Source organism: Xiphias gladius, chromosome 15 (genome assembly GCF_016859285.1).
Source record: "Xiphias gladius isolate SHS-SW01 ecotype Sanya breed wild chromosome 15, ASM1685928v1, whole genome shotgun sequence".
In the NCBI taxonomy this organism is placed as follows: Eukaryota; Metazoa; Chordata; class Actinopteri; order Istiophoriformes; family Xiphiidae; genus Xiphias; species Xiphias gladius.
Window position 1 is genome coordinate 26983792 of NC_053414.1, and position 72089 is coordinate 27055880.

Consider the following 72089-nt stretch of genomic DNA (forward strand, 5'->3'; position numbering starts at 1 on the left):
ATTGTTATCTCCATTGTCATTTGCAAATAAACATCCTTTCATCTGCATTTCTCAAAGTAATTCAGTGATAATTGTCTTTACATCCATGGGTACACTACAAACAGAAAATGCTAATGGCTAATTAAGTGCGCTTTTAGAGGTGCCAGTGTGTCAAAATGTAAAAAAAAATTATGCTGAAAAAGCTCAAATTGTAGCCCACAACTAATTAACTGCCTGCATGGCAGCATTATACTTACTGTTTACATTCCCCAAACAATGATTGGAACTAAACTTCCATAACATAAAGCGTGATTATCTACCAAATAGAAATAACACAAAGAATAATGCTGCGTTCCATTTACCTTGAAGTCCCCGCTTGGAATCACATCACATCCCAGTTCTGGCCAGAGGTTAGCCATTGTTAGCAATACCATTTGATAACAACGCATTATGTGGTATTTTGCACATACAAACACCATAGCAACATGTCCATAGATAGAAGTTGGACAGTACTGTGTGAGCAACCTATTTAATGAGACACCGGTAAGACAGAAGTGCTAATAAACAGTATATTACTATTATTAATATATATATATATATATATATATATTTCATGACTGGTGATGCGCACAGCAGCCATCTTGGATTTTGAGGACGGGGGTGGTGAGGTTCTTTTGAATTTTGGAGCCGGAAATCTGACTTCAAGGGGCATTCCAGTCAAAATTTCCAAGTGGGAACTGAGAAATTCAGACTTCCCAGTTCAAATGGAATGCATTATAACATTATAACAGGTGTGACAAAACGATTAATATCAACTTTTTCATGTTGTTCTTTTAATATATACTGTATATAATGTATTTTTTGCATAGCTGAGGTTTGGAATGTCCTCTCAGCATGGGCGGGAGGGAAAATAATTTTTTTTTTTCTTACGGAGAAGCATAGGGTTTAATCTTGTTTTTGTGTCAGTGTCACATATTGAAAACTTCTGATCTAAAACAAGGCTTGAACAAGTTGATGTTACGCTATTATGACGAAATGTCAAATTGAAAACCCTTGAAAACAGCCCAGGTCTTTCACACCTGCACTCATCAATCAATTTGAGTTGTCAGAAAATGTGCGATTTTGTAACACTTACACTTACAAAGTGACTGATAGCTGATATTTCGACAAATCAAGGGAAAATAGCTGTGACTTTACGGTGTGTACCTTTTTTTTTTATAAAATACAATGAATTCGGAAATTCAGATAACAGATATAGCTTTTTTTTTTAAAAAGGGACAAAAATGCAGACCAACAAATGGTGTGCATTATACCAATAACTGGTATCAGTATGCCCTGTGTATAATTTTATATTTTATACCTGCAATTCTTTGTACAAAAAGAAATTAGGCTACATGTGAACCCCCTGGAGTGAGTGCTCTTGAAATAGACTTTACAGCAAAAAGGGATCTATCCCGTTACAGGCCAGGACCGTACACTGGGATGACATTTACTGTCTCTGCCTGTCGGTCAGAGCATTATCCAATCAGACAGTGACCTATGGTGAGAAATAAGGCCTTTGTCTTGTGAGATCCAAAGATAAAAATCGTATTTCCATTAAATCAATGAGCTGTGTGCTTTACTGCAATGAATAATGCATTGCCCCTTCAAACCTGCTTCCCTCACTCCTGTCCTTCCTCACTCTCCCCTCTCGCTCAGTGTTTGCAATGCTCGCCGTTGTACAGTGTCTCAAGTGTTTTCATACCTTTGCACTTCATAATCAAGTGAAGGTCTTGATCCCTCCCCACGAGTGCTACTTCATTTTCTCTTAACGATCCTTCCAGGTTGACTGATGAAGACACCAGGAGCGCTGGAGATGTCAACAAGGCCTTTTGTTATGCAATGACATGCCCTTTGAAATGATACCCGGTCTGGGAACAAATGCTAAACAACTATTTATTTTTTACGCTCTCTAGAATGTCTCTTGGATATTGTGTATTGTGTAATAAATGGAAACAAGTGCGTGTGAAGCCGCAAACTGTCATACTGTACGCTGGTGCTGAAGTGAAATCCTAAGGAAGTACCCCCAAACAAAGTGCCTCTCTGCGTGTGCCACACTACATTAGCCCACCTCTTCTTCTTCTCTTGTCTGGCTCCTCTTCAACACTCCCACCTTCCTAGATCCATTAGCTCCATTAAGCTCCATTCACTATCTCTCTTACTGTGAACTTAAACCAAACCGGCATCCTTGACGCCCGTTGACTCTGACAAGGCTGCTGGAGACACAATAGGCCTGGTCCCACTTCCTTAATAACTCTCTGTATAGAAGTCTACAGGCGCGTGTAAAGCCCTATTGATCCCCTGTAGAGAGGTAAGGCTAGCATTCCACTGGGGAGTGCAGCGTTGACCTTGTCTCCCTCTATGTAATTAATTAAAACTTCACAGCAGGACTGACAACTGATGGATCGCCCTCTTGTTGATTGTTACTGTTGTGGTAATCGCACACACACTTACAAACACACACACACACGGACATGCTCAGGCACACTGAGGTGTGTCCATTCACACTATGTTGAGAAGGAGCAGGGAGCAGTGAGGGGGGAAAAAGTGATTGCTGTGGTTTGTTAATTGTGACGCCAGCAGTGCGAAATGGTGTGCATTGTGTGTATGTGTGTGTGTGTGCGCGGTGTTGTAATTGTGTGTTTAATTAAAAGAGATACCCTCTTGCTGCCCTAATGCCATCCCTATCATTGATGTGTTGTTAACTATAGTCACCAAATGTGTGTGTGTGTGTGTGTGTGTGTGTGTGTTTGTGTTCACTTCCTTATCCTTCCCACACAAAACAGCCCTGTCTACCTGTGTCTTTGTACTCTATCCCTTACCCTCCCTTCATCCCACTCAGCCGACCAAAACTACAGTGTGTCAGCCCCGTTTCATCATTTTTTGTTCACTCTTTCAAAGTAAGACCCTTTTTTTTCTGCCTCTCTCACTCAGCTCTCTGAGCCACACTGAGGCCATTTGCAAAAGCATTGATCTGATATGGGCCTGTAGAAAATTTGAGCCTTCGGATTAATATTGCATATGACACATTTAACATTAGTCTTCAGCAATCCATTGTGACTGTAGCTACTTGTGTGAAAATAGTGACTGTCGATATCAATTCATGAGTCCCTCTGTATTTTTTCTTTTCTCTCTGGCTCTCTTTATCAGATGTACCAAAAGAGAACACTGGAGCTTCTTTCCATCATACTTTTTCTTGCAGTGTTTTTTTTTTTTGATAGGAAGAGAGAGGGTATCAAGAGCCAAAAGAAAAGTGGATGGCAGTAAACAGACTGATTTGGGATCCAACAACTGTCTCTTGGCTTTATTCTTAATCAGAGTTTATTTATTCCCCCAATCTATACTAATTGACTGTCTTTAATATATACGTGAACAGAGCGATTACAAGGAAGACTTTTGCTTGTCTTTATCAATGTATTGTCCCTATTATAGGCATGAACTGATGTTTTAGTGAGCCATATCTGATGGTCTGACACTAAAAATCTACCAATCTACAACATATATTGTGATCTAGTTTGACTATCCCTTGTGCTGTTGTAATAGTATTAGTAACGGTTTTATACCCTTTGGATGTAACATTGCAACCTGCTCGCCAAATGGGAAACTGCCACACAAGTGTCTTCTAAATGTCAGTGTAGTGGCCCACCACTTCCGCCAGGTTGAAATACGTGAACAACTAACGGTTGGATAGTTATGGTGGTCCCTTGTAACTTTGGTGGTCCTCGGAGGTTAACGTTTGCAGTTTTGAATGAAAATGTTTCCACAACTATTGGATGGATTGCCATAACAATTGATACACACATTCATGACCACCCTCAGGATGAACTGTAATAACTTTGGTGATCCTGCCCTCATCAGGTCAAAATTTGAATTGGTCCAACACTCCAACATGACCAAATACTTGCAAAAATAAAAAGACTATCCCATTAATCAAAGCTATACTTTGTGTTAAGCATAATTGAAAAGCGTTAGAATGCGAACATGCTAAAATGATATGGTGAATATGGCAAACATTCTACCTGCTAAACATTCCATCTCTTTTTTATAAGGATATTGCACATTACTCAACGTTGCTGTAAATGCGCCTGTGTTAGCGAGCCGACTAATTTTCAACTACAGTCCTTTGGCAAGGGGGTCTAAAACCAACGGAGTGACGTGTTAAAAACAAGCCAAAATGACAACAAACGCAAATAAATAAGCATGCACAAGACAGTGCCCAAATCATGCAGAGCGAAAAGAAGCAGCAAAACACCGATGCAACAACAGAGTGGCAACATCGGCTCTTTAGTACATAAAGCCATGTAAAGCGGTATACAGCAACAGAACACAAATGATCAAATGGTGCTATTGATAGTGTTATTAAGCACATTTTGCACACATTAAACATGCAGGGCAATAGGACATCAGCATGTTAGCATGGTCATTGTAAGCATGTTAGCAATTAGCTCAAAGCAAGGAAAACTTAATTGGTTAAGAAATTATGGAAAGATTGTAGTCAAGGATAACTATACTAAAAGGCAATAATAACCACACTGAAGCAAGACATACATTTCAACCTCTGTTACCAATGAAGTTTTTTATGTTTCACACCCATCTACAATCTCAGCCTCCATCCTCTCTCTTGTTGCTGTGCAATTGAAACATCACACTCCCTCCTGCAGTGGAACCGAATGTTGGCAATTTCCATTCATGTACTCGAGAACATAATACGACCTGATTACTGGAAAACCCCAGTCTGCATACAATTGGTGTGTTATCACATTTCCTTACCACTGTGCTTTTTGGAAGCAAGGCTGGCATATTTTAGATACAATGTATGTTCATCTAAAATAAGAAACCCATTTAGTGATATATGACCCTACAGCTCGGAGAGATTCTTACTGGGGGGAGTGTTTGGGCTGACGGTGCAAAGATGACAGTTTCAGTCATTAGAGACCACCGTTTTCCTGACTGTGAGCATGTCTCTGTTTTGCAGATAACCTACTACTCAGCTGGGGAACATATCCACATATTTTGATATATTTATTTTAGGTTCAGCTGACATAAGATAGATTTGTTTTTGCATGCAAAGAGGACTCACTGCTACAACCAAAGATCTTTCCTTTCATCCCACCACAGTGCTTCTACAGTGATCCCTTGTCACAGCTGCACATACACATTTAAAACCACCCACTAGAAAACAAATGAAGTGTATACGTTACCAAAAGATTTGTTTTTTTTCCAGCAGAATATGAGCTTTGCTTATCTGGTTTCTTTTAAGGGAAACGAGATTTGTCATCGATGTTACATCTAAATAATCAGTTTCCTGTAGGTATTGATCAATAAACAAAACACTTTAACGCACTGACAGGGTTTATGAAGTAGGCTCAGCAGCTGACAGACCTTTCAATAAACCAATGACAGCTCCAGGAAACCAAATGCAAAATTCTGGACTTCTGTACTTACTGTTTCTTACAAATACTGGTAGAGATAAAGTGTGCAGGGTAGCTATTGAATCCCAATCATCTCAGCTTGCCTCTATCTCCAAAAGACTTCCTCGTCTCAACTGTACAAACGATCTCTACTCTTTAAGTTGAAAAAATGTTGAGGGGAGGATTATGCAGTGAAGACTTAAGAGATTCCGCCTGGAACGTCAGTGAAACCACAACAATACCTCGGTGTCTCCCTCTCCGTCTTGGGGGAGCTGAGTTGAGCTAATTAGCCATAATATCAGCAAGCAAACTCTCCTCGCTTCGTTGACACGCACAACGGCCCCTAATTGACTGCCAGGAGTTTTGAGGCTTTAATACAGCTAAGAAGCAAGCTGTACCTCGGTGATTATGAGGTTTGGGGATATACTGCATTACATACAGCACATTCTTGCAGAACCAATCCAATGTCACGAACTTCGAATGCAACACTGCTTGAATAAACAAAGATGTGCTCAAACATTCAAAAATGCCCAAAGGAAAGTGAAAACATTCAGCATTGAAGTTTGAAGCTAACGGCATTTGTACTTTGGCTGATGCTCTGAATACAAAAGCACACAAACACAAAAACCTTCTGCTAACATAAATGCTCTATCACAGCTGTAGTTTGCACATCCATTAGACCATGAATCCTTCAATTATCACAGCAGCAAGAGTATCAGGTTGTATTTATTGTTCTATCTCCTTGTCTTCCAGCTAAGATGGAGTGCTTAGAAGATATTATATGGACAGCTGCAAGACATAAGCCCCATAGCCACACACACACACACACACACACACACACACACACACACTCACTAGAGATCGATGATAACTTATTATGCCAACCACATAACAAAACAATTTCAGAATTGAATGAGGCTGGGTTGGGAGATGAGTACAGTTGGAGTGGGAAAAAAAGCAAGGATATTGAACATAAACATCTATTTTCTGATGGGGGCTTTGGGGTGGGGCAGATGGCCTCTTGAGTCATTTAGACAATTCATCCATTTTTTAAAAGGGTTATAACAGAAACCAATCCCCCTTTCTGCATCTTTCAACCATTTCCCTTGGCTCTGACTATGATGGGAGCCTCCCCGTCTTACTGTCAATCAATCCCAAGCAGCGCATACATGTCACTTTGAGCCTGCAGGTGTACGGTCTACCTGCTTGAATACGGAGCGCTATATTTGTTTAAGTGTCCGTGCCGTCCTCGCTGGAATAAATCTTTCATTTTCTCGGAGAGCGAGAAAGAGAGAGACAGAGAGAAGGAGAGAGTGGGAGGAATATGATGGGGGCCTCACCTAACCTCTGGGGAAAGGCCAGTGCATTAGACAGAGAACAGATCAGTTCCAGCTAAGATGAATATGAGCGCATAGATTGGTCTACTGTCTGGGGAGACTCAGAAATGCAGTTTTGTGTACGCCGAAGATGCGAGGCTCAGAGGCAGCGAGTGAGGAGGGCAGGGAAGGAGGCAATCACTGCATAACCAAACAGACCCTGAGCGGAGCACATCAGAGCCAAGGGCCAAGCTGAGACAGATACAGATTGCTTATTGAGCTGTTTTTAGAGTGACGGTATTAACAGCATATGGCTGAGAAGAAGTGTTTTTTCTCAAAATAGCACATGCTCTATGGCTTTGACAGTATGCCAAAGAAAGATGGTGATTCTATACTAATTTGCCTGCAGTTTTACAATGGAAGTTAAATTATTATTGGATATTTCTTGTTGATTGCATCGGTGATGTTCTTTACTTTCCTCCTCCATCTTCTCTGTTGTCATTGTTAAAATCATCATTAGTTCAAGTCAAGTATGCGACACATGAGGTGTTCATTTACCAGTGTCACTACTCACTAGTTATTTGTCATCATAACCATCATCATTAATATTATTGTCACTACTTGTCGGTTTTTTATTGTTTATTTGATTGACATCAGCTGCCCTTTTTATATATGATGAGGCCCCTTTACATAGAGTATGTCACAAAAAAAATGCCACAAAAACACAAAAAATGTGTTAGTAAAATTGGTGCATAAGCAGCGTTTACATCTATTTTGATGCGATTTTAAAGCCGCACTGATCAATGTTTTTAAATGGACAACAGGTTACATGACTGTAATGGGATGTGTGTCGCTTGTGTTGAGGAACCAACAGAGAATTACCACCCAACTCTGCAGTTCTCCTCAGCTCCAGGGAGCGTTTTTAGCATCTCTCAGGTCATTGTTTTGGTTTGTCTCACTGCTCTCATCAACCCCATTTCCAGCCCCAGTATAAAGTAGTTTTCAGTGAAAAAGCTCTGATAAACTGACTGTACACTACCTGTCCAGCACCAAACCGTAGACAGAGAAAATTTAGCAACTAAAAGGAGAGTGAATATCCGACATAAATTCACCAGGTAGCCCGAAACATGACTCCAAATTAATGATAATTCATAATTATAATGTGTATATAGGCAACTGTGACACATTCACCATAACAACTTTATAAGATTGTTTGTTGTAAGTGGTGCGTTTACAGGTTGTTCCGCTGCCCCCAAGTGGTCAAAACATCAAGTATTACTGCTGTAAGACTTCCCCTCAGTTATTTCAAAAAAAGGTTAGCATCGTGAAAGGACACAATGACTATGAACCAGTTTCAATATATCGTGGACCTCGCTTCGGACAAGCGCCATTCTGGTATTGCTAAAAAGGTGATTTGCCATTGTGAGCTGTTACCGTGCGTGTATTGGGTCTCTGAAGATACACGCGAACGTCTGCGCAGGCTTACGGGGCGAAGGGTGCTATGGCTAACTGTAGGTCACAGAGGCACACAGAAGAGCTGACGTGCACACCTCCCAGATCTACACAATGTGTCGGACGGACCCGCGTGTCAAGGTCAGGTCGCGGGTTCAAAGCAGAGATGAAAACAGAGAGAAATGTACTACGTACACGTATAAAAGAAAAAAACACATAAGCTCCCAAACTCTGAATGTCTCCTGTGCATGTTTGCTTACGTGCTGGAGAAAGAGAAAAATCTCACTTTATCTAAAAGGGCTTTTAATCTCTCTCTTTTAATCTCACATCCATGCTGTTTACATGTTTTACTCTGCATGTCATTACTACTTGCTTGATGTGTTGTTGTTGCTCTGTCGTGTTTACTTACAGTATAGGATATGAAGTTTGTGTTCTTCATTGCTTCAAACGACACCAGCTTCCTTTATGCTCTTTTTAAAAAATGTATTTTAGCATCATGCCAAGATGCAAGAGTTGAAAATTATCTCGCTGACAGTTACTGATGTATTTACAGAAATGGTGATGGATTCTCTCTGTGAAAATAAACCAATTACCTAAAGTAGCAACAGCTTCATCTTCTCCTCTTCCCCTTCTTCCTTGCCTTCCATTTCTTATCAGTACCAGTCACTGCTGTCATGCCCAGATCCCAGATCGCCATCTCTCTTCCCCCTTTTTTCCTCACCTCCCCTCAGCTCATTTTAACACCTCAACCTCCTGAGGCCCCTGTTCCTCCATCCATACTGCCGTTCCCTCATGCTCTCTTGCTCATCCCGCCCTAATCTACTGTCCACTCCTTCCTTTATGCCCCATCTCTCCCCATTCCTTCCAACCAGCCCTGGCTTTTTCTCTCCACCACTCCCTCTGCTATCTTTCCATCCATCAGACTGAGTAATGGCCATCAGGGCAGGGAGTCACCCTGCAGCTGTCTGGGACAGACACTGATCGCACACACAGTCACTTTAGGCTGAGGGCAGAGCCATCCTTTTTGTACATGGTCTCGTCCAGCACACTGCACACTGTACTGTCTAGGCTAACACAATTACAGGCGACCAAATGGTACAAATGAGCTTGATCACGCTAATATGAGGTTAAAGGGTGAATATATTATGCATTTAATACACAACTGTATCTGTACTGTTTGCACATTTCCTCTTTACAGCCCTATGAGATGGCTGAATGGAATCTATCAAGTGGGAGTGGGACAGTTATTAACAGCAAATTGTATTTGCTGTGTATCGATCAGTTTTTTTCACAACCTTGATTATTGCAACAATGAGATGGACGGACTCTCATTTACATTGTTTGTTATTGACCTGTTCTGTCCTCTTGTTGTTTCTACAGCATTTACGGCCCTGGGGCTTCAGTAAGCCAATGAGTTAACATCACAGAAATTAACAAGCTTCTTTTCGTTCTCTACTCATCACCGGGAGTACATTTAAACAGGCCCCAGACTAATTTTCCTGAGCAGTGATTGTGCGCTTAAATCCAAACGACACAGACTCTTGTTGATATATTAAAAGGGTCTACCTCCCATTTCCTAGTTTGTCATTGTGCCACAACTCAGTTCTATTGTGGTCTCTGAAGTGCAGTTTATAAGCAGCAGCTGCGTACAGTGCTATCGAAGGGCATAGGTTTGAGGTATATCCTGTGGGTGCTAACCCCCTTAATGATGTCTTAATTGCCTTTTTGTTCATATTATGAAATTTTAATGGCCTACTGAGCTCTTACCTACAGACCAGCCTTAGTCTGTTAGCCCCTCCCATCATGGCCGCTTATGATATCATTTGTCAAAAATTATGTCCCATTTGTCATTTTGGAGCTGCTAAATTATAAATGTACCAAGAATGAAAGGGGAATGACCACTTGTGTTGTTCTTACTCATGAGGAAACAACCAGGAATGAAGTGGAGCCAAATGCAGTTAACGAAAGCCTGTATGTGGGGAATACATTCTTGTTATATTTACATGAACTTGTGCTGTGCAGATTTATCATGGGAGGCAGTATTGAACTAATGTAAAGGCCCTTTGGACAGCAGTTTGACAGTTTGGGAAATACGCTTATTTTATTTCTTGGCAAGAAGTGAACGATAGGATTGGTACCACTCTCACATCTCTCCATTAAATATAAAGGCACAGCCAGGAGACAGTGAGGACGTCATTAGAGTGGCATCGAACCTCTGATCCAACTCTTAGCATGTAAAAAAATACGGGTATTTTCCGAAGTGTCAAACTTCTCTTTTTGTGTGGTTCAGGTGACAGGACTACCGTTGCTTACTTGCCAATATTAATGTCTCTTTCAGTGAAGATCTGTTTCCACGTTCTTTTAAATTAACCGAGAACCACTGGAAAACCCCGCACACCAATGGTGTACCCACACAGATGTTCTCACATATTTTGGTTGATTAGCTGTCCTCTCAGGACTGTGCACAGCCTGTTGCTGATTGACATGTCCTTCATTCTACCCGCGAAAATGTTACACCTTTATTATTCTGATAGGGCTCTTTGTTCACGGAAGATATATTTTGACATGTCACAGTAGGAGAGGGGCAGGTGTAAATGATAAAATTAATGATGGCTGAATTCCATTTAGCTGCTCTGGTTTTCACAGTTCAGGCTCGCTTTCACACTGTCAGGAAGCCATTGTTAATGTTATTAGTAACACCTCTGCTTTTTTTTTTTTTTTTGGTATGACAAGTCAAAATGTCTGCCGTGAAAAGGCCTGTTTGTACAAACAGTTTGGTGACCTCATGTAATTCCCAGCATAGCTCTGCCCGCGTTCAGCCTGAAAACGCCTGTGGGCGTGGGCAGAGCCTTTATAATCACACATGTACACTGTAAAAAAAAAAGAAGATTATTTCCCTAAAAGAAGTACAACCAGAGTGAATAACAAAGCACATGTTTTGGCTGATGCCTTCTTCTGTGGGCAGGCTGCTACAGTTGTTTGCTACAGTTCAAGTTTGTTTAAACAGGTAAGTAGTTTCAGTAGTGTACACAAACAGAAAAACACTCATGGTCAGGACTGCAATACCATCGTCTAAGACATCAAGGTCATATTTGTCCGCTTTGTTTCTGGGTCCTTGCCAATTTTTTAAAACCCGAGCAGGTCGTTAAAGTCCTTAAAGCTGAATCAGATATTCTTTCGGGCTAATATCTTTAAATGTGACTATTTTTAGGCAAAGCGAGTTTAAAAGTGTAAAGTTGCATTAAAAGGAAATGAGGAGAGATTTAGAGTTTCTTCTCCAAGTCTATAATCCTGGCAGTGTGGGCAATTATTTGAAGCAGCAATTAGACTATTACATAGGGAGATTACATTTTCAGGGACAACGGTTTAAAAACAGTACACTGAATGAGATTATGGTGCCTGTCAAACATATAGGTGGGTTGGATGGCACTAGGGGAATTTAGACATTCTTACTAGACTAAGATTTTTATCTGACACGTGTATGGTTAATAGTTATATTGCACAGTGAGATTATATAAATACAGTATGGTATATATACATCGTATACATATGATCAGCTTTAAAAATATAATGTATTGTCATGGATTAAACTACCAAACACTACACATAGTTGATGAAATTAGTTTCCTCTCAACAACTGCAGCGGTAAAAGGAAACTTGCACATTGACATGTCAGCGATAATGATCTAGTTATAAAACACATCATATATATATAAACTCACAGGGGCCATCTGTCCACATACCAAGTACTTTTACCTTCCATACTTTAAGTACATTTAGGTTAAGGTACCTTTATACTTCCACTTTGGTCAGTTTTGAATGCAGGACTTTTACTTGTAATGGAGTATTTCATGTTATGTTACTGCTTTTTTTTTTTTTGCAGAATCCTTCTCCCACTACTGTGCATGGATAAATCAGCATCACGCGTCAAAAGGAAAACATAAAGATGAAGCGGGGTAGAGAGGAAAGACTGACATTTTAAAAGGAGTTGAACAATTTAATTTGCTGCTTTATTTCAGCTGTTTCTGTCCAAGAGATAAGCTCCTGCCCTGGTGAGTGGAAACCAGGGTCAAAGTTGCGGTGGTCCTCCTTCATCTCCAGGAATTTGGAAAAAAAGCAGGTTGTCAAACGCGAGGGGGCGACGTTGGTCTCTGTAACACCCTGACAGAGACGGGGAGAGAGAGGAGCTGCCGAGCGCTCTGCTCCGAGCCCTGACTCCAGTGTCAGCTCGATTCAGTCACACACCTCCGGCTCAGGCACGGGTGGAAATCCGTCTAGCGGCTCCTCTTTGTTTCTTCCGACTTGTATGGCGAGATGCAGAATCGCGTTTAATCCTCTGCACAATGCCGCACGTCGCTTTGCATTACGGCCGATGTCGTTGCGCTGCCTCTAAAACATTCGGAATTAGAGACTTATGTTAATTAGCTTCAATTACGCTCTTTTTCATCTTTTTGTCATCATCCTCCAAATGCTGTGAAAGTAGTTAGACCCCCGCTACTCGCGCTTCCCCTCGCAACTCTGCCATTTGCATATTTAATTTATGCTATGAATGAAATTAGCGCATGATGCAACTGCGTCACAGTCAAGGCCAGCGTGCGCGGGGGGTGAATGATAAGAACGGGAAGATAGAGGAACTAATGGGCTCCAGGCTATTAGCAACACGGTGGGACTAGAGCACGGCGCGTCATTACGCTGAATACACTGAAAAAGTAACTCATGTGTGATCCTGCACTGGGGGAACCTTGTATATCACACTGATGCTCACTTTCAAGCAGCGCTGGAGATATTACTTTGTAAGAAATGCTTTGTTTTGTTTTGTTTCCCTTCTAATGTGCCCAGATGTGGGCTCCTCTCAGAGAGAGAGACAGAGAGAGAGAGAGAGAGAGGGGATGGTCGTGGCACTTTGAGGTATTGCGTCACTGGCTCTCTTTACTTGCGCAGGCTCTTTGCGCGGGGGTCTGTGGCTGTGGGCATCCTCGCTCCAGTCTGACGCAGAGCAAAGCGCAGCTTGGAGAGCCACCCCAAATGAGTGCGTCAATCAGCGGCCACCTCGTGCACCGCCCGGCCCGTTACTTAGCAAACTGAGAGCCGTTTGCCGTCCTGGGAAATCAAAAAAAACCCAAACAGCCAGGGATCATTATCAATGCAGACACTTTTCCCACTACAATATCTCAGCAAACACCAGCATATCCGCGGCAGCTGCAGTGCAATCTGCGCGCAGCCCCGCCGATGCCAAATGTCGCCCACTATTATTCGACTTTCTTCACTGGATGTGTAAAACACTTAATTTCCCTGCCACAACTGACGCTGGGCCTGGAGGGGAGCGGGGAGAAGAGCAGAAGAGAGGAGCGCGGCGAGCACTTAGCTGGTTTTGTTGTGAGGGCCCGATGTGCGCTCTGGCTGGCGTCGCCGAGCCCCAATCAGGTGCCATTACACCCGGTGGTTGAGAATACCATTGGCTGGTAGGAAAAGGAGCTGTGCGCAAAACCAACCCCGCTCCTCACACTCGCCTTACAGAAGCCGAGCTGAGAACATCATCCGCTTTGAGCGCTTAGGCGCAGTGATTACATCCTCACACAGAGAGATAGAGAGCAAGTCCTGTTATTCGCCGGTCTTTATTTAGAACTCGCATTGGTTATTAGATCTCGGCGCTGCGCAAATAGGAGTCCCCCCTTTCTCTTTCTGCGCGTGTGGAATTTCCTGTTTTGTTTTGAGACTTTCTGTGAAGAAGGGGGCCGTCTGTGCTGTTCACACGGAGGGTTGGCTATGCGTCCTGGCTCCAGCCTGCGATGTTTGCGCTGACGCCAAAACTCACAGACCGGGCGCAGAATTGATTAGAGCAGAGGAGCTCGGATCAAATGGCTGTGCTTCTCCCAGCTGAAACGACACTATGTTCCGCTGACCCGAGGCAGAGGAGAGGAATTTTAGAGTCGGACAGCCTTTTTGCTGTTTATTCCGCAGCCTTTTTACGGACAGAGGAAATGGGAAATGCTCATTTCTTGTAAGAAAAAGGAATAACACTTTTTTTTTTTTTTTTTTTTTTTTTGTCGTCTTGAAGTGCACTTTGCGGGAGGGAGAGGAGATGATTTGGTTAATATTTCTGCTCTCCATCCCGGATGGAGCTGTCTCTCAGCTACATTACTCCGTGCCAGAGGAGCAGGAGCCTGGCTCCGTGGTTGGGAATATCGCAGAGGATCTGGGGCTGGACATCACCAAACTTTCCGCTCGCCGCTTTCAGACGGTGCCTAGTTCGCGGACGCCGTATCTGGAGGTGAACTTGGAAAACGGCGCGCTCGTGGTGAAGGAGAAAATTGACCGGGAAGAAATCTGTAAGCAGACCATCCCGTGCCTATTGCACCTGGAGGTGTTTCTGGAGAACCCGCTGGAGCTCTTTCGCGTGGAGATTGAGGTGATGGATATCAACGACAATCCACCCAGCTTTACCGAGACGGACATTTCCGTGGAGATATCGGAGAGCGCCACCCCCGGGACCCGTTTCCCGGTCGAGAACGCCTTCGACCCAGACGTGGGCACAAACGCGCTCAGCACATATGCCATAACGAATAACAACTATTTTTACCTTGACGTGCAGACGCAGAGCGACGGGAACAAGTTCGCCGAGCTGGTGCTGGAGAAGCCGCTGGACAGGGAGCAGCAGGCGGTGCACCGCTATGTGCTGACGGCTGTGGACGGGGGCATCCCGCAGCGGACCGGGACTGCTCTGCTGGTCGTTAAAGTTCTGGACTCCAACGATAACGCGCCCACGTTTGAGCAGTCTGTGTACACCGTCAACCTGCGGGAGAACTCCCCCGTGGGCACGCTGGTCATTCAGCTCAACGCCACGGATGTTGACGAGGGGCAAAACGGGGAAATCGTTTATTCCTTCAGCAGTCATAACGCCCCGCGAATAAAGGACTTGTTCAATATTGATGCCAGAACAGGTAGGATAGAGGTGGCGGGAGAGGTGGACTACGAAGAGAGCAACACGCACCAGATCTATGTCCAGGCTAAAGATCTCGGGGCTAATGCGGTCCCCGCGCACTGCAAAGTGCTGGTCAAACTCGTGGACGTGAACGACAACACGCCAGAGATCGGTTTCAGCACCGTGACCGAGTCCGTGAGCGAGCAGGACGCCCCGGGCACCGTGATCGCACTTTTTAGCGTCTCAGACCGGGACTCCGGCGAAAATGGGCAGATGAGCTGCGAGATATTAGGAGACGTCCCTTTCAAGCTGAAATCGTCTTTTAAAAACTACTACACCATCGTGACGGACGGCCCGCTGGACCGAGAGAGCACGGATTCGTACACCATCACCGTGGTGGCCAAAGACAAGGGTCAGCCTTCACTCGCCACCAGCAAGTCCATTAAAGTGCACGTCTCGGATGAGAATGACAATGCGCCGCGTTTTACGCAGGCGGTTTACGATGTGTATGTAACTGAGAACAACGTGCCCGGTGCTTTCATTCACGCCGTGAGCGCTTTGGACCCCGATATAGGACAAAACGCTCTCATTACCTACTCCATATTGGAGTGTGACATACAGGGCATGTCCGTGGACACGTATGTGTCCATAAACCAGGACACCGGCTACCTTTACGCGCTGCGTTCTTTTGATTACGAGCAGCTGAAGGAGTTTAGCTTCATGGTCCAGGCTAAGGACTCGGGTGCCGCTGAGCTCTTCTCCAACGCCACTGTGAATGTGATCATAGTTGACCAAAACGACAACGCTCCTACTGTTATAGCCCCCATCGGTAAAAACGGCACAGCCAAAGAGCACTTGCCGCGCTCCGCGGAGCCCGGCTACCTGGTGACGCGCATCGTGGCCATGGACGCGGATGATGGCGAGAACGCACGGCTGTCCTACAGCATCCTGCGGGGCAACGAGATGGAGATGTTCCGCATGGACTGGAGGACAGGGGAGCTGAGGACAGCCCGCAGGATCTCTCCCAAGCGGGACCCGCAGGGCTACTACGACCTGCTGATCGAAGTGAGGGACCACGGGCAGCCCCCTCTCTCCTCCTCCGCCAGCGTGAGTGTGATATTAGTGGACAGCGTGGTCGAAGGCCGCAGCGGGGATCGCGGCTCAGCCTCCAAGGCAAAGGACACCTCCCTCGACCTCACCCTCATTCTCATCATCGCCCTGGGCTCCGTTTCCTTCATCTTCCTCCTGGCCATGATTGTGCTGGCCGTGCGCTGCCAAAAGGACAAGACGCTCAACCTGTACACGTGCCTGCTGGCCGGCGACTGCTGCCTGTGCTGCAGCTCGTGCTGCAGCAGGCAGGCTCGGGGCCGGAAACAGAAGAAGCTGAGCAAATCCGACATCATGTTAGTTCAGAGCACCAACGTGACATCAGGGGTCGGGCCCGTGGGGCAGGTGCCCGTGGAGGAGTCTGGTGTAGGCGGCGTGGGAGGGGGCTTCGGATCCCACCACCACCAAAACCAGAACTCCTACTGCTACCAGGTGTGTCTGACACCAGAGTCCGCCAAAACGGATCTGATGTTCCTCAAACCGTGCAGCCCCTCCCGCAGCACTGACACGGATCACACCAACCCCTGCGGCGCCATAGTCACGGGTTACAGTGACCAACAACCGGACATCATATCCAATGGCAGTATTCTCTCTAATGAGGTAAGAGAGGCCCGATTCAGCTCTTGTCGCCCGGGGCTCCACGCACCTCCCTATCAGATGTGTTAAAGGTGCACGAAACCGCGATTTCACGGGTTAACCCGGTCTAAAAGATCCCCCAGAAATCAACAGCTGTGTCCGCTCCATGTCCAAAGCACTTTATCCATTCACATCACGCACAGCAAAAGTCTCCGAGAGGATGGAAGTGGTATCTTCTATTGACTTGGCTGTTCTGCTCAGTGGCCTTTAATCATTACCACGCGTAATAGTGATTGGACATGTCAATGGTTAAATCTAGTGTGGCCCTCTAGTTTTATGGGATGTAGAGTTCCGTTTATATCGGGAGTGTGGCAGAGATTTTGACCGGGGGCATAAGGTGCTTCTAGTTTTCCCGTCCACTTTCTTCTAGTCTGGGTTTGGTCATATCGATTTAATCTGACCCTTGCGTTCACTAAATCACACGCAGGCGCTCACAGAGGGATAGGGATTTTTTTTTGTTTTGTTTGTTAATATATTCTGATTTTTGACTGTTTGGGTCACCTGTCCGCCAAGGTGTGGCACCTGCCACCACAGCGAGTCCAAGTGCGTAGGTATTTGATAACTACAACGAAGGGGATACATAATGCATACATAAACGTCAAGAATGTATCGAGAAATGTTTATAAAAATCTCGCCGGGGGCGCGGGATTTCTCGCGCGCAACATAGTTTGGTTACATCAGAAGCCCTCCCTATCTGCCCCCTCCCCAAGCATAGAACACTTTAGTTGATATATCCTGAGCAAGTTATAGGGTTTTGGGTTCAAACATCGTCAGAAGAAGGGATGGGACGAGTGCTCCGACGGCCCTGTTTGTTTCCAGCCTGCGCGCACTGCTCGGGGAGCCGGTGAGTTGGGGCTTTTTTGTTGATTGCGGTGCGGCTGGAGTGGAGCCAGACAGCCAGTCACAGCCTTGCCTTTGCTGCGCGTTAAGTATTCCGCGCACGACTCAGCACGGCAGCACCGTGAACAAAGGTTGTTCAGTTTCAGCATCGGCCGGCTCAATCATTTACGCATTCACTCGCCTCCCTAACCCACTCTCCCCTGCTCTCGTCTCCTCCTCGCCCACTCACTCACCAAGGGGATGCGCGCACTGTCGGTTCCCCGCCTCGTGCTTCCACAGTTTCCCCTGACACAGTTGCGCGCCGACAACCAATGTGTGCATATGTGGTCAGTTATGTTTTTCTCCTTCAGTCACGGGCCTCCTTCATTTATTTTTATTAATGTGTGTATTTGGCATTAGAAGTGATCAGAGGTGTGTTTCTGTGGCTTTTCTAGACAAAACACCAACGAGCAGAACTCAGCTATCTGGTGGACAGACCCAGACGTGTCAACAGGTAGTGAAAAGCACACATCCTCTCACACACACACCTTATTATTACCTATGTGCAAAGCCCATTGAGCCACATACCGTCCACCATCAGAGGACCTCTAACATCCAGTAGGCCTCGTGGACGCAAAACCTGTTCATATATCTGTAAAATTCAATACTGCATCCATCAGTATAAATCCCGTATATACCACATCCTTTTAATTGTGGCTTTGAGAGGCTACATGGTTCCCAATGTATCCATAACGCTCATCTTCAATTTGGCATCAGTCCCATAACTGACAGAGCAGCACCTATTAAAGCCCTAATGCTGGATTTCATTACATGCCATGTGTAACATCCAATTTAGACTCTTGACGGTCACCATGACTGTATTAATGCGGTGTTGATTTCTGATTCTCCCTCTCCTTCTCTGTCTCTCTGCCCCTCATTAAATCCCCCCCCTCCTCTCCCTTCATCTCCCCCATCCCAATATTGTATTATGACCTCTCCCTCTGCCCTTTTGGTTATTTCCACACCTCTTTCTCCTCCTTCTCTGACACGACTGTCGGCACTGTCCCCTGCTTCTTCCAGTTCTGCATTCCAAGAAGCAGACATTGTCAGCTCCAAAGACAGTGGTCACGGCGACAGCGAACAGGGTGACAGCGACCACGACGCCACCAACCGGGGCCATTCGGCCGGTGAGTTCCCCCCCTGTACATCACATAAATACACTGTCATTTCACTGCTCAAACACCCCCTGCCCGCCTTAGTTTCAATAGTGCGTGTTTGCGATTATGAATGGGATAATGCTGAATTGTTGGTGCGGACCGGTGACTTTTAATTTCCTTAATTTGAGAGTGCGCTAAGGCCTGGGCTCCGGGGTTGCTGGCTGGCTGGCTGGCATGAACAGCCCCAGAGGTGTTGATTGTATTTCACACCCGGATGAAGGGAGGAATATTTGGCAAATTCTCTTTTCTTTCTTTCTCTGCCTCTTGCTTTTCCCCGTCTTTCTCTCTCTCTAACCCCGCTGCCGTTTCACCGAGTGGTTCTGAAAGGACAGTGACTCGCAGCGAGGTAGTATGAGGCTTATAGTGCTTTAGTGGCACCAATCAATAGGTTCACTCAAGTGAAAGGAAAAGGCATGGGGGCTAAATTGATATAATGAGATGCATTTCAATCAGCCCCGCAGTCTGCCTATTGCACTGCCTTTGTTGCTTATAGAGTCAGCTGATCAAACACATAAGCAGCTTTTGCATTCTTTGTATTTGCTAGCCAAACTCTTGTAGCTTTGGCATAAGTTAAAGCAAAAGTAAAATGTTGGAATTAGAGTACATTTCCTCATCCACACGCTCACTTCAGGTTTATTTACTGACTCACATTCCTCTTCTGCACTTTACAGTGCACTAGATGTTTTTAGACAAGGTTTTAGGTCTTATCATAAGCCTCCCCTTGTTCTCTCTAAAAATTCTATTAGGTTAGTACCTGTTTATTGATCAAAGTGGAGTCAGACAAAAAGCGGAGCAATACAAAATCTCATTTCATATTGAATTGCCCTTTCCTTCTGAGGGATTGTTCCGCACGGCTCGTGTAAGACCCCTGCCTAGACCGGAGCCTGCCAAATATCATATCAGTGCTAGGAATACAAATGGAGCAGATTAGATAGGTGTTGTAGGATAGTGAAAGGTCCTTATTAGGCTCCAGGTTGTTTGATATTATTAATGAACCAAGCCAAAATACAGAGCCAATATGCAGCAGTGGTAGTGTCACTCCCTGCCCTCGTTGGTAAAACAGGCTGTGAAGGTCAAACTTTGCAAGACTGACATGCAGAATTGGAAGAAATCCAAAGGCTCCATTCTTTCTCGATCATGAATAAATTGTTTTGTGAATTAAATATTAACGTGGATAATTAAATATATATTCTGAGTTGGATATCTTGCATCAGAATGTGATCTATGCATATGTGGAACAGTCATGTGGAGTTTGGCTGCTCCACAAGCGTTTCCACTCAACAGACCAGAGACACACACAAAAGGGAAGGGACAACATGGAACGTACAGTATGGCTACGAATAAGTGGTATGCACTTAGCACATCCAGCTAACAGGTAACCCCAGGCTTCAATAAGGAAACATCCATGACATTCCAGGGCAGGCCTGTGAATGTATTTTAAAATTGAACTTACGGGGGTTATTTTCTTGAATTCCTTGTATGCTAACACAGTCACAGGATCACATTTATGAACTAATAACGTGTTCCCTCAGCTTTATTTGTCTCGGAGCATTCTCGTTTGGCACTGGCCTGGGAGCGTACCCAGTTGGTGCTGTACTCCGCAGGAACCCGCATTTGTTCCTCATGTTGGATTTAGAAGGGAACAGCTTACTGCTCCATGGGAGGTGATATCACAGGATTGGTATTTTGGAAGGAGGGACACTTGAGTTCCGAAGACTTCTGTGAACATAACCAGACGGCATGCGTGTGTATGTGTGTGTGAAGGTATACCATTGTCTGACTAATTATGTAGGTGTATACATGATACCTTTATGTATTCTGCGTGTGCGTGTTTTTTTGTGTAGGAAAAAACAAGGCTTGGCAATGATGTCGGAATTGAAAAGGAGTTTTCCCTTGAGACAGTGCTCTGTTAGGCTTAAATGAGATTCGGTTTAAGAGGAGAGAGTGGTAGGTAGGGCTTAGCACTCTGCCAAGTGTACTGTATATTGCCTCTATATAGGCATACCCATTGCTCATTTATGTACTCTCCCATTCACTTGAATGGGAAAGTGGTCTCAGACTTTTGGACCCCATTGTAAAAGTATATGTATTAAAATTAAAATTTTTACGATTTAAATATATGGGGATGAGAATATGGTTGGTTGTCTCGTGTGAGTTGTATCCAGTGTTTATGTATCTTATGGTGCGCAGTTGTCTATGCGTTTTGTGCTGAGTGCATGCTCTTAAGTCGAGAATGGACCTGCACAAGCCTGAGCCAAGACTATGTATAGACCACGTGTATTTTCATGTCTTTCAGTGGCATTTGTTTGCATAAACAAATGAATGTGTTCACATGCATGCCCAGATATATTTAGCATGCGTGGAAACTTATATACTTATATACTTGCATTCTGTATGTGTGTGTGTTTGTCTGACACACGCATATTCTCTTCCGGGGTTTGTGGCAGGGTTTCATCCTTCATTCTGTCTCCCCCACACGTTGGCTCTCCGCAACACTCGGCTGATCAGTAATTCATTTCCAGAACCTTTGCATAGCAATTATCAAAGGAGGGTTAGAGGCAAGGTTTCCTCACAGGACCGTGCGGCACACTCTCCCTTTTGGTGCACCTCCGAATATTTCAAATCAAGAGGAAACCATTTCCAGTTGGCATATCATCAACTACACCTGCCATAGCTTCCCGCTCGGCCGCTCGTCTGACACTTTAGAAAATAAGTCTCCTGATGTGGGTTTTAAATTAAAGAGCCACTGCCTGTGAGGCTGGGATATCACTGGATACCTTTAAAAAGTGGGCAACTGGCTTTTCTGAAAGGAGCGTGTCTGGAGTGAGGCACCGCTGCGTCAGGAGCCAAAGCACTATTGATTGACTGTTACACCTTTTACTTCCCCACACCCTCTTTTTGTAGGTTGTTTGATTCATATTAGATACTGTTTTCCTCATTATTTCCCTCATCACCCTAATAGAAGATGGTGGGAAGAGTAAGCAAGCAAAACAAAAAAGGTGACAGATAAGAGCGGATGAAATATTCATCGGTGAAAAAATGTGGCTTCTCAGAAACATTCGATCAGCTGTGGAAGGCTGCGTGACGGGTGGGAGACTGGAAACGATCATTATCACGACGTTTGTTTTGGTGAGAATAACAGCCGTGACAAATGGGACAATTAAATCACTGTGGCAATGGTGTATTAGATGGCTGATTATGAATTAGTGGTGGGCACTGTGTTGAAGTTTCCCACGTCAGTGAGCTGTCAGAGGAATTTAGTATACAGGGTTTTGAAACACCATCCTCTCAGGCCCTAGATCCTGACAGAACCGAAGGCTGTAGAATGAACAATTGGCACAGAAATATAGATTTATGCCGAAATGATATGATATATATTTACATCTGTGATTCCATAGACCACCGAGAATGTCTCAGGTTTAGTCCAAAAGCTCACATAATTAAAACAATTAACAGACCTTGCTCAGTGTGAAGGAAAAGTTGAAAAAGAGGCTAATGCACTCAAAAGACATAAAAAAAACAACACAAAAATAGGTCACTAATCCGAAAACCTTTCAGTCAAGAAAACATCTTCAGCTCTGCAGTCAAAAGAGTAACATCAGGCTAAAGCTGCGACGAACAATTAATTTCATCATTTGTTTCTGCTGATTATTTACTCGATTAATTTTTATGTCAAGTATATTGCAGAAAATAGTTAATATTGCTTCCCAAAGCCAAAAGTGTAATTTCAAAATTTGAATAAATAGTTTTATTCCACCAACAGTCCAAAATCCAAAGATAATTGGGTTGACTATCATGTAGGAGAAAGAAGAACAACAAATTCTCACATTTGAGTAGCTGGAACCAGTACATTTGGTATTTACAAAGCCTAGGCTCACACTGAAGTCTTCAAAACCCACTGGCAGGGGACGGCATAAAAATAATAGGTGGACATGCCACCACTTCTAAGCTGACTGCTTTGTTGAATATCAACAAAAGTCAGTAAAAGTCATAGCAGAGAAAGGGAAAGATCTATCAGTTTGATTAACTAATTGACTAGAATGTTTAGATTCCTGCCACATCTCTTTCTTATCTCAAACTAAACCAAAAAAAAACATCAAAAAAAAAAATGCATGACCTCTTTATAGCATGGTTAACATAGGTGGAGGAGTGTATTCACACCAACTTGCTGTGTGTTCTGTGTGAAAATGAATTAAAACCACTTTAAGAACATCTTCTGTAATAATTGCCAATACACTCAAACATGTCTTGGTATGTATAGGCTGTGCTTTATGAATAAACTGAATGACAAATGAAGTGTTCCCAGCCCTGAAATGGTTGAAAAAGCATTTTCACTTTCAGCACTGGTACATATGAATGAGCCTCCATTCTGCTGAGAACATAGGTTCAAGTGGTGGAAAAGATGTATATAAATTGCCTTGTAGGACAGGGGCCGCAGACATTTATTACTGAAGTGAAACATAAGGCAGTAAGACTAATGAAAATCTCAGCAAAGTCCTGGGAGTCATAAAGATGCTTTGGCCATGAGTAACACACAGATCATCCTTTCTGCCCAGAGATTTAACATCAGTGAACATCTGCTCCAGCCAGATTGCAGTGCTGCACTTCCTACAAAAAACAAAAAATATGGCGTCAAGCTACGTGTTGGTAATGCTCAAATTGATCTGTGACTAGTAGCTTCATTTATCCTGTTCTCTAATATGATCCAGAAAAATAACTACATCACTTTTGTGCACATTTGCGTCCCATAAGTAAATACGTAAGCATTTTCTTTGTCGCTCTTAACACTAATAGGAACATTGTTTTTACCGAGTTAATTGCTGAGATGTGAGGAGAAAGCTGTGGCTAAAAAGATGTAGGACGGGTTACTTAAGCTAACCCCCATATTACCCAAACCTATTTGGAAGAGAAAATAAAGGCACATCGTTGCACAGTTTTCCCGTGAAATGAGAAATTTATACTAATGTTTTGGGTATATACACTTTAAGCTTTTCTTCCAGTCTGCGTTCCGGCTACTGTTGCAATCAGCTGATTAAACAAAATAAATGCCACTTTAGGGTTTATATGTGTCATGATATCCAAAATTAGCCCAGCCTAAACTTTTTTTTGGTCAGAAGAAAGTTGCCAATATGGTTTGGATAATACAGCTAAAATATTAGACTTCCTGTAGCAATGCCACTGTGTTACCTATTATTCTGCAGAGGACAATGTTATCACATCATACAGATGATGGCCAAAATGAAGAAAAAAAATACCCAAGTTGTGATAAAATCAGAATTACCCTTAAATGCTGCAGTCAGAGGGTTTCAGTGTATCCAATCTTATGTCTGAGGTATTGTCTGATCAAGGCTGTGTACTCTAGCACGCTGCATTCAAAGAGTAGACCGAGTGACGTGAAGCATACAAACCAGAGATCACTCAGAGATCATCCAGAGGTCATCCAGATAATTTGCTTGAACAATATATTAGGGGCCATATTAATCAAATGAACACTTTTAGGGCAAGAGGCCATCTTGGCTCTCCTTCGCAGCCCAGCTGCTGTGTAACAAACATCAAAAAATGGTAGCTGCCTCTCAGAGACTTGGAACGATTTCTCTGTCTGTCACTGCTGGACTGGTGGGAGCCATCTTGCTCTGTTTTGGCTCTGCAAGGTCTCTGGTTTACTCATCACAGTCTCACTGGCCAACTCGTGGAAGCTATGCTACTCCCCTGCCACTGGGAGTTGCTGTCCAAATATTGACATTTTGTGCCTGTCTTCTCTCCGGAAAAGGGGAGGACAAGATGAAAAACAGAGGTATGGATACAAGACACCCTCTGCCTGGGGGACGTTGGGGTGTTTTTTTTTTTGTTTTTTTTAAGAGAAAACAAGATAATGGGAAGAGGAAAAAATGGGCAGAAAGGATAATATGTGAGAGAGAATAAGGGTCAGAGAAAGAGGGAAAGAGACACAGGGGGACTAATAGGGACAGAGACAGGGAGACGGACAGATGAATGAGTGCAGGAAGGGAGTGACTACAAACCTGTTTGCCGCATATACATACTCACAGGTGAATTCAAACATGGGGCTCATGTCTTCCCAGGGTTTGTTTTCCTTCCCTTCCCTGCTCCCAGTTGTTGGATGTATGACAGGCGACACAATTAGTTAAATCACCCCAATGTGGGATTTCAGAAACACGCAGAGATGGAACCAAAAAAAAAAAAAGAACAGAAGTGCTGATTGCTTATTAGGAAGTAGATTGTCTTTGCATTATGTAGCATCGTTTACATCTCCTTGTGTGCGCGTGCGTGTGTGCGTGCGTTCTTCCTGCCTGATGAGGTCATGATGAGAGATAGGGCTGTTGGCAGGGCCTGTCATTGCCAGTCACTGTTTTGGTTGTTGTTTTGCTTCCTGCCTGAGGAAGAAAAGGTGCTCCGCGAGGATCAACAGCCACCGGGTGTCATGTGCGCGTGGCCTGTCTGCCTATTTACTTGTGTACATTAACATATCTCCACGTCTAGAGATTATTTTTAAGTGTGTGTGTGTGTTCTTGCAAACATATGTGTTGATGTCGCTGTTTTTTAAGTGGGAGCCAGCAGGCAAAAACCACTGAGTAGTTTGGAAGCTAGTGACAAGAGATTCTACGAGCCTGATGTAAACAGTGGCTGTTGCCGACTATATTTACACATCAGCTCCAGAATTTATCACGCCCTTGTGCCTCCTTAATAATATACTCAGATATGAGAGATATGAAACAAAGTGTTCTTTCGGTTAATCCTTCGACACTAGCTGTATCTTTATCTTTATGCATGTCTATGTGCTTTCTGCCTAGTTGCTTGTGTGTTTGGTTTCGCACCTCTGCTTCTCTCGTTCAACGCATTTGCTTGTACATGTAGAAGCATATGCGCTGTGGCTAACTACCTCTCTATCTGCACAACGGCACGGAGATGAACGGAGGGCCTGAGGTCAATGCCCTTTTGCGTCCAAGGAGGAAATTCATTTGCAAAAAGTCCATTAAATGGCTCCAAAGGCTAACTTTAAGGTTTCGACAGCAATAGCATGTTTTATATGTCCCCAGCCTTTAAAGACAGCATAAATATACAGTAGTTCCAAGTGTGAATCAGAGGGTAAATGTAAGTAAACACCACTCAAAATCTGAATGAACATTTCCACAGGTCTCCCCGTGTAGGTTTTCCACCCTATTCTGGATTCTTGTTTCATTCCCCACCTGATCAAGGTCTATCGCGGTGAGCGCAGAGCTGCTGCTGACGCGCAACCCACATGTGCTAGGTGGGGATGAAAACAAGTGCAGCCTCTGGCAGCAAAAGCACTGAGAGGTGCTGATTCTGACAGGACCGACAGAGGTAAACAGACCAAATAGACGTGTGACATATTCAAAACCTGCTGAATCAAACACAATATGTTAAATAAAATACAGAAGAAGGGATCCGTCAGCCCTTCTATGCAGTTCTTTTTTCTCAGTGCCTGTTTTTCTGCAGTTCTACTCGTTGTAAAGCAGGTTGTAGTGAGCTCCATGTATCCCACAGGAAAATGAGATTGTGCTGTAATTCTCGGTTGATATAATTAACTCTATCAAAGTTTAATTTTACATCTGCATTTTTCTGACATTCTCTACATTTATTCCTATTCATTATTAAACTGGGTTAAGCTGCAGGCCGGAAGAGTTCGATAAGAGTATGGAAAGTGGAGGGCTGGATAGATGTTACAAACATGTCCGTATGACAGGTTTTAAATAGATAACAGCTATTGTTTAATTGTAGATTTTTCTATCCCGTATTTATATCAAAGTTCTCCCCCTCTCTGCCCACCTCTGTCTAACCCCTCTCCCATCTCCATCTGCGAGGCCCGGGTCTCCCCCTGTCTTTTCTGGCCATTGCTCTTTCCATCTGTGATTGCCTGGGTCTTCCCTCCCCTTCCTTATGGTTCCTGCAGTCTTGCTGCTTCTCCTGCCTGCTGTCTCACTGTCTGTGAAATCTGCGACTCCCCCGTCTGTTTGGCCCTCGCTTTCTCTTGTGTGTTGAGCTTCGTGCCTCCTCTGGCTCTCTGGTCACTGCACAGTCTTGTTGCCCGCCTCGCTCCCTGCGAGGCCTGGGTTAGCAACACGATTAGATCCACACAATGCACACAAGCAGAAAAAAAAACAAATGAGCAAAAAACCAAAGTAAAAAAAAAAAAAAATTAGACAATGTGTTGACAGCACTGTTAGAAAAACTAAATTAAGTCACTATAAATATATATAAATATACTTTGATTTTGTCTTTGGTAGCTGTTCTGGTAGTGAAGTATGTTTAGGAGGCTTTTCAAATGTTGCAATCACACAAAAAAGCCTATTTATCTATCCATCCATCTGTCCATCTATCTGTCTGTCTGTGTCTGTCTATCGTCCGTCTGCCTTCCTCCTCTGTTTTCTGGGTTAAAAAAAAAAATCCTCTTTATGTGTCTGTACATTTAAGTGACATTTTTTGCACATTGAAATTGGTTATCATGTTTTCATGATAATGCTAGCATAACAAAAAATAAGTTAAGTAGAAAATATAAAAATCATATTTAAATCTCAGCTTTATTGTTATTGCAGTAACCCTGCTTAATTCATAATTCATCTCCTTCATGGAAAAGATAGCAAATGATGTATTTACATCTTTAGTACAAAGAGCTTAATGCTTTGCTACTGTATTTTTGACTGATGCTCTATTCAAGCAACTTTTCTAGAATACTATTAACAGTAACTAAAAATACAGATTAAATTATAGATGTTTTTGAATCAGAAAAAATATGCAGAAGAGGTGAAATTACTTTTCTGCCCTGAATTGTGCTGCAGGTAGGTACATAGCCTGAGAGGCAAAACTCAGGGCAACAAAAGTAATTTGCACAACTCGCTGCTGCTCTGTAATCTTAATGCTTTGAGCGTGCGGTTAATACTGAAGCCGACCGAGCATATCAACATTTTTATCTAGTTCATCCCCTCTCGCATCTGGACTATGTTGGTGGGAAAGTAGGAGGACAATGTTCAGAGACTTTAGTAAGAAAATCAAACTGAAACAATAAACGGGAGGGGAACAATAAAAGGGTCTGAAAAAGTGAGGGAGACATGTCCCCTAGTTGATTAGTTGATTAGTTGCCATAAGAAGACCAGTTGATAATATATTACCACCATACTGAAGTGCTTCCCATACCCTGTTTTTTTTTTTAACTTATTTTTGCAGTTTTAGTCGTAGACTTGTTAAATTGGCATCATACTGTAGGAACATGTCTGACTTGCACAACCCAGTAGAGCAATAGCTTTCAAAACAAAAACTTGGACATTGTATTTCTGACCAGTGAAACTTTTTTCCCCCCATTCCTGCCTCTTTGACTGTAGGCAAACATAATCCACAATCCATGACAGGCTGATGTGCTGAGATTTAGTCTTAATATGCAGGGGGAGAATGTGGAGAGGGCAAGGAAAAGTGTTTTTTCCTTCCTTAAAGCTGCGGGTCATGGTGACCACCCCGTTAAAAATGATTCCTGTGTCTCTGTGTGTAAATACTCTGCATAGGCTGATGTGTCTGTAGCATAATATCTATTGATATGTATATGCTTACGTTACATTGTTTTGTGTGTGCATGCCTGCTTTAAATAATAGAGGAACAGTGGCATTATCAGTGGAAAGGATCAGTAGAATAGATTTGTGTAATAGACTCTTTGATCTGACGTTCTCTCAGCCTGAGGGAATTACAGATTACAGATTGCCTGCTTCCTTTGTTTCTCTCTCTTTTTATGCCTCTCATTCCTAAACTGCACATTTTCCCGCTTTGATCGCACCAGTCCAATGCTTACCCACATTGTCCCACCTTCGCTGGAAAACTGGGAAAACTACAAATCCAATCTGCACATGAGCAGAGAATGGCTGCAGGGTCTCATTATTATGATGACTGTGTTCATGTCTCTCGTTCCTTTCTCTTGCCTTTTATAATCTCCCTCGTACACTTCTCTCCCCCCTTCCTCCTCTCTTTATTCTCTCTAAGAGAGTGTAATTAACATAACTGGTACCTCTTTCATGCTGGTCGTGTGTGTGCATGAGTGTGTGTGTTATTCTATTATATCATTTCAGATGTTAATTTAATCTTTTTTTATGTCGATGTTTTGTTTTTGGCAGTAGCTCTGTGTCAATTACACACTTTGTCGGTTTGTATAAGGATGATTGACATTAGAGTGTGATTAAGCAGCCAGTGAATACAGTATTTTGTTGCTTTTTGTGTCGCCTTTCTTAAGATGATTGTCGTGTTTTGTGCAAGGATGATGGAATATGGATTCACATTTTGTCTCTTGGTGTTTGGGAATCAATTGTGAATCTGAGGATGTTGATGTGGAGAGGGGGTGAAATGTTTTTGCAACACGGCATCACTTTGATTGCACATTTCATTCGAAAATGAATGAGGTGAGGAGGAAAACAAACAATTCACTTCATCAATGTTGGCCTTGTCTCTTTGATGAATAGCTTTTGCTGCACTTTTTCTGCTCGCGACATTGGCAAATGATTGCTAACTTGTGTTCTCTCTTCTGGTCTCTTTTTCTCATCTCCCCCTCCATCTCACCTTTCCACTCCAAATATCCGTGCCACTTTTTCACTTATCAACCCTTAAATGATTGTAATCTTCCATCCACATTTCCACCCTTTCATCTCTCCCTACCTCATCACGCTTCCATTTTCCATCCCTCTGTCTGTTTCTTTCCGCAGGTGCTGACCTGTTCTCCAACTGCACAGAGGAGTGCAAGGCCCTTGGCCATTCCGATCGCTGCTGGATGCCGTCGTTCATGCCGTCTGACGGGCGCCAGGGGCCGGACTACCGCAGCAACCTGCACGTCCCCGGCATGGACGCCACGCTGCCCGACACTGAGGTACCCTCCTCCGTCAACCTCTCCGACCAGCTCACCATGACCTCCTCCACCGCCTCGTCCAACGATAGGTCATTCTCCACCTTTGGCAAGGACGGTCAAAGGTCACAGTCACACCACAGCCTTCACCATCACCTCCATCAGCAACAGCAGCAGTACAGCTCCAGCACGCTAGAGAGGAAAGAGTATGATAGGGGGACCCTACCGTACAAACCCACCTTTCTCTGTGAGTATCAGTATGAAAGTTCCCTGGGACCCTATGACTTTGGTCTGGTCCAGTACAGATACTAAAGGAGGGGACAATGAATCTGCCTCTTGATTCTGATCTGGACTTTTTATGTTGTTTATCAACTTTTTATTTCTTCCTATTTTAAGGAGTTTTAAAAATATGGCTTTATGTTTTGTTGTATTGTTTGTTTCTTTTTTTTGCTTATTTTTTTTGTTAAATTATAATTTCTTTTGTCAAATGTAAAATGTAATCTATTATTGCTAACTCCCCTTCTCCAAAATTTTCAATCTAACCCCATCCTAACTCTAACTACTGTCTGTAATCATGTGACTTATTCTAAAATAAACAAAATTTGAATTGGACTCATGTTAAACTGCTGTGGCCCCTTTTTCTTTCTTTTTCCTTTTCTCTAAATTATACCCCTCAAAATCTGATACCCCTTTTTATCTGATGCTCATATAAGTAAAGGTCACCAACATAAACACACTTCACATTTTTTCTATTCTTACCATCCTTACACCTATACAATTAAACACTGTTTATAGTTTAGGTCATGATTTGAGTGTATAGAGAGGAAGTAAAAGCTAGATCATCGCATGCTATAAAGGACATCTTTTTCCATTTGCTCAACAACAGAGTTTTGCTTAAGCCCGATGACTTCCCTACTGAATAACTCAAAAGGTGAAACACAACCCACGCTTTTTCTTTTTCACAAGGATTGAAGCCATTTTGTTCTAAAAAGGAAGTCCCGAGTATCTATACTTGCTTGCTTGTGGATCAATACCTGACATAAAGATGGGTCGGGGAGGTGTGCTGTCAACCATGAGGTCAAGTTTCCTCAGCTGGAAAAGTCTTGCACACAAGTTTTTGTGCGAGAAAGGAGGGAAACTATTACAATATAAAGTAAGTTTAATTTGGCAAATGACACATATTCATATACACTGGAGTAATATTGAGTTTCCAGCCTGCATTTCTAATGGAACTGAATGGGATTCTATGGAAAAAGATGGCAGGACACTTCGTGCCGCTGTGAGTTGCTTTCCAAGTTCCCACATTACATGAATTTTCGATTGAATTTGGGGGGGGGGAGAATGGATTAGATACACACATTCAGTAAAGAAGTCATTTCCAGTCAAGTCACCACCATGTTAACCACCATCCTTCATGATACTGCATGCTGACTGTTGGCTGTCTCTCAGGTAAACGATGAGCACCATAACCTGCCCTTTTTTATTTTATTTTTTTTCTTGCGACTTAGCAAGCAGAGCCAAGCAATATTCCTCTTGCACATCAGGTCTGTGTGAAAAATAATTGGTATTTAGCCTTTAGGTGCTAGAGCCTGCTTTGCTCCAAATATAGCTGCCTGCGCGTCTGCTCATCTCGTCTGCCTTGCAGGGTTAGAATAAATGCACTCCATCTTCGCTCAGTCTAAAACTCACAACTTTCTTTTATTTCCTTTTACTTTTTTGATTTACGATTTTTTCCCATCTTTCCTGGTCTGTTGAAATTAATCGACCCCACGCTGCCACAGCAAAGGTTTTGTTGTTCATCAGTCTGTAAAAAATATGAGAATAGTCCCAGAGGCTGAGGCTCTATTAACCAATAGGCATCATGTTCTACATTTAAAAATAGCACTGTATGCTACTACTGACTACGGCAATGCTCTGATCACCAGGGTTGCCTTGATAAAGGGTTTATAAATGTTTAATGATCCATTTATAGATAATTAATGAAGCAATTAGCGCTCTGTGTATTTTCTACGCATGCATTATGTAGCCACCAAATTCTGAACATTTATTTTCACTGATGGACATGTTTTTACCCAATTCCCAAATTAGTTTTATCATTATACTGTGAGGACCAGCCTTTAGGGTATATAAATAACTTCACAGGGAGTCCTTTGTGGCATGTATCCTTCAAGAGATGGTATTTCGAGCCGATTGTGTCACTAAAAAGTCTCAAGGGAAAGGGTGTCATTTGTCTTAACAAGTGTGTTCTCTGTCTTTTCAGCCCGCAAAAGGATTTGCTAGCTCGTTCCATGTGGACCTGTCGGAGACAGCGTAAATTTCTGTACCAGACCACCAACACTGATGCTGGAGACAGCGAAAAAAAACTAAACAAACAGAAACCTGGACAACAGCAACCTTGGTTAAACTTCATTATCTCGGGTGGCGAACTGTAACGAAGCCTTGACAGCAGTCGAGGCAGGATAGGAGAAATAAATACTGAGTAGCTGTAAACCTCTAGACATCTGAGGAGCAATCCAAGGCCTTATTCCTCTCAGCAGGACTGAGACCGGGGCCGAAACACTCGACATGTGAAGATTATAAAATCATCAGCAGAAAGAAGAGAGGAACTGAAACGAACAGAGGAACACAAAAGAAGTGGGAAGAAGAGAGACAGAATAACTCACAGAGGTGGGGTTTTTTTTTTGACTGAGGAGTTAGCCTCTAGAGATCTGTGTGTGCCTGTTTACATGAAGAAAAAAACTAATGTTTCTGTACAAACTACAACCAACGTCACACGGAACCCTTTAGCTATTTCTATGGTCACCGCTAAGCCAACTGTACAGAGACTGTGTGGGGGGTAAAAAGGAGACTGACAGCCAGAGTGAAAGCGAGAGACTGAGCGAGAGACAGACAATTAGAGCGTGAGAGAGCAGGTGTTGTACAGGTATGAAATGACAACAAAAAAAAAAAAAAAAAAGGAAAGGGGGACAAGCAGAGATGATGTGCAGTACTATAAATTCTGTATCTCCGGTTTTTTGACTTGACTGTCTTTATATAACTTCTCTTTTTTGTTTCTGTTCTTTCTGTGTGGTTAAAGTGTGCAGACTCTAACGTATTCCAACTTACAGTTACAGACCGGAACATGTGCTCCAGAGCCAGGGTTCAGTCCTCTTTCAAGTTTAGCCACTTCAGGAAGGCGATTTTAACAAACACACACTGCATAGAAAAAGGAGCTAAAACAATCCTCATGTTCAGTTTATCAATAAATCACAAATGAATGTTTTCATTTCTACACTAGTGACCAAGAGTTCTCAAGTTCCTTCCTGAGGCGACTGCAGAGAAAGTGAAATGACCCTTTACCAGGATGTGGTTCCCTTGATGCCATTGGCCTATACATAAACAATCAGACACATTCAGTGGTTTTTATCATGTGTGCAAAGTGTTTACTGTGCTATTTTAAAAAGCTTATAAATGAATATAAATCTATATATATATAACTATATATATACAATATACTTTTTTCTGAAAACTGTGTAACCATTGGTTAGTTTCTACACCTCATATTGTCATTCAATCTAATAATATGAAGTGCTGCAAAATCAAGACTTGTATCGATTAAAACAGAGGAGGAGTTCTGCAGCCTAAAAAGCAAACCCCTCCACACCAACCATGGATTCAGTTGATGTTCTTATTTGATTGTTACTTTTCACCATTTACGGATGCTGGGCCTTGTTGTGTGTAGCAAAGACACCAGTTGAGTTGTTTTGGCCTGTTGTGTATTTTTACTAGCAGAATATGTGTTCATGTACAGGAAGGGGGACTATCACAATCGAGCTAGATATCAAAGGTTTTACAATCATACAAGAGAGGTATACACAGATAAATATGGACATAAACAGACAATACATGGTGAGGTGCAATACAGCGTGCGCACACACACACACACACACACACACACACACACACACACACACACAAACACACACACACACACAGGTCAAGTGATGATAAATAAACCGTGTCATTGACGTTCTCTAATGTGTGTTTTGTCACGTTCACCTCGGAATAATATCGTGTAACTGATCAATAAAATAACACGAAGAGCCTGCAGCCATAGCGGCTCTGTGAGGCTGTACTTTGGCACAGGTGTGCTTTGAGCTAAATGCTAACTTCAGCATGGTAACATGCTCACAAGGACAATAAAAACATGTTGATGCTAAGCAGGTGTAATCTTTACCATGTTCATCATCTTAGTTCAATGTTTTAACATGCTTACATTTGCCAGATAGCACTAAACACAAAGCACAGCTGAGGATGATGGGAATGTTGATTTGAATTTTGAGCTGATGATGGTGCTAAATGAAAATCTAAAGGATCACATGGTATTACAATTTACCTTGTGGACATTAATGTCTGAATGAAATTTAATGGTTATCCATCCAATAGTTGTTAAGAGATAAAAAAAAACAACAACAACAACACAGAACCTAATGGTGGCACTAGATGAGAAGTCAGGGTACCACTAAGGATACATGTTATGGGAACCATAAATATCTGTACAAAATGGCATGCCAATTAATCTTGTAGATGTTGCAATATTTCAAAAAAGCTTTGACCAGCTGGTGCTAAGGGAAAAGTCAGGGGATCACCAAACCCACTACGATTCATCAATTGGGTTCCATCAATGTCTGTGCAAAATTTCATGGCATTCCGTCCAACATATGTTGAAAAATTTCAGTTTGGACCAAAGTAGCAAACCGGCTAATTGACTGAAAACAGACCAACAATTCCATTCCTAGAACCACGTTGCTAGCTTGGCCAAAAATAAAGTAAAAATGGATTAAAGTGGCTCCTTTTTGACAATCAGAGGAAACCTGCTATAGAAACATTCACAGCCGAAAGCAGCTGTTCAACAGCTGAAGAATTTGTCGGATCAAAGTAATCAACTTCCTTATGACTTAAAATCCTCACAGAGCACTTTCGCTGCTTTCACTGTTGTTTTAGAACATGAATTTTCATGAAAAGATACTCAGCTGTCCCAAAAGGATATTATGGACTTTCAAGATGTAATCACCACGGTTGTGCTCTACTTTCCTCATTCCCTGACCTCGATAGCTAGTCAAAAAAAAAAAACTTTTCTCGTGCCTGTCACTCTAGCCTCATGTCCATTTCCTTCAAGAACCACTGATACCATCCCCTATAAACCTCCCAGTCCCACCCCTTCTCTCCAATGTGATCTTCACATGGCCTGGCACAAGTTCACAGACACCAAAAGAAGAAGAAAAGGGCTGGAGTCTGGTTATACTGCTGCAAGTCAAGTCCGGGGTCATCAGGGAGACACAGCAGTCCCTCACTCGACAGCCTAAAAACAGAGACAATCTGTTTATGTCTATCACAAGTTAGCCTTCTTTTACAAGCAGGAATACATGTGACCAGTGCATGTGACTAATCTGGTGGTTGCCTGCTGGAATGGATGGCCTCTGGGGTTCTGATTAAAATCTCACTCAAAAACAATCCTGCATGTGTTTATGAATTAGACTGGAAAATGAGGGAGGAAAAAAAGGAAATAAATAAAAAAGATAGAGCTTGGTTCAGCTTGGTAATAACAAGGTAAAAAGAGGATAATATCTTGGTAACAGGTTACATTCATTACCCCCTTTTTCATTAAAACATTTCCTCATGTTAATACAGTCCCCATTAATACTATAATAACATTTTACATTGATATTTTCCCACTGGAAGAACCTTACCCTATAATATAGCAATATGGCATAACTCTAAAAGACAACCACTGGCTGAGTATCATTTGACAATTTTTGACTTTTGGTACTGATATCAAAACAATACTTTTTCTTTTACATTTAACAAAATATGCCATAATGGTGAGTGCATTAGTGTTAAACAAACTTTGACTGAATCAAATACAATCTAAAGTTTGAAAAGTTTCCAGAGTGTGATGATGAATTGTCTGATAAACAAATAAGTCAACAAGTCTAAAGGCTGGGGTATGCTGGAAACAAACATCAGTAGACATGTCATATGACATGTCTACTGATGACGTGAAGTGTTTTGCACTGGTTTGTACATACAAAATTTGATAGAAGTAGTTGTGTGAAGAATTTAAAAAAAACAGAGCAGGAGAGACAAATTCAAACTGCCTACTTTCCCACCTCCGCACATCTGGTCAATCGATGAATGAAGCGGGCTTTTATAATGAACTGTAATGTGATGGCTATCAAGGGCTGGCTACTGTTTCTAAATTTCTGATATGGGTACCGGTACAATACCTGAGAATCTGTTTCAAAGCAATTCTTTGTCAGTAACCTCAATTTGGGGAATACGATATAAACATCTTTTAACCCATATAATTTAACAAATTATGCCACATTGCAGAATGCACCACTGATAAAGTTCTCATTGCTGACCACTTGGGAGTTTACGCGGATACCCACACATTTCAACACGTGCTTGAAATCTCTGATGAAATATTCTAAACTCTAGGTTCACTTACAAGCTTTTAGTGGGTGAGACATGGTCACGGACCATGGGATATGACTGAACTACTGAAATATTACAAATTTTGAGGTTTAATACCCAGCTCTAGTGCTACTAAGAAATCAAGCAAGTATAGGCAAACCTCTTGACTTCACAGGGCAAGCCAGAAAAGGCGCAGGTGCAGACTGACATTCCATCATTGGCTATGAGCTGCCCTGATCTGGTTGTCTTGTTGACAGACAGTGTAAGCGTCATTACATCTGAATCATCTTGTCCATCTCTCCTCTTCTCTCCGTCCAAGGTTGAGTGAGGTGACCCAGCAGTCTGTCTGCGCCTCCGAGCCTGTCCCTCATATTTTTCCCCTGGCAGATGCACTTCATTACTCTGGCTAAATAGACTTTCAAGAGACCCCATCAACCATCATTTACACAGCCCGGCCCTATCACCTTTCACCACTGCCACCTCATCAGACATACGCACCCTGCCATTCTCACATGCACTACATGGCACGCCCATGTAGCAACACATGTACAAACTGGACGCACATACTGCTCTCCTCCTCCTTTGCCTTTATATCCCTTGCCGGCCCATGAGTCAACACGCTCGCACACACACACACGCACTCTCACACACACGCACACACACACGCACACACACACACACACACACACACACACACACACACACACACACACACACACTTTGGGATCCTTGGGATCTATTCACCAGCTTCCTCATCAGGCCAGAGCAGACAGCTATTACATTGTGCACGCTAATGCTCATATCTCCTCCCATTTCTTTCCTTATCTGCTGGCTGGCTAGGTCTGCAACAACCTATTGACCTGAGACGTAGCCTCACTGCCCCGTTGACCTGGACGAACTCTGTCTGCATTTAACGGCATGCGTGCTATCTTTCCACCCGCCAAACTCCATCCAACAACTGTCCATTTTATTCATCTCACCTCAAGTAAGCCAGGTTGGACATATTGTTTCCCACCTGGGCCAAATGGTTGTCCGGGTGATGTCACAATGACAAGACATTACAGAAGAGAAACAACTTGTCAGCATGAATCGATTTTAGCTCACTGTAGTGAAATGGTTTCTCTCCAACAAGTAATGAAGGCACATTGGAGCCACACCTTTAAACACATAACCTTAAAATAAGTATTGGTTGCTAAACAGTAATTTAAATGCATAATGAGGTATTATAAGTCCAAAGATTATTTTTTAATTAAATCACTTACGGAAAGGACTCCTCTGAATGTGAATGTTTTCAAAGTGAGGACAAAACATTTTAATTACATTTTTGATTAAACACAACATGGTTAATTAATCTGTGGTTTCACTTGGTAGAAGGTAAAGAATGTCAAATACAGACACTCTCTATTTTCATTCATGTTGTCTTTAATTTTTCTCAGGTCTTATTAAAATTGCTGTTGACTGATGCTGATAACTCATGGACAGACTGTACCAGAAAAGCCATCCAGCCTAAAATTACCTTCATCTGTGCTTTTCTTATCTGCTACTGGGAATAAAAAGGAGTCAGGCATTGACCTTTTCAAAATCACTGAGGCCATCTTCACATATTTGTGACACTCCTAGACAGGCAGGTCAATCATTCATTACCTTAAGGCCAAAATTGTTTTTGCTTCTAGATTTTTTTTTTTAGATTTTTTTTGTTTTTGTTTTTAGTCCCGAAGAACATATTTTGCCTCGATTATATGCTGATTTTAAAGCCTAACTAGTAGATGTTTTTATATAACTAATGAGTCAAATTTCTCAGTGTAATGTGAAAGGGTTCATTTGTAATGATAAGCCCACAGAGAATTATCGCTCAACTCTGCAGTTCTTTGATGCGTTGTAGCGCCTTTCAGCTAATTGTCTTGCAGTCCAGATAAATCCACTGTATGCTACCTGCCAGTCGCATAAGTTAGCAAACTAGCTAGTGAACAAAGTTAAGCATTTAGCTGCAAAGAGTCAGTTATTTTGCCCAGGAATCAGTGGAGACCAAAACTAAACTGGAAGTAGAGTCGATATTGGACCTACATTCATCAGGTGGACACAAACACGGCTCAAAATTAATGCTAACGTCGCTCAGTGTCTACCGAATGTCTAAATATGTAACTGTTTGCTAACATAACTTTCTTAAGTGATAAGTTTCCAGAAAGTGTCCAAAAAAATCAAACATTAAAGCTTTAAAACTAATTCCTGATTCAGCTGTCCAAGGCCCATTTTTCTTTGTAACTGCAAATCCAAACATAAAGTATTTTTGTCTGGATTCACAGACAAATGCCAGTGGACAGTACAATCACATGCTGTATGTCAACTGACAATTCTGAATACAAAGACAGGATATGTCGCTCCAGGGCAAAAAAACAAAAGATTTCAGCCTAGATCACAATTACTCTTTTTCAATGACAGCAAACACACACACACGTGCACACATTCTCATCCACACCCACTCACAGTGCCTGAAACGTTTTGCCTTCAGCCACCATCCCCTCTCATTCTATATTCTGGACAGGAAGTAGTGAGTTGGTAACCTGGGGTGACGGATTCAGGCCTCTGACTCACGCCCTGACCTCAAGGGGGGAACAACCCAGTGGAGGACAGACCTCAGCCTCTAGCGCTAGGCTAATGCAACATGGCTGACAAAGACAAAGAGGCTAACCACAGAGCCAGGATGACTATTATAAAAGAACAAACATCACTGAGAGCAATAGCCGCCTGCATTCAAAATAAAAAAGAGGGCTGGGTTAAAGCTGGTATGCTGACGGAACAAGAAAAACAGCCTTCATGGATGCAGGGGAAAACAAATTGAATTTTAATGGTTGTTAAAACTGAATTAAAAACCAACAACATGAAATAGTGATGTTTGCGACTTGAGTGCTGAACACACTGCGGCAAAATAAGACAAAACCAATAGAAAGCATGCAAGAGTCGGTGAATAGAGGTCACAAAAAAATAAACAATAGAAAATGCCTACCTCGTTCCCAGCTGCCACATAAACAGCCAAAAACAGTAACAGTAAAAGCTCAACAAAATATACCTGACCAGCTGGAAAAAACTGAAAGAGTTCTGTCTGAGGAAAGAGAAACGCTTGAGTTGCTGACTCAAAGCCTGGCATTCAATTCAAGGAGATGTGTTAGGCTGAGGGAGAGGAGTTGGTGGGGGCATAGAGGTTTGCCGGGTGATGTAAAAACAATGCTAGTAGCCTCTGGAGACGAACCTTACCTGATGCCTTGTCTCTGCCCCCTCCCCATCTCCCAACCCTGCAGATACAGGTGCAGAGATGCCAAGTGAAACAAGAGGATAGGCTTTTTTTTTTCTTCCAGTCCTGCCCCCTCAGAAGGAGAACACCTGGTCCCCAAAGAGGGGAAGAGGGGGGAGGAGGAGGGGTGATCTAGTGATAGCCACCCCCTTTGAATGTCTACCTTTTTTCCCATCTCTCTCATTTCTTTCCCCCTTCCTCAAATTCAAGCCCTGCCTCTCCTCTTCCACCCCCACTCCCTCCTCCCTTTCTCGTTCCGCTGTCTAGCTCTCAGCTGTCAGACTGAGAAATGGCAGGCAAGACAGGGGTCTTCTGCCTGGGGAGATGGGCAAGAAAGGATGGAGGCCTCCAGACACACATGTGCTGATACAAACACATATAAATATAGTGTGTGTACCAGTCCAACCTGTGCACATGTTGTGAAGCAGCTCCATATTTTGACATTATGCGTGGTGGCATGAGTTTTTACCTCAAAAGGCCAACAAGGTCTTTGACTAAACTGGTAATTGTAGCTGAGATGAATGACATTTGTCAATTTTTCAGCCAATCAGCACACTTGTTTTTGGTGTCTGCTTGCCTCCTCTCCCCTGACAGTGGCGCCACATTTACATGTACAGTATCTGAAAACACTGGAAAAACAGTTTTTCTAAAGAGATATTTTATGTTGATTGCAATCAAAACTGGATGATGAGGTTCAAACATCAGAGGAAAATTTGCAAACCAAGTTTCTTAATTGTACTGCAGTGACAAGCTCTGTCTTCATATGGGCAAAATGACAGAAAAAAATCACACTTCATTTAAGTTAAAAATAGTAAATTTAGATGAGATTTAGATGAGCAGATCAACATCACAGGAGAAAATTAGCATAGGTTAGCATAAAGACTGGAAACAGGGGGATAGCCTGGCCCTGTGCAAAGGAAAAAAAAAAAAAAACTTCCTATCAACACCTCAAAATTTTACTAATTATCAAGTTTTATCTTGTTCACAAACCGAAATGTAAAAACAACAAGTTAGGTTTTTTCAGGAAGTTATGTCCTGGAACTATTTCTTGGCTGGGTGCAGATATGTCCTGGAATCTTATTGTCACAATCAGTGGAGACTTGGGTGGTAAAGACACCACACAGGATTAAAAGACTGAGGGACAGCTTCTTCCCCAAAAGAAGAAGCTGCTGAGGACCAACCAGTGAGAAATGGACAGCGAGGCACTATTTTCACACTTTAAAGCTGCTGCTGCCTTTTATTTACTTATATATTTATCACATTTTTACTACCTCATTTTATTGATACTGATTCGTGTTTGTCCTTTTTTTATTTATTTTTACTTCATCTTGTTGTTAACTTTCCTGCTGGTCTTAGAGTCACCAAACGTGATTTCGTTGTGTGCATAAAATGACAATAAAGTGTCTTATCTTATCTTATCAAACCTTGTTTCGAGAAGTCATTGCACCTGGCCGCCGGTAGCCAAGAAGGTCCAGCATTTAACTCCCTGTATTTTGTTCTTGTTTTGATTCCCCCTGCTTCCAGCCTTGATGCTCAGCTAAGCTGACTTCCTCCTATGAATTAATTTAGTATACAGACGTGCGAGTGATTTTCTAATCCATCTCATCCAACCCACAATGTTGAACGGTTGCTCTAACAAAAATGTGCAAACTGTATAGGCAGTATCGTACAAATACTGTTTATAAACCATACACTGATCAGCCACAACATTAAAACCAGTTACTAATTACTTTTAATGTTTTGGCTAATTTGTGTATATATCAAGCATATATATATATATATATATATATATATATATATATATATATATTTATATATTTATATATGTGTATACGTATATATATCAATGATAGACTGGGATTCATTAGATCAAATGAGAATGTCTAACCAGCGAGCTCACAGCCCCTTATTATCTGTGTGAAATGCTGACAAGATCAAAGAAAACGTACACACTGACTCTGAACTTTGTTCTGCAACTTTTTTCAGACTTGATGTGGAGAGTTCGGAGTCAGTGTGTTAGCCAGACTACTTACTTGTTACTCAATCATCAAAAACAGACCTATGCTATTGATGATATGGCCCCGTCAGACCTGATGTAACCCAAAGCCCAAAATACATGCCTCACAGCTGATCAAAGTCCTTATGTGCACACCGAATGCAATATACCGTATCACTGAAGCTGTTTGAAATTTCAAAAAGAACAGTAAGGCTGAGTTATTTTATGGTCATTTTTATTAATAGTTAGTTTGACAGTCATGTTGTGTCACATTTTGCCGATCATGTAAGTCATATTTCGGGCATGGTCACATGAGGCCACTACGATGAAAGCAATATATTACAGCTACAATCATGCATGTTTTTGAAATCAAGCTAACAGTAGCATGAGACTTGAAAGCAAACCACTCCGCTCCTCCGACCCCTCCTTCTCCGTGCTCCGTTACACTCCACCCAGCCCTTCACCTACGTCCTCGTCGTGGTCACTGTTTCAGCTAATGCAGGAATCGGGAGCTTGCTAGCCTATGAGTCAGACATAGCAACATCTTCCAGCAGCTAATACTAGCCTGAAGCCTCGATGGGAGAGGAGTAGTAGACCAGAAGCACGATTGACGTATTGATTGAGTGAGAGAGTTCCCATCCCTGATTTTGGCCTTCTCCAACTGGTTAGAAGGATGAGTCTGCGAAAAAATTTGGAAAGGAATATCTCTGCACTGCTGCCAGGCTTCTCAATGAGTCTGAGTCACAGAAGCCTTTGACAGCACCTCTCCCCATTAAGGTATGTTTTGGAACATATTGCAACTAAAAATATTTGAAAAAAGTTACATACTGTTGCTTTAAATAGATGTAAGGACATGTCTGTCACTGCCTACTATTAACAAAATGACTTAACGTGTATTTTCAGCAGACAGAGCAGAGAGTCATAGAGAAATGCTGCCATGGTGCTGTTCAGTTGCAATAAAAAAAGAAAAAACCAATTGATACCACTCTTATGTCTAGGCATTCGCCATGGAGGTGGAGCCAGGCTGTGGTTAGCCTAGCTTTGCGTCAAAAAAACTGAAAGCCTGGGGGAAACAGCTAGTCTAACATTTTATCTTTCCTCACAAAAAATAAAATGTGGTTTTATGGGATTACATGCTTTAACTAGTACTTGGCTAACAACCATTCGCTAACCTCTCCGCACCTTTTCAACTGCTGCTCTTCAGAAGCTCACTACAATATTTCAGGAAATACTGTATTGTATATCATGATTCAATCAATATATGATCCAGAAATCCCCCTTTTGTGAATAACATTCCACCCTTGAAATACTGAACTGTACATCCAGAGACATGGCTGCTCAACCCCCAGGAGTCTGAGGCCTGTCAGCCACTTTTGAGCTAGTGTGAGATTCCTTGACATTATTATAAAGTTCACCAATCTAAAAAACATTGATCCCAAAGTGCCACACACAGTATGCTTATATTCAGCACAAAGAAGCAGGAAGAATGTAATTGATCTATTTTTTGTTTAAATCAAGTGTAAACATACATTTGTCAAAAATCTATTTTCAGAGGTGCTGAGATTTTGTTAAAAAACAAACACACACAGACATTAGAAAAATTTCTGACCAAGACTTTTGAGTCTGAACCTCGTAAACATACATTCAAAATTATTGACTCCCCTGAATTTCACATAGAAAACTCAGAATATCTTCAGAAATAACTGCAAACGAAATGCATAACCAGAATATTTTAATAAAATGTCCAAGGTTACTGCACAAAAGGATAAAAACAAATTTTTTGAAGATATTTCTGAAGATTTTCTGAATTATGTACTTGAAAAAGGAAAAACAAAAGGAGTGCAAATAATTTTGACCAGGACTGTAGCTGTTGGCTACACATAGGTGATTAAATCATACAGAAATTCCATGTGGTTTGACTACTAAAGTCTTATATCTTTGGAGTGATACTATCTTTTTCAAAGCCAGTGGCCTACAAGATTAATATAGATGAAGTAGGTGTCAACACACCGTAAATAGTGCCCCTCCCCGCGGTCAAAGGAAATGGCCCATCAATCTGGAGTGTCATTGTGGCCCAGTTTGGAAAAAGTCAGTTTGAATTGTAAGAGAAGAAAAGACAATAGAGGCCATTTTAAAGTTTATTGAAAATAGTGTGTTTAAACCCAAATATACAATGGAAAAAATTTTGATGATCGGAAAGTACAATCTCATTAAATTACTGAAATAATGTAAAAGTTCAACATCTAGCACAAGAATTTCATTTGGGATGAATAAAGTTATATCTTCTCTAATCTTTATCCTATAATTTTCAGAGGTAATCAGGATGCCAAGCTTAAAACAGTTTCTGTCTGGGGAAGGAGAATGTCTCCAAGACTGAACTCTTAGTCATCCCAGCCAATCAATCTCTTCATCACAATGTCAACATCAAAATCGTCTTTGTGTTGTTTTCCTTTAAGGAGGCTGGGCGTGGCTACCTAGGTCCGTCTCCCAGCAACTCACCTGCACAGCTGTTTCCAATCCATTCATCAACTCCCTTATCTACTGCTGTATATAGAGCTGGCTCAAATTCCCAATCTTTGTCAGATGATTCAGTTGAACTGACACCAAGGCCAATTTCAGTATCATGCTCCTCCTGTGTTTTTCCTCAAGATCTTCTCTAACTTCTAGTTTTCAATGTGCTCAGGTACAAACCTCCAGCCTTCTCCCGTTCCCGGTCAAGCTCAGCTCCTTCCTTATTGTCACTTACATTTAGAACCATCGCACCCGCCTCTGCCCAGCTCCTGCATCTGGTTCATCATCAATACCTGTCCTCCGTGTGGAATATGGCCAAGACCTCCTCACCTGATAAACTCAACCTGCTCTACTCGCCAATCTCTACAAATCCCCACTCCTATTTCCCGCTCATCTACTCCTCACACAATAATCTCCCAACTCCCGGATCTCTGATTAACATTATCACAACCCATTACAATAAAATCCTTTGTTACCAAACTGCTGTCTCTGAGCATGTGTACTACATTTTGGGTCCAAGATTAGTTGAACCTAATAAAGGATCTTGGTTTGGCATTGTCATCCCTGCACACAAAGCAGTAACAGTGCAGACTGTTCTCATTTGTGGTTCCCGAATAGTGGAATGAGCTACCAAATTTTATCAGAGCAGGGGCATCCCTCTTTATCTTTTTTAAGAATCTCTTGATGACTCAACTCTTCTGATAGCTCTTCTCCAAACACCTCTAACACCCCTCACTAGCACTTACTGTGCACTTCTTCACCTAATCTCCTTGCATCTTGTCTTATTGAACAGATTGAGCACTTAGTACTTACTTCAAGGATTGTTACTGTATTGAAGCTTTAGTGTTGTCCCTCACTTGTAAGTCACTTTGGATAAAGGAGCCTGCCAAATGAGTAACTGCAAGTGTAATGTAGAATGTAAGCATTGTTTGCAGCAATGTCCAAGAAGTGAAGAAAGAGTTCCCTGTACAACTTCAAGGTTTTGTGCTGTGTTGTGTAATACTGGATCAGCTGGTCTGACAAATCAAACCTTCCCATGAGCTTGTTGTATTCCATCACTGGTGAGGGGAGTGGAAAGGACTCCGTGCTCCTGACACCCTGTCTGGATTTCACTCTTTTCTGCACTGCATCCCCAGTGTAGGCTCTATGGATCGTGGAGCAGAGAAGAGGAGAGGAACAAAGAGAGGAGGAACGTCGGTATCCGACAGTACCGATGTCGGACCCAGTTCCTCTAAGTGACTTATTTGTCTGTCTTCTTTGTGCATGACAGCACTGCATGGACAGTCCATCCCAGACCCTCTCTGTTCCACAAGCACCAAACTTACAAGCAAACAAGTCTTCGAAAAGCTTTGGGTTTGTGTAGAAATTGTCCATTTACGCACGCTACAAATACATTTTTGTTCAATGAGTGATATGACAGGATTCCACCCAGAAATTACTTGCACTGCCTTGCAGGCATTCTGAATCACAATAGTACATGTACGTGCATCATTGACGCTGTCCTCATCTGGGTCACTTACTCCATGATATGGTCCGGTATCTGTCCCTTGACAATTAATGTCAATTATGTTATCCAGCTTGATCATGGCAATGTAGAATATAAATCCAATGTATCTCTAAAATTCAGCAACGTCAACAGCCATCTATCTGTACTTTGCATTTCTGGCTGTGTTCCTGGCAGCTTTCTTGCTGGTGTTCCGACAGAGGGTTTCCGCAGCATCCTCTGAAGAGAACAACTTGAAGAGGTCCAGAGGAGTGTGGCTGTCCCCTGCGCTCAGCTGCACACTGGGTTCCCTGGCAGGAAGAAACCACAGTGGTGGTGGAGTGCCATCGCCATCACCTTCTGTCCCCTGTGGTTGCTGCCTGAGCTGACACCGTGCTTTTTCCTTGCAAGTGCAATGTTCTCAACCTTTTCTGTAAAATAATAAACAAAAAAATGTCAATAGTTGTCGTTTCATCATATGTTCAACTACTTTTAGAAATGTAATATCTCAACTTTTAACAATCTATTTTGGTCACGGTAAAGACATATATTTAATATTTTATTTATATGTTTAGCACTGTAAGATAGTTTAACTTTTTCTATTTTTAATTGCTTTTATGTTTGAATGCAGAAGATGGAATCTATCTATTTACACAGTAAAACATAGAATTTGGCATTTACACATTATAGCAGCCATGAAACATATTTACAAGTATATCAATCATGCATTACAATGGCCTACAGTAATGAGAATAGTTGTTACAACCTCCATGAGTGTGATTTAGTTGGGTAGAGTGAATATTACAATCTAACTTGTATAGGACACAATATTATGCCACAGGAGCCTGACATGATAATTATACATAAAATAATTCATCAGTGAGAGAGGTACTCTGAACATCAGTGCATTATAAATAACAGAAAAGAGCATAGACTGAGAGGGTAAACTGGAAAGAATGAAATTTTTGAATTTGCTGGCTGCTAAATGTATGACATGATGAACTTTTACATTCTGCTGCACCGCTGCTGAAACGTTTCGACCACTGCAGCCACTTCAGCTGCTTAATGACAGACGTTTCAGCTGTAGAAAGCGATATGATGAGCTGTGCCTGTGCAGAGTTGATGGAGGTAAAAGCACTTACTCATCACAAACTCAACTCAATCAAGTTGAAGCCCAACATGGCAATGTTCTTCCTCACTGTCCTCGTCACTTTCATCCGAGGAGAAGTTGGCGTCATTGTCGCTTGCATCCAGTTTATGTTCCAATACAGAGAAGTGTCTGTATGCCCTCTTCCCTGGTTAGCGTAAACAACCCAAACATGTGCTCTTGTTTATAGGAGGCAAACTGGGCATTTTCACACATTTTCATGCTCGTAATCAGCCAATGACTGCTGAGACTGAAATGTGCAAGTTGTTCTTCTTATTCCCCTCATAATGTTCGCCTAAATAAAATTTCAATTTCTTTTTTTATAGTAGACTCTTGAGGGTTTTGCAGGATGTTTTTCCACTTTTCTGGGACAAAAACTCATGGAGTTTTCAAAGCGGTTTGGTGAAATTTTTGTTTTATCCCACCAGCGGGATTGCCAGCTCCAGAGGGTTACTGAGTGACTCAGGTGACTTTCTTTTCTACCTTCCTGAGGTGTCCTCAGCGGGCCTTTGATGGAAAAGTGTTCACATAGGGGTAATAGAGAGGAAGCAAAGGAGCATGTATTCATTTCTGATGAGCATTTGTAAGGCCTCCTGGGACTACACAAATGAATTTGTTCTTTGTATGATTTAAACTGAAATTCCTCAGGTCTCACACCTATACCTGAACTCTGCCCATGGACCCAACAACCAGCTACCATTGGTCACTGTGTGGCCTATGACCCATGACATCATCGGGTCAAAAAGAATCCCAGCGCTACTTTATCTTGCTCTCTTCTACTCACTGCTGTGGCAGGAGCAACTGCTTGGCTCTTCTTCTTTTCTCTGCAGCATGAGCTGCCACTCTCTGGACTATGTGTGGCCTGCTCGAAGCAGACTGTTGCACTGAAGTCTCTTCTCAACGGCAGCGTTGCAAGAGCCTGCCGAAGATTAACCGGCAGTACACAACTTTAATCTAGCGCCAGCGGCTACGACACAAAGTCTGCCAGCTGATTTTGCAAGCAACAGGAGCCGCGAAGCAGAGTTAGTGTCGAGAGGCTAACTCTGTAAGGAGACCAGTGATCTCCTCAGCACTTAACAACCACTTAACAAAGCAGCATGCCAGAAAGCACCTCTCCCCCTCCATGGACGTGGTAACGTTTACCGAACCTGGTATAGCATAGCATGGCCCTGCTAAGCACAGGACTGCTAAACTTTGTCAGTGTTCTGTATTGATTTGGTTTACTGCATTATCCTTATGATGCCTATTTACAGTTAGGTGTTTAGGTTGATGTTAGTATTATTCACACACACATTCATAGGTACATCCAGTAACGTCTATGTTTTACATGTAACCTCTGTTGTTCTTTTTTTTTATGCATTGCATATAGTGATAGCAGAGAGAGACAGGAAAGGCAGGGGAGAGAAAGGGGGGATGACATGCAGCAAGTCTGGGCAAGATTTGAACCCAGGCCACTGCAGTAAGAACTCAGCCTTGATGTGTGGAAGGCACTCTACCAGGTGAGCTACTGGGGCACCCCAACAACCCTCTCTTTTAACCTGCCACCTTTTTCCTACACGAACTGGCATTACACAAAGAAACACACACCCTCCCTCGCACACGTCACGCAGTCCCAGCGGCTATCTTTGCGTCCGCCATCTTGTTTGTAGTTCCCTTTGGCTGCTGTCGAATAGTCCTTTTTGCTTAGGAAGGTTCCAACCTGAGTTAAATGACGTGCAAGTATCTAAGTGGCAGCAATGATAAGAGCTGGTCGAGTTGTCTAAATGCTAGGGAAAGGTGCCTCAATGCTTCCTATCTTATCCCCTTTAGCATAGCAGACACTAGACTTCCCTTATGAAAGGAAAGGAGATAATGCCGTCCCACAATTCCTTGCGACAACAGCATTTAAGTTGACACACCATTCAGCTGTTCACGAAAACAAACCATCATGACCAACAAGGGACGTAGCTCATCATTTAAGTTACTGTTACTTATTAACTTTCAACAGTGTTATACCCACAGGCAAACTATGAACGTTATGCTGCTGTTTTAAAATTATCAAATTGAATTTAATGGTGTAGTGTTACCTATGCGCAGTTTGCATTAAATATATCTTCATTCTGAACGTTGTTGTATTGCCAGCCTTTAGGAACATCATTAATTAATTGTACTTCGGTCACAGATGCTGAAAACCAGGTTAAACTGGACCATCTCTTCAGCTATATATATTTAATCAGTGGTGGGAGAAGTGTTCACTATCCTTTATCCTTTTATTTAAGCCAAAGTACCAAAACAAAGTATCACCAATGTAAAAATACCTCCATTAATACTCCACTGAGTAACCACTCCATCAAGTAAAAGTCCTGCTTGGAAAATCATATTTAAGTAAAAGTACATAAGTATTAGCAGAAAGTCCCTGTGGATGTGAGGCTTTTTTGCTAGATGATGTTTTTAATTCAACACGTATGAAACTTCAGAATGATGATATGTATAGTAGTATATTGGTAGGCCTAATGTGTTATGCTTATCTTGCATAAATGTAACAATTATTTTCACATAATAATACTAATTGGGATTCATGTAATGGTTCACGTAAATATGAGTGGACAGGAGGGTGAGCGTGAGCAACCATTCTCAATGTGACAACCATTTCATTTCACTTTTGTGACTGGTAGCCTTTATTCCTTTTTTTTTTTTCGATTCCAACCTTGGTAATGATGTAACATTTATCACGTTCATATAACCTGCATTAATCAACAATGTGAAAATGTACAAGTATCTAAATGGTGCTTTTTGTAGTCCATCTTTATCTCATCTTGATTCAACCATTTTATTTTTGTTTGTTGTTTTCCTACACACAGACACACGCGCAAACACCATTTGTTCGACTTAGAAATTTTGTGTTTTCACTTTTGTTATCAGTTAAATGAACAATTTTGAATATACCTGTTGAACGACAGTGAGAACTCCAAATCCTTCAACCTTTACTAGCTATTGATATGGTAATTTTGGTTGTAGTTACACCTATAAAACGTCCTACACACTGTGAAGTCAACAAATGCCAATGGGGGATCAAAGCTGGGTCTTTGCTCGGCAAAACATTCATTCAAGTCTTGTGTACTTAGCGATTGAGTCGGGAAGGAAATAAATTTATCTTTGACAACTGTCTTTGCAAGTGAAGTGTTATTTGTATACTGAGACAAGGTATATCCACTGAAAATACATGAAAGAAGACAGTGAGGCAGTAGCAGTGGAGGGAGAAATTGAAATCTAACACTGTCAGTCACAATGGGAAACTACTTGTGTGACACTCTTGTGGCACTTTGATCCCACATTTCATGTGGAGACAAGAGGAAACAAGCTACATCTGCCCTCAGAGAGAAAAGGCAGGACCTGGTAAAGTCATGCTGCATGTAGGCACGGGAAATGAACCGTAGGAAACAAACGATACACATTAAACATCTTGTAGAAAATATTAAGAATACACACACCAGTCTGTTGCATGCCGTTTCATCATTGTGTATAATCTGTGATGTATCAGCAAAACAAAAAAGTAGAACAGGAAGCACCCTACTGCTGGGAGCAGGGGTTAGCAGGTTCAGGTATATACAGTAGCTAAAATACTCTTTCTACCTCATTCATACACATGCACACAAGGCCTGGCACTGTTGTATTAATGGGTTGACATCGACCATGACCTGCATGAGAAAAATTAAAAAAGAAAACACCCACAGTTATTTACACAGTGACACACACACACACACAGAGAGAAAGAAACTCCAGTACATGCACAATGAATAAATCATATCTCTAAGGTCTCATCTTGTAAGAAGTCTCAAATGTATGCATGTGTGTGTGTGTGCATTCTCAGCTGCGCGGTTTACTTCAGAGAGTGAATTGTGCAGTATTTCATCCACAGTACAGAACCAGTGATTTCATACAGAAGGCTATGGCCATCTACTGCTATATAATATTGCCCACACCCTCTCTTTCTCTCTGTCACATACACACACACACACACACACACACAAGTGCACAAGCACAAAATTACACAATTCACAGGTTTCATATTCATAGCCGTTGAGTGTGACTTGCAGGAACAGTAAATGCTCTGAAAAATGATAAGACTCTCTCCCACTTATTAACACTGACTAGCATCAGAGGTGATGGAGTGAGTGTAGGCAGCTCGACATTAAAGGTAATGCTTTCAAACAAGGCTCCCCAGACCCCAGTAAAATGGAGTCATATCAAAAGACTCCCCATTACAGTAACTATACATGTCCCGCTGTGGGCTCTCACTGCATTGCCAATTAAAATATATAGCAACTAGGAATAGGGTGAGAAGGCTACTATCTTCACAGTGTCTGGAGCTTGAAGAAGCTCTTTAAAGGGGGGTTGTTTTTATTAGAATCATAGGTTGGTACAAAAATGAGGGCCAGAAAGGAGAAGTTGATTCTCTTGCTATTCCTACGAAAGCGAGAGAAAATGTGCTCTAGGAGCATTTTTTGTGACTTTGTTTATGTTTTTTTCTTTTGTCTTTTTTCTGAGCACAGAATCTGCAGTTACTATGCTGAACAGAAACTAACAACCTTTTCCCTTTTCCCTCTCTTTACTTAATTTCACTAACCCTTTGAGGTCCTGATGAGTGAATAACGGGGAGAGAGAATATAAAACACAAGGTACATTAAATGTGTCCTTACCTGGGTGGCAGAATTGGAGCTGCATGGTTTACCCTTTAAGCATAATCAAGCATTCTAGGTTTTATCGACAAAACACAACATCAAAAACAACAAACAGCCCCGCAGGAGCACTGGGAACGGGAATGTTTCAGCCAACCAGAGGCGGGTCTCCAAGGTTACATGTTGTCTTTAATCCCCTGAACCCCCCATAGGTCTGATGCTGGAAGAATTTTTCTTGATGTCTTGGGTTGCCTGCACGCTGTGTTTGCCTATGTGTGCACATGTGTGTGTGTGTGTGTGTGTGCATCTTCTTCCCCTCGAGCCACAGTTAAACCCCAGTGACATCAGCAGCCATGTCTTATTTCCCCATTACAAAGGTCCCACTGTAACGCAGTGTGTCAGAGCAGGGACTACTGTCTCATAGACAAACACACACTCATTAGCACACACACTGTGTCTCTCTCATGCACAAGCACACGCACACACACACACACACACCAGATGTATAGAGCAAGAGAGCAGAAAAAAGGCACAAAAACAAATTAAACCAAGTGCAAGATAGGCCTTTCATTATAATTACCATATTCAATAAAACACAGATTAGATAAAGGAAGAGAAGCTCTGGGAAAGAGGAAAGGGTTTGTGCATGTGTCTGTGTGTGTGTGTGTCTGTATTTGAGCATATTTCTCCATGAGCTTGAAAGATGAATGGAGGATTGTGCATAATTTACTCTGTTTTCAAAGAGGCTCCTATTCCACATGATAAAAATTACGGTAGCTGTGCTCCTCCACTGAGTTTTACTCAAGCAGCTGAAGTCTCTCTGAAGCACTCAACCTTAAGTAATTATTACATCCCATCTATTTTAAACTAATTTTAGGTTTGGCAGTTAGCTGCCTTTTACATGTCATTACATTATTTGTGAGTTAGTTAATTTTGCAGGCAAGTCTAGTTATTTACACCCATTTAGGAGCAGTCGGTGCTGACTTAGAAGGCACAAGCACTTTTGTAGCTCATTTAAAGAGTTAAAATTTGATTAAACTGTAAGTATCTCCCAAAGAACTTGAACACTGTCACCTTCACCTGTTAAAATTGTTCTTTTGTCTATCTTTTACTATATCTGTGCGGTTGCATCTAAAGAGAATATTACCTGTGCTGGACCACAGTGACAGCATTGACTAGTTTATAGTTTTCGAGACCTTGTACTGTTCTGTTATTTTGGTATAAAAATATGTCTTTCTTCTTCCTATTATGCTTGTATGCGTAAGAACACGCTATCTTGTGCTGGGTTGAAATTACCATTCGTATTCAGCAGTCTTCTTATTTGTTGGTGGACAGTGTCTTCTCCCATCAACTGGCAGCCGAAAAAAAAGTGTGCATGGAGGTGTGCTGGCGCTGGTGATAGCTCAGAAAAACAAACAAATAAAGCAATAGTGAAATAAATAAATAACAGTAATCGCCATAAAGGAATAGTTTTTTACTCACTATTCATTCAGTGCTACATGTAATGATTATTTTTATCATGGATTAACCTGTCTTGGTTGTGTTTGGTTAATCATTCAGTGTATACACCGATCAGCCACGATATTGGAACCAGTTACCAGTTTTAATATTGGGGCGGAACTGTGTCAAATGTCAGTAAAAATAGAGAAACGCCCACCACAAATACCCAGAACTCATGATGATGTCTTCAAATAGCTTTGTTTGTTCAACCAACTGCCTAAAACACAGAGAAAAAAATCTGCAAATTCACACACGTGAAGGTGGAACCAGGAAATTTTGGGCGTTTTTGCTTTGTTAAATGACTGTTAACAGTGAATCCATTATCAAAACTCTTGGTCAACTGACATTTTTAAAAATGATTTGTCATGTTGCATGTCTTTGAGTATCTTGAAAAACACTCTATAAATAAAATGTATTATTATATTAATTGTTTAAACTACTATTAAGTATTCAAATTTGGCATGTCCATATTCAATACATATTGTATATTTCCTGTTGGTACCAAACTGTAAAGCACGATAACTTTTTGTATTGGCATTAAAATTGCGCTATGAAAATTAATTTCAGAGTGATGCACTGATGTTAATATTTGACAAACAGGGTTAATATTCCACTTAGAGAAAGTTACACCATTTGCTGAGAGAGTGTTCTGTGTGTTCAAGTCAAGGTTAAGTTAAAGTGATGCTTGGGGGGAGATATTATTTTTGAGTGGTAAGTGTTGTATTCCAGAAAGGTACGTGTATGTGACCCTGAAGAAGAAAGACAGACAGTTTAAATTTCAAGGGGAACAGTGGGAACCAAGGTTCAAATTCAGGAGAGACTGGTAGAATCCTTGGGCAGAGGAAGGTATACATGTAGGTATGCAGGGTACTTAAAATGACTAAAGTTGTAAGAAATAAAAGCTTTATATCTAATAACTAAATCAGTAAGTGCCATGCACAATGTTATTTGGTTCATTATTTGCAATTGCTTAAACAACGTAATGAACCACCTAAGACATGTCTAGGGTTGGGGTTTGATTTTCCCAAATCCAGACACAAATCCCTTATCAGATCCAACTTCATTCAGCTTTCAACATTTGGAAAGGTTTTGGTAAAAATAACCTTGATTATTACATCTGGGTTACCTCAGCTTGGGCTGGGAGACTACAGCTTTTTTGGGTTATGGGAATTCTAGGATCCAGCATTTTTTAGCTTGAGAGACTAAAATTCAGAATAGCTCAGCCTCTACTGTTTCAATTCCGCTTATCCTTTTATAAATATGTTTCTTGCAAGTCCCATAATTTTTTCAAGTACAATACTAAATATAAATTAAATAAAATAATGAACTCAATAACCCACCCCCAGCACCTTCACTCAAAGATTCGGTTAAAGTCTGCATTTTGTCAGCTGAGAAGGCAGAGACACTAATCACTAACATTTTGAGCAGTAGCTCAATTAGTGTTTAAAAACTGTAAACACAATCTGAATAAGATGAGCAGTATAAGATATGAAGTGTTGATTCAATGTGTCTGACACACAGAAATAACAGGCTTAGTCTACTTATTTTTTCATTTGCTAAAAATACTGGGGTTCCCAACTCACAACTAATAAACCGAGAAGCTTAAACTGTCGATCCATGACAATTTAACAAAGAAATTCCAGCTTCTGAAATGAATGTGAGATGATCATGTAAAGGATCCACTCTGATGGATCTGTTGACCTGCAAAAACACAGTCCACTCGTTTTTGAGGATTGGTGTTTCCCTGACAAGAAATCTTTGGCTAACTATAGAAAGTGTCTTGCAGAGATTCATTCAAGAGTTTCATTTTGGACTTTTTTATGTTCAAAGTAAATGATATGTAGCAACAGCTAAGAAAATGTCAATCACTTTAACGCGCTAAATCAACAGTAAGCGCCGGCTAAAAATGATAAGACTGCTATTCCTGAATATTTTCTATGTTGCTCTTTGCTAAAGAAATTGACATTTCTGCATTTTATATTTCGTGTGTGTATGTGTGTGTGTGTGTGTGTGAGTGTGTGTGCTTACGCATTACTTCCCTGTGGTGATGCAATCCAAGCCGATTTATTTATTTGCTCCTTAATTTGTCAAACAAGGTCAAACGCCCTGGTGGCTTTTTATCGTGACTCCTTTTCGCCATTGTTTACACCCCAGCCAGACACACAGATTTCTTCACACAGGCAGACACACAGGCACACAGCCTATTATCTCCCAAACATTTACAAATCTGCCAGTGCCCCCCTGCCAGCCAAAACCCAGCCCTGCCCTCCTTATAAAGTCAATGAATTTCATGCAACAGCCGCTGCGACATCTGACTATCAGGTAGAGGGGCTTTACAGTCCCATGCTAATAAACCTTAATCATCTCCCTGAAAAACATTCACAGCGAGACACTCAAATCCATGCTTATGTATGCCAAGCCATTTTCACATACCCTTTCCAGAAAAACTGCGGTCTCCGCATTTCAGCCGCCTCCCAAGAACACACCTGCACAGACAGACACAGAGACAATGAAGATGAAATTGTAAAAGCAAACAAATGTGAATATACACAGATTCAGAACACACACAGATTCCTTCCCCAACGCACACAAACTTGCGCTGATCGCTCACTCTCTCCTGGGTAGATCATTGCGGCTAAGTCTCTTCCTCTGTGGGGTCTCCAACTGTGACTGAGGCAGAACTAATGCAGTTAGCCATGGAAGCCAGGCAGACGGAGCCATGAATGTTGTGCTGTTTCATACCTGTAACCCCCACCCACGTGTGCATCAGTTTCCCTGGCACTAATGGCTAAGCGTGTCTGGAAATGGCAACAGGACACTGCATTGAAAAAGACATGATACAAGATTTTTTCTGAGATATGCATGGTGACTTTTTGTTTGACATTACTGCAAGAATTCAGCTGGGGTATTTTTTCAAAGCTATATTGAAATGCACGAATACAACTCATAGACTGAGGGGCCAGTAATGTGCACAGACTCTCTAAGAGGGCAAAAATAAAAAAAGGGCATGTTTTATCCTTTAGGATTGGGTTATTTTTTGGCCCTAAGGTCACACCAGAAGAGTGTGAGTTGGGCCAACCTAAAAAGCGTTTTGTGGTACTTAGCCTGACTATGCCAGGTGGTATGATATTATGGCAAAAATGAAGTAAGACAATATCATGAGCATAGACATGTGCCTAATAAATTGTTTTCAAAAAGGAAATTTGTCACTTAGAGCAAAACAGTGACAATCCTCCGTCCCCTGTGCACACCATTGCTGAACAAGACAATCTTGTTTAAAGCATTAGGGTACTACAGCAATTTGGTGTTGCATTTTTAAGTTTGAGTTGGGGGACTCACAAGAGACAGTTTGAAAAAATAATGTTCAAAATCAAAGCAGCTGAGCCTGGGATATCCTGCCTTTTAGTCTGTACTATAGGTCAAACTTTCAAAACCCTGGATCCTACATTACCCATTATGCAACTAACAGCATCTCTTTGTTAGACCCTCCCTATCTGGTAAACACCAATTTCTTTTGAATTCAGTGCTCCCAGTTTGTAACAAAGGCCTTTTGTTACAAATATGTAGTCTCCAAACACAAACTGAGTTTGTGACATCATCAGGGTTATTCTGACCTTAGACAGCTCCTCCAAAGCCACAAAAGACATTATACAATTGTTTTCACAGGATGAGTAGTACTCAACGTTGGGAGTAAGTGGGCCTTTGCATGTACAAGCAGTGGAGTGCCCCTTTAAATAGGGGACTATGGATGGCGTGCAACAAAATCTGTTAAAAGACACCAAAGCTTTAGTTGTTAATCCAATTCATAATGCAATAATTTGACCCAAAGAGTCCCTCATCAAATAAAAACGCAAGAGGAAACGTTTCTACAAATATTTCAGTGCTTAAGAGAAGATAAAACCAATAATAGAACTGGGAAAGAGTTCTATAGGAGATCATAAAGGACCAGTTCACCAAGGTGAGGAAAGGAATTCAGGAGAAGAAACAAAATCACTATTTATGTTTTACTTATTTATATATTTTTCATTTGTTGATTTGAAATTTTACCTGTAAACGGAGGGTTTTATTCTAAGTAACATTTTTTAACCGCATGTTGTTCAAACGATAATTCATTCTTGCTTGCAGTTTTTCTATTCCTAATATGAACAGCACAAGATGGGAGGATTCCTGTGATTTAGGGCGTGTTACGTAAACTGCAGAAAGAAAAAAAAAACCCAAAACATATCTGAACAATTTGTACAAATCTAATACAGTGCAAGAAGTGAAAAAAAAAAAATCATTCCAATCTATGATGTCCTTAAGTTGCACTCTAGAAGCGATATGATAGTGAATGGGAGAATGAATATTTTGGTATTTCAGAACATTTGCCTGCACATTTCCACACAATCTACATTTAGAATACCTAAACCAGGAAATCTTTCCATATTTGCATACATTTATACAAATTGATTCATTGTGATTGATTGATTTTGTGATTGTTTGTAAGGCACTTGAGTTTAAAAATGGAACGAAAAACAAACTCCTGATATTGAGTCATTGTTGTGAAGTGCCTGTGAGAGGCACCGAATACAGTGTAAAAGCGACCCTGATACATGGCTGGTTTGAAGGAGTGATATCTGGGGGGAAAAAAGCATTCAAAGAGCTCAGAAAAGCTCCACATAACCGGATTTCAGGCACAAAACCCTTTCTTTCCCAAGCCCTCCATCTCTAAAGAAAAACCAGCGGTAAATTCACCATGTAAGCCTCAATTAAACAATGGGGGAACCCTGTCCCTGAGACTAAAATAACAAGTAGAGAGTCTACAGCCATGCTAGTGGCTCTGCAAGGTTGCACTTAGGCACAGCAGTGCTTTTCAAGGCTAGCAAGATAGCAAGATTCTCACAGAAAATACTAAAATGCTGATGTTTGTATTTGATTATAAACCAAAGTATTGGGCAAATTAAAGTTCCGGCTTCATGAGGATGCTTTAGTATTTATCTTGAGATGAAAAATGTCCCAAGTTTCATGGCAATCCATCCAATACTTTTTGAGATATTTCACTCAAGAGTATAAATGCGAATTTCATGGTGCCGCTAGAGGAAAGTCAGGGGACCATGAATGTCCTCAGAAAATGTCAATGCCAATCTGTCCAATAGATATTTACATATTTCCCAGGATTAGAAGAAATTTGACCTGCTGGTTACGCTGGTTGAAAAGTCAGGGGGTCATCAAAGTTCTTAGGATTCATCATCTGGACACCTTGGACATCTGTACCAAATTCTATCCAATACCTATTCCCATACTTGTCTAGAAATGTCACTAAAAGCCAAATATGTCAACCGGCTGTTGATCACCTAAAGTTCGTATGATTTGTCCTCTGGGAATGATGAATGCCCAAAGTAATGGATCATCCAACTAACACTGTCATCCCTAGAGTCATGCTTATAGCATGGCAAATAATGTTTTGCTCATCTATGGAACTACAGCTAAGTAGACCTATAGGCCTGTCAGGTGTGATAAAAAAAGTTACCCACTCTCATACACCTTTTAATAATAATTTATATTTTCAGTCTGACAATCTGTTCTGGTTGAGACATAAGTATTTATCACCGTTGTGCTTCCGTAGAGCATGCTAACAAATCACTTTGGAAGCGAGTTTAATTAATGACTTGTACGATGTGAGATAAAACGAGCGTTTCCACACTCTATTAGCATGTGTGAAAAATATACCTGTAGGAGTATCGCTGAACACATTTCACATTAAGTATCATCTAATGGTGTCACTGTGGCGGAAGATGTGCATCCAGGCTGTGATGCTACACAGTGCTACAACAAAAAGAGATGTATTGTGTAAATACTGACTTGAAATGTTCCCAAATGGAGTTTCAAAGGCAGAAACATTACTCTATGCAAGAGTTTGCTTCATCATAAAGAAAACGATGTGCCAATAACAATATCTGCCTACTGCTGTTTCTACCTTCAGCTTTCGACCAAATGCAGAGAACAAAGACATGCAAATTATTGTATGTCAATGTGCTGCTTAGAGGTATCCATAACAAAAGAATAATAAGGTGAAAGCCAATAGCCTGAAAAGCTAGACTGCCTCTATCCTGATAGTTTATAGTGCTAAAAGTCTAAGAATAGAGCATTTCAGTGAAGTGTCTATCATTACGTTGGCACACAGAAGAATGGCTATCCTCGGTTATCCTAACTGGCATCGGCCATTACGGCCATTGTCAGGATGGATCACTGTCACTGTCTCGGTGACCCATGTAACATGTGCGTGCATGTGTGTTTTTTGCGTACAGCCTCAATGCATGTTGAAACTCATCAAGTCTGACAGCTGTTCCCATGCTTAGCAGAAGTTTCACAGCGATTCACAGAGCTCCATATAACACAAGCATTCTTTCTCTCAAATTAATTAGCTTAAATTAGATGTCAAAATGGTTAATTATTATGATGAATGTTTTATTGCAATAATAGTGAGAGGAATTAGAACAATGTTAAATCGGGGCGCGCTCACTCAATGCAGAGTTGTCAGAGAGAGTAATGGGTATAATTCATTTAATGGGAACAAAAATACCCACAGATTTTAATAGCAAGGACATAGAGTGTGTGAGAGAGAAGGAGAAAGGGAGACAGAGGAGGAATAATGAATGCATCCGAAAATGCAACTCATCTCCCTTTGTCGTATAGAGCTAAATGAGGAGAGGCTGGAGAGAGACTCTCAGCTCGGCTGTATTTGCCTTGCTGAACACAGAAGCACACTTTGAATAGAAATTAAAGATAAAGCCCTCTCATAGCAGAGCTATAAATTGATAATAAACTGCGTGAATGATTTGACAACATTCATAACAGTCAGAGGTAGTAATGTCTGAGCCTTTCTCAAATCAAACACAGTTGAGTTTGATATTTGTTACAGTTGGACTTCCAAGTCTCAGAAGTTTCAAGCTGTCTTAGCGCTAGACTTCTTTACCCAACTTTATTCTGACAAAAATGTCTAATTAGGCTAAATTGTGCATCTCATAGTTAGATATAAGTACCTGAATTTACCAGCTGCCAATCCCTTGTCTTTACCCATCATTCAGAGATTTGACTGGGCTTGCTCGAAGGACCATACCACTGTGTTTTATTTCTTCGACTATAAATCATATACTTAAAGATTTTGCTGACCATTTGCAGGTTGAACAGTTTTAGATTTTTTAAAACTTACACAAACATGAAAACATTCTATCACAATTCCAGGCATCCACCGGTTTCTATTTATTTGTGTTTGGTAGTAAAGTCAAGTAGATTCGTGAAATTTGCCTAATTATTGTTGTGAGGTAACAGTGTAGGCTTTTCAAATCTGTGCTTCAGTTCAATTCAGTTAAGTTCATACATCTTTATTTATCCGTGTAAGGGCAACTGTTTGCCGCAGTTCGCCACGTAGGTCAACTGATACTAATATATTAGATAGGAAAAGAAAAAGACCCTAAAAACAAATCAATCAAAGCAACCACAGGCTATAAGCTGCGAAGCTGGTAATGAATACAAATATCACTACGAGACAACAATCTAAAAAGATATACAAGGTAATGAGACACTACAAAAGCAGCTTAGTTGCATTAATATGAAACGGTGATGTAACTAACATAAAAATTTGCAGACTGGTTTGTGTGATCCCCTGACTTTTCCTCTAGGATGACCTTTAGCTTGAATTTTGGGGTTTTAGTGAAATGTCTCAACAAGCATTGCATGCATTGCCATGATATTTGGTACAGATATTCATTCCCCCTAAGGATGAATTGAAATAACTTTGGTGATCCCTTAGCTTCTTATCTAGCACCACCATTGGGTTAAAATCTGACTTGTCCACTACTTTATGACCAAATACTTGCAAAATTAATGTAATTCCCATCAACTTAAACTGAAACATCAACATGTTAGCATTGTCACTGTGAACATGATAGCATGCTGCTGTTCAAACACCGATCGGCCGATCAGCCACAACATTGAAACCAGTGACTGGTTTTAATGTTGTAGCTGTGGCTGATTGGTGTATATAGCTTAGTAAAAGAGCCTCACAGACCCACCAGCATGGCTTTTGACTTTTAGTCTAGTTTCATATAGCAGAGAAAATAAGAACTTGATTAGATGCCTAGAAGCTTATGTGAAATACATAACAACTTCTTAAATGCAGCAGTATTAGTTAGTTATAATGCACTAGATATGTGATTTGTAGCAAATGTGCTAAAACATGTAAAATCAGAGAGTGACTCAAAAAATCCACAATGAGCTGAACCAAACAGTGACAGACGTGCCTGGCATTGCAATTCACTATTGACTGTCCCAACATTCCACCAGGATAATCAAATCAAATAGTATGGGAGGACATTTGAACACCACTGTCATTTATCAAATTTTTGACAAGGATTTAACAGCAGTATGTAGGACAGTTAGACTTTGCCCAGCCATAACCTTCACCTGATGTCTCGTATAATCTACCATCATGCTGTCATACACTTTCAATGATCACTTTACATTCTCACTCTCACAATCTCAGTCTTAGCTTGTCAGACGAAGCCTTGAGATGATTGACAACTCTGTGAAGTGTACTGCCATCCATTTGTTCAGTTTAGATCAGTTGTTAGCAGGTCATTTTGTGTGTGCATGAGCAGTGTACATATTGCTACACTCAGTGACACAAAGTTCATTGACTGGGTTGAGTGATCATCTCTGTTTGTTCTAATCAAGTTACTGAACAAATAGAGAAAATCCATTGGCAATGAGCTCCTGTGATTAAAACTGCTGTGTAATTTCTCTGTACTGGTGAGCAGTGAAAAGGCAGACTGAAATAACTAGTTTATCCAACTGCATTCTAATGTTAGATTAAGTTTGCAAGAGACTGCAATTAAGTAATGCAATTACTTAATACAATTACCTCTTTAAAAGCATGTTACTGTAGCCACATACATGTCAACTTTGTTTTATCTAAAAGCAGCATTAAGACAACTTTAAACCAAAATGCCCACCTCATCCGATTTGTCTGATCCCAGTCATCTGTGGTGAGAAAAGTTCATGTCAGGCCTTCAAATCCTACATATGACAGTGCCTCTACTTGGTGGTTTCAAGTACACAGTGCAGCATGTTGAATACAGCAGCACCTTTGCAGTGTTTGTGTGGAGGGGCTATTAGGGGTGCACACAAGTCAGGATCATCTGTTTGTGAGGTCATGTCAGTTTAATCTTTGTGCTTAGGCTGCCTGACCTGACTTGTACCCCTTTACTGGTCCAAACAGGGCCTAAGCTGTCTGGCCTCACCATATGCTGGCTAACAACAGCACCTCTGCCATCAAGGACCCACTCACCCCTGCCTCCAAATCCAGACCTGCATTCCACGTAGCTATGACTTTCAGTACATGGTACCAGCTTGCAGGGGGCATCACATATTTAAGATTTCACTCAGTTTTCTTCTGAGGGAGAAAGTGGCAGAGTGGAAATGTCCAAGAAAAGAGAAATTACAGAGTTTGATTCCACATATTTGTTTTTCACCATTTATAGTGTGTGGTCTTTTAATGGCATGAGTTTGTCTAACCATTAGACCATACAATCAGGCAATCTTCTACATATACAGATGAGTGACAAATTCAAGGAAAAACTAACATTACGTGTCATAGTAAGGTGGTGAGCCAAAACAGCTTCAGTGCTTCTTGTCATTGATTCTACAAATCCCTGTAACTCTACTGGAGGGATGAAAAGATCCTCCCTCATCTGGTGTTTTAATGATGGGGGTGGAGAGCGCTGTTTTACATGCAGTTATTTATAATAGACCCTGTTATTAAGGTGTGTGAGGAATGTTCGCTCCCTCATCTCAAACCGAATGACTTACTAAATGCATAAATTTCATCATTTTTTAGATTGCGAATTTTGCCGCCAAATGTCTAACTGTGCACAAGCACAGAAGAGATTTTAGGGTGGAACTATAGTTTAATTCGTATTTGCTCACAGGTTGTATGTGAAGAGTTTTGCTGGATATTCATGCATGCAGTTGGCATAAATGGAAGTTGAAAACATAGGGATAGAGTGCTGGTCTGATCATTTGTTGTACAAGTTTTTTAAGCTCTTTTGCTGGAGTCTCTTGGGCTGTCCCCGAGTCAGGATTTACTGAGTCAATTCAGTCAATTCTAACTGATGCATGATAATAATGCAGCAAACTATGTATATGTGTTGTACATACCTATGCAACTGTATTGCAATTATAAATGTGGGATCAACAGACAGTTTTGTATCCCAACAATAGCATGCCTCAGCGTATCTTAGATTCCTGTGAAAGAACATCTCTTAAATTGGTCTTTTGAAGTTTTGATTAGGATTCAAGATTGGATGTCTGTGTGTGTCTATGAGTGTGTGTGATTTGGGTCACGTCTTCTCATCTGGTCTTGGCATTATGGAGTCAAGCTTGTTTTCTTTTTTCTCCTCCTTTGCCTCACAAGTTGCTCCCACCATCTGGAACCAGGCTTTGAAAACCAGGCCAAGTCTCTCCCACCAGAATGGCATGAAAATATACCCACATGTACTCAGTCGTCCTGACGCTCTCTCTCAAGTCAGCCACACTGTACAAGCAAAGATAACAGGCTAGGTGGGTTGAATGGAATACGGAAGAATTTTATGGATCAGTGGAAACCCAACATGTAGCTTCAGAGGTTGAAAATATACTATAAATGCACCAAGGTGAATTTGTGTAGTGGTGGGTTTGGATTGAAAATCAAATGTGCAATTATAAGATCGCCAAATGTGTTTTTATCTAGGTCAGAACTTTACAATCACTAGAGCGATGAAGAGACTGAGCTTAGTTGAACAATTCAGACTGGAGAAGGATAGAGTGGATTGAAGGAGAGAATGGGTTCAGAGCTCCAGTGACTTGTTTGTGTAGTTAACTTTCTACTCCTGTCAGTGTGGAGGAACTCCATTGACTCTCTTTTGTCAGAGGCCAGGGTCATTTGCATAACCTATTCCCCCATCTCACTGCCATTCGCCTCAGCTTCTTCCTCAGTCTCTGTTTACTCTGTGTGACCAGGGCCATGTTGGATCGCTCCACTGCTGTGCTGTGTCGATTCTGCTGTCCGTGGCTGGGCTTTAATTGCCTTGGCTTTATGCTGGGTCAGGATGTCTGCTACACACACTCCTTGGTAGGCCTCATTGTGACAATGACCTTTAAATGGTTCTTTCTCTCTCTCTCTCTCTCTCCCTCCCTCTCTCTCTCCCTCTCACACACACACACACACGCACGCGCGCGCACATGTTCCATCAAGGTCACTTTTGGGGACATTGCATAGACTTGCATTCATTTCCTGGAGACTTACCCCAACCCTAATCATAACCACTGATTGCCTTATATCATAACCCTTACCCTAACCTTAACCACTGACTCAAAAATCAGCTTTTTCCATAAAGTCATGTTCCCAATTGGACAAGCCTTCCCCAATTAACTGGTCTTTAGAGTGAAAACACACACACACACACACACACACACACACACACACACACACACACACACACGCGCGATTCTGGCGTTGACTGAGTTTCTTTGTTTTGTTTTTTTTGTTTGTTTCTGTTTACTTGGAACTTTCTTCGAAAGAGAGATCCATAAATAAAAGTTTTATATTCAAGGCATTAGTGCTATAATGCTACTGCCAGAAAATTGACAAGAGACAACAGAAATTTAAAAAAACTTTATTAGGTACACTTGTACAATCTAATGCAAACCAATACAACTGCCCTGCCATAAAGATTACTGTAAAGGCTCAGTTTCTTTCTTTTTTTTTTTTTTTTTTTACACTTTTTGTCACTGTCACTGTGTTGATTAAATTATATGTTTAGCATTGAAGTCATAGTTTGTGGTGGTGTTGTACTGGACTGCATTGTTTTCAGAGATAATATTTGACCCCCCTCATATATGTAAAATGGGATGGCAAAAAATAGTAACACCTCTCATTGAAATGTAGTCCAGTACAACACCACCACAAACAATGACCTCAGTAATAATCATATGATTGAATTTACATAGTACCAAAAATACGGAATATTATCTTAAGTAAAGATAGATTTTATGACTGGGCTGTTCTATTGAATTATATTAGACTGTACAGTTGTACTGAATAAAGTGGCCACGGAGCGTATGTACTGTATGTACTGACTTGTCAAATCCATCACACGCTGAGAAAGTTGGGCAAACTGGGACACATACTGGCACCGCATGATGTCAACACTGAGCCCCAAACACTGATCTGAGTCCATTTCAGGGAATATCTGGTGAAAATTGGAATTGATTTTGGAAAATAATAAACAGTCTCATACAGTGTCCATGAGAAGGAAGGTATTAATCATTTGTGCAGTTTATCCTGCAGCTGTCTCAGCTGTCTATTAAAATGTTTTGTTTTAAACCACAACAAAATATAACAATTTTGGGGGGAAATGAAAACCATCATGCGATATTTGTACTTATATTTGCCAATTTTTAGGATCCAGTACAAGCCTACACTTCACAGTATTCCATTAATTTTCTAAGTTAGTTGCCAGCTTTTATAAATGGCCAATATATGTCTTTAAAGATCTCTTTAATTAAATCTACTGGGCCATGTCAGAAGTCACGCTTACCAGACAGTGCACAAATAATGGTTTTCAACCATTTTGTTTTTAGTGTCTGAAATGTATGCACTATATAGGGCCCTAAAAAGCCCAACACTGCAATTAAAAAAAGTAGTGTCCATGGCATGGATACAACTTTCTGATACCAGTCCAACAAGGCAATTGTCATGCGACGCTACGACTGTCAGAGATGATGCAAAATGATGTTTATTCATAAGTCCCCAATTCAAAGTGCCACCTTTAGAATAAACTGAGTTTTTTGTATAAAGGGAACAGTGAATGAATAATTTTGGTCACAGCACTGGTATCAGTGTAAAAAATGTAATAAATTGAATTACAGTAAATGTATTACTGTGCAGCTCATCCCCAGCTGCTGAAAGCTGTAAATATTGCATGGTAGGTACTCTATAAACTTAATAACTTCTGTAATTGTCTTTAGGGGACAAACTGTACTGTATCTTTCCTCTCATGGAGACGAGGATGTCATGTCCCCTCCAATGTCATGTGTTTGTTTCCCTTAATCCACACTGAATCATTCCATCTGATGCACTGCTCTCTATGGATGGAGATTTGCTGTTGATACGCCAACTGGTGATGTCACAGCAGGTGTTTTACCTTCGACAGATGATGCAAAACACCTACTGACATCCCTGACTCTGCAGATCCTATAGGTTTAATAATCCTGACTTTCAGCTTAAAGAGAGAAGTGAAGCAGCAGTTTTTTCCACCTTGAACCATTGACAGTGGATTTGTACTTTAAAATCTGGTCTATTATCTCTGCCGAGCTGAACGAGGGCTGCATGTATCATTTTAAATCTCCATTCTGTCTGCCTTTGTGTTTGGAAATCTCATAAAGCAGAACCTATGGTTGAAACGTTGGTCAAGGCACATGGAAAAACCTGACAAAGTGTTTAAACCAAATGGCTACACAGCGGTGTGGTCTTGAGCTTGCAAAAATAATTAAAAATGGATCAACCTGCATTGCCCAGTGATAATGGTGTTGTGGAAAGTGGCGAAGCTGCAATAGTACAAGGCCAGGTCGAATGGTCAGTGAAAAAATATACAGCTGTAGTGGCGTAGTGATAATAATAAACAGTAATATCTTGTGTCCAAGGTATATTTATAAAAATGTGTGCATTTCCTGATGGAAACAAGTTGTTAATGAGGCCTGAGAAAAAAAAAAAAACATGATTAACTTTTGGTGAAACTCTGACTTGTGGAACTGGCATATTCTGACAATTACGCAGCACTGACACAGGTAGGATCTTGATTGAGGGCCATCTAGTTTAGTGGAGCAGCCAACAAGATCAAAGAGGCAAACATCAAAACACTGAAAGACTCCAGGATGCTGCGTCTCTGAAGCACCACCACACTCCTTTTCATTGTCTTCTGTGCATCACTGTGCCCAGTTACATGTACTCTTATCACTCTTGACTCACTCCACTGAAGAGATGAGGTGAGGATGCCAAAACTACTTTCTTACCAAACTCTGGGAAAAAAAAAAAGGGGGGGGGGGGGTAATAAGACATGAAGATGTGAGCTGATTGGTTGAAACATGCTAAAATGTTCTTGTTGGCTTTTTAAAATCATTAACCTGTTAAAAAATGTACGGACATCCACTTATTCACTTTCTTGCTTTGTTAGATGAAACATGAATAGATTGACACCACTCTCATGCCTTTGCGATAAATATGATATACTACAGCAAACAAGTGGTTGGCTTAGCTTAGCAGAAAGACATAAAGCAGCAGCAAAGCGGAGACTCTCGACACCAGCTAGATCTAGCACTACTAGCCGGCCGACCACTACTGGCTGTGTGGGCTATTGCAACATGATGTAACTGACCACACTGACTCTGGATTTGATGATGATGCCTTTATGTGAAAAAAAAAATTACATGGACATACAGTATTTTAACAGCAATTGAAGGTTCACTGATTCTGCATGGAGAAAATGCTTTTCGGGCCAGTATGCATAACGTGACGCTGCCGGAAGTTGCAATACCGAACGTGGCCAGGATGTAAAATCGCCTCACAGCCTAACAATGCTCCTAGGGGCTTGCTACTCACGCTTTCAGCTGTCAGTTTTTTATGTGACCCTCACCTTACAGGTCATAGTGGTCCATTGAGGGTCTCCTGGGAGAAAAGCTTGCGGGGCTCTGACCAAAGCTAATCTAACTTCTCGCTGGCTCCTGTTTCAAATCTAGTATACAGAGAAGTGTGTGGTAACAATTCACTCATCTAACCGGGAAAAGCAAATAAGGGTATTTCCCAAAATTTCAATCAATTTCTTTAAGTATGCCTTACATGGTTAATGAAGCAAATTATCAAAATAACCTAGCTACTGATGTTTGTTTGTACACAGATTTAAGACAACGATACAAACATTGTTTGATATGGTCTAATCCACTTAGACATGGATTTCATATGGTTGACTGTTGACAACTGTCAAATCGAAATTGCACGTTGAGTATATTGCATGTTACACAAGAGCGGGAAAGCAGAGTGCTGGAAGTTTAAGTGGATTCTTGTTCAATTTCCTGAGTAAACGATTGGGGTTGTGCTCATTTAGGCCTGTAATGTATTCAGAAAGATTTTTGTTATAGCTCTCCAGCTTTTCACAGGGCTTGCTTTCCCATGTTGGCGATGGGGTGTAGCCTTATTTAGAATTGATTTTCCTTTAATATCAGATGTAATGATAAGCATAAGAAAGTGGGTAATAGCATGAGCAGCAACAGCATGCTGGCACAGGTGGACTATAATTTCTGTTTATATGGATAGGACAGTCATTTTATCTATAATGGAGGGGGAAAAAAAACAGTTGATTCACATTGTGAAAAACAAATGTTTTTGTTTTTTTTTAGAACAGGGCAGAACGATGAAAATATTGGTAATAGATGTACAGGGAGGAAACGTGCATTTGTTTACAGCTCAAGTGGAGTCAGTTTATGTTAGAGACAGATAAGGTAGAAAGGGACATGAATAATGGATGAGGCAGGGACGGAAGAACAGATAGATACGCGATGGAAGAAAAGATTAATGAATTTCCAATGTACATCAAATTTAACTAAAAGCAGAGAGGAGATACTTTTCAAATGATGAAACATATCTTCTGGAGGAAAAACCTATGTTAGTTTATCTTTTGTATTTAAATAATTTTAAAATACACTCAATGTGAGAAAACATTTACCAGTGAAGTCCTGCATACTAATAGTTAACATTAAGGGTCCGGATTAGCAGATACAATGAAAAAGTGGAGCAGGAAAGAGAAAAAGAAATTGAAAGTAAAATGAAAAAAAAAACCTTAATTTAAGCTGTTTGTACTTTATTTTATTCCTATGAATACTTCAAACTACTGTATCTTCAGCCTAAAGCTGAGAATAATGGCTCCACTGGAAGAGCTCTCAGTGGTAAGAGTTTGTCATAAGCACAGGGGCTCACACTATCCCTAGATGACTCCTGGGTATTATAAAGCAACAATCCTTTCAACAACATGTGTTCCTGGAATTAGGCCTACTATATATCTGCCTAATGCTCATGGAATCAGACTGTTGGTCATGAGGATATTCATGCACTTTGACACACATCTGTTTGGTTGTCAGTACAATAACGATCAAGATTTGTCTTTGTTGCCTTTGCCCTGAAATACATGACAGTTCATTTTGATGTGAGTAAGCCAAGGCAAGTCCACTTATACAACAGTATCATACATTACAAAAAGGCTTTTCAAAGTGCTTCAGTTAATTCATCAGTGAATGATAAACATTAAACAAGAAATACACAACACATCATTAAATTACAAATTAAAAGTATTGAGACCACTTGCTTGTTCAGAGATATGCTGAGGGCCACTAAGAATGTCTGTCTTATCCTGATTTAATTGAAGAAAATTGGTTGCAATCCAATATATTGAAGTCATGATGACCGAGGTCAGTGAGCTTTGTAAGAAGGTATAGCTGCATGTTGTCAATATAAAAATAAATACATGCCAATGTGGCGGGTAGCTCCGGATGTAAGACAAATACATGCAACAGTGGTCAGGCTTCATCACACTAAGCACTGTGGTAATAGGTACCTGTTAACTGGGCTGTAAGCAAACCGGGCAGTGTAAGCTAACTTTAGCATCAGCTATCACGAGTGTCATAGTGAAACAATCTATTAACAGAACTTGAATTGTCTTTATTATAATGCAACGTGTCCTAGATATTTGTTTAAAACTACTTCCATAATGATATAACCATTGCAGCTTGAAATTTGAGATTCATTGATGCAACCCAAAAAACAAATGAGCAAACAAAAAACATAACAGAAATACTTAGTTGATAGCATAAAACAACAGCAAATTTTTGACAGGATAGCAGGTTATTGAGGATTACAGGGCTGTAAGTAATGATAATTTTAATCATTTTTACTTGGAAAATGTTTTATTGGGACTCATTAATTAATTATTATGTTGATAAAATGTCTGAAATTAGTGAAACGAATCTCCCTCCCCATTTCAGTGAAATTAAACTGATGTCTTCGGTTTTCTTGTTGTGTCTGACCAACGGTCCAGAACCCAAAGATTCTGAATTTACAGTGATATAAAACAAAGCAAAGCATTAAATCCTCAAATTTGAAATACTGGAAGCAAAAGTTTGGTTGTTGTGCTCCGTAAATGACTGAGATGTTGATTATCAAAATAACTGATTGATTCATTTTCTGTTGATTGGGTAATGGCTTACTCCATTATGATTTCAGTATCAAACAGTTTAAAAAGAATCCCATACTGCACTCTACCCACTCATTCATTCAGTCATTCATATCCTTTCACACACTTCCTCAGTGTGACCTTATCTACCCCCGGGGTCGTTAGGAGGCACAGCATTGTGTACAGACATGCAACCAGGATGTTTCACTCGCTTGTTTCAAATGTTTAGGGAGGTAAAGTGCTTTTCATCAATAAGGGAATGTTTCCAATATTTGTCCATTATTTATTTATTTGTGTTTGGCATTTTGGACTCATTAACTACAAGAGCACAAAAAATCATTTCCATTGCTTACGGCCTCACATTACAACACCGAATGCACCAACTCCACCGAAATCTACCCAATATAAATGTTTTCTCTGGCTCCATTTAAAACATTCGACTCCTGCAGAGGTTGAATAAGTGCTATCTGCTGGGTAACTTTGTCAACATCATAATCATCTTTGATTGGTGTTTCGTCGCAGTAGAGAACACAACAGATGCTGCTTCATTACCCATACAGTCTTAACTGAAGTCACACGCATGAACACATACCCGTATGCGAGCTTGTGCATTGAAAGAGTGTGAGAGGTAATTTGTGGCTCCTAATTTTTGCTTTAAATTTAAATGGTGTATATTTACAAGAGTTTTTGTGTTTATATAAATGATGCCATTTCATTTGAATTTTGGAATGAACCTAAAATGAACATACATTCCCTAAAAATATTCTGCATATACTTCGGGGGACAACTTTCAAAGTGGCCCACTGTATATGGTAATGCACTGATAGACTATATATAAACTATAGTTACATTAACACAAACACCATGAGCACAGCATAACACACACACAGTGGTCCCTCCTACAGATGCAGCGCACCCAGAGGATAATGGATTAGTGTAGATTTAAGAAGATTCCACTGTTTATTAAGCTCTTAGCTGAGTGTGTGTGTGTGTGTTTGTGTGTGCATGTGTGTCCTATATCAAACACAACCTGTCTGTTAGATACAAAAAAAAACTTCCATTATAAAGACACCATGTTTAATCTGTCTTTTGAGATGGGAGGGGAGAGGGAAGTTTTTTTTTTAAATTTGTGTGTGTTTTTTCCAAAGATAAATACGGACGGAGATAGAAGAATTATGTATAGACGGACGATGCACAGCTTTTCCTATGCATCTTGTGATTTTAGCTAGATGTAAATGGGCAAAATACCCTAAACACATAAAACTTAAACCTCCAGTGTACTCAAACGTATCCACATAATAACACACACACACACACACACACACACACACACACACACACACACACACACACACACACACACACACACACACACACACTTAAGTACTGTGTCTCAGCAGGAAAACATATCTAAATGTACTTTGTACACAGACTAAACAATTCCCTTTGAGCTTAGAGACAAGAGTAGTTTCTTTTAAACAATCATCTCTTTAGTGGACACAAAACCTGTTAAAGTAAATGCTAAAAGTAGATGCTTTGTGGTGTTGAGCATGAACTGCTTTAAGAACAGATTCATGCTATGAGCAGTTGGAGATCCCAGCCGCAGCCTGTCAGACTGCATGTGTGTGTATAAGAATAGATCAATAATGTATATAGTAAAGATTACCATAGTGCAGAGTGGAAAAGCCAGTTAAATTCTACTAAAACTAATTTCTTTCCTCATATGCAAATCGCTCTGTGATTCTTTTTTTTGATGTTTGTCTGTACACTGCATGTACATTTCTCCTCCTGCCTCCGAGGTGTAGGGCGGGTTGAGAAACCTTTGAATATATGTGTAAATTGATATATATATATATATATATATATATATATATATATATATATATATATATATATGGTGAAAATGATTGAATGTAATAATAATAAGTAGCTGATATTTGTAACTCGAAATAGCCTGCAGCCCCCCTACCCCTCCTATAATGGAAGAGGTCTGTCTTTGAGG

At 41.2% G+C, this 72089-nt stretch overlaps 1 protein-coding gene across 2 annotated transcripts; it reads left to right on the top strand.

Moving 5' to 3' along the window:
• Nucleotides 1-14279: 14279 nt before the first annotated feature.
• pcdh10a (protocadherin 10a) lies at nucleotides 14280-32390 on the top strand. Of its 2 annotated transcripts, XM_040146366.1 has the most exons (5): nucleotides 14280-16826; nucleotides 18137-18195; nucleotides 18762-18868; nucleotides 29614-29997; nucleotides 32011-32390. In XM_040146366.1, exons 1-5 carry the CDS (start codon nucleotides 14280-14282, stop codon nucleotides 32028-32030), a joined length of 3117 nt encoding a protein of 1038 aa, XP_040002300.1. In that variant the 3' UTR covers nucleotides 32031-32390. The 2 variants fall into 2 exon arrangements, with proteins under 2 accessions (XP_040002300.1, XP_040002298.1); XM_040146364.1 differs by lacking the exon at nucleotides 32011-32390 and having other exon boundaries at nucleotides 29614-30101.
• Nucleotides 32391-72089: the final 39699 nt, after the last annotated feature.

What these genes read in the sequence shown, in the direction of transcription:
- pcdh10a (XM_040146364.1), top strand. Translation starts at nt 14,280, where the DNA reads ATGATTTGGTTAATATTTCTGCTCTCCATCCCGGATGGAGCTGTCTCT. An exon ending in GCAGTATTCTCTCTAATGAG is followed by an intron (nt 16,827 to 18,136) that starts GTAAGAGAGGCC and finishes TGGCTTTTCTAG; the next exon opens with ACAAAACACCAACGAGCAGA. An exon ending in CAACCGGGGCCATTCGGCCG is followed by an intron (nt 18,869 to 29,613) that starts GTGAGTTCCCCC and finishes TTCTTTCCGCAG; the next exon opens with GTGCTGACCTGTTCTCCAAC.